This window comes from Dermacentor albipictus, chromosome 8 (assembly GCF_038994185.2).
Source record: "Dermacentor albipictus isolate Rhodes 1998 colony chromosome 8, USDA_Dalb.pri_finalv2, whole genome shotgun sequence".
In the NCBI taxonomy this organism is placed as follows: Eukaryota; Metazoa; Arthropoda; class Arachnida; order Ixodida; family Ixodidae; genus Dermacentor; species Dermacentor albipictus.
In genome coordinates, this window is record NC_091828.1 from 27,110,275 (window position 1) to 27,161,781 (window position 51,507).

The 51,507-nt window shown below is 44.0% G+C and overlaps 1 protein-coding gene and 1 non-coding gene across 2 annotated transcripts; one reads left to right on the plus strand and one right to left on the minus strand.

The window, feature by feature from the left end:
• Window positions 1-6,212: 6,212 nt before the first annotated feature.
• On the minus strand, window positions 6,213-6,285 carry TRNAV-AAC (transfer RNA valine (anticodon AAC)). Its single transcript has one exon. It is a non-coding gene; the product is annotated as a tRNA-Val (tRNA).
• A 4,804-nt stretch (window positions 6,286-11,089) lies between these two features.
• LOC139048704 (mitochondrial thiamine pyrophosphate carrier-like) lies at window positions 11,090-36,873 on the plus strand. The gene is made up of 6 exons (XM_070523199.1): window positions 11,090-11,341; window positions 11,851-12,006; window positions 15,147-15,326; window positions 19,563-19,746; window positions 22,795-22,886; window positions 33,508-36,873. The coding sequence occupies exons 1-6, from the start codon at window positions 11,216-11,218 to the stop codon at window positions 33,745-33,747; spliced, it is 978 nt and encodes a 325-aa protein (XP_070379300.1). The 5' UTR covers window positions 11,090-11,215; the 3' UTR covers window positions 33,748-36,873.
• The last annotated feature ends 14,634 nt before the right edge of the window (window positions 36,874-51,507 follow it).

Here is a 51,507-nt window from a genome sequence, read left to right on the forward strand (position 1 = left end):
GTCAATATGTAAAATATGACGACGCCACAGAGGCCCCAGTTTCGTACAGCACATGGCGACAACTATCATGGCGAGTGTGCGTGTTTGTTAGTGATTGATCACGTTTTTATGAGGAACCTGCATGATCTTGCGCATGGAGTAATTATTTTTGGCCAGTTTCATCTACGGACTGCGTTACGAGTACAGGCCAGCGGATATCAACAGTTGTTGCTGCACTTTGTGGTGTTTTGGATTCACCAGTGCGGATCGAAGAGCACCGTTTTCTCCAGCCCCGATTCAACCATTTCGAGGTAATTATTTCACTTGTTTATGTTTTGAGCGTAAGTTAATGTTTATTTTTATCCTGAATATTGGCACGCATGAGCATGATATCATAGGTCCCTGCTGTACATGATGTTCGTATACATGTTGATAATTTTTATGTTTTACAGAATGTGTAGAAATTATCTACGGCAGATATCGTAATTCTTGTTGCTCAGCCTAATTATTCGAAGCGGTCGACATTATTAGCACCCGAAATCGAAACACATCTTCAAGTAATTAGCAAAAATTGACAAATTAACTTCATAACTGATTACCTTGCTGCACATATTGCAGTTAACGAATCGTAGCCTGCGAGTTTGCAAAATACATCCACTTTAAATGAATTTCCAGAATTACACAAGTTTCAATATAATATTTTCTAAAGTGTGAGACCAAGTAAATGGGCGTTCCAGTTACTTTTGTGCTCGAATGCATAAAAGAGCGTCTTGTTAAAAAAGTAAGTGGACCAACAGTGCAATTTTACGACACATATCTCCAACTGGTGTAATTCTGGAAAGTCCAAGTGGATACGCCTGGCAATCTAATTGGCTAGATGTGTGCCGTAATGTAATAAATTAGGAAGTTCATGATTGAATTTTTTATAGCTAGTTGAATATGTGTTTTGCTTTCTCGTGCAAGTAATCTCCCCCTCTGAAGGATCCATCCAGCTCAAGGACTGGAATTACGGTATCTTATTCAACAGGCTATTTTTAAAAATTGCACAATACTTAAAAATTATCACGCAGCATATGCTGTTAGATACGGGACCATTTCCTGAGCCTACTTCGAGTTCCCCAGACCACATCGAATCACACCACAGGTAATTAAGGGGCGCAGAAACACGGATGCCACATTCCTGAGGCATGGAACGTGCAAACAAGTTGGCGGACCCCACTTCGTGTGCAGCCGGTGGAACTATTCACTGCATGGCTCTTCCCGAAAGTGAAGCGAGAGCCTGGAACTGTGGCGGGTAAAGTGGGTCCCGAAGTAAGACGGCTGTAATGCGTCGTGACAACCTGGCGGCGTCGCCCCCATCAGTGTATTGTGACGGCGCATTGCAAGTCAGCAAGGCAAGACCGCAGGGAGAAGAAAGCCCTCGGACAAACACCAAGCAGCGACTCTCTTCGCCGGGTGTGACTCCATCGCACGGGCGCCTACCATTGGCCGAAAATGACGACACCCGAGCGGGCTCGCCGATTGGCCGAAAATGGCGTCACCTGAGCGGGCTCTCCCTTTGGCCTAACGTGAGGGGTCTTCGAGACACCGAAGGGCTTAAAAGACGCAGACGGGGAGCAGCAGCAGAGCATTCCTAGAGCATTCCTCGAGTCTTCTCTTTCGAGCTTCTTGCCATGGGCCGCAGCGTCCGAGTTGCTGCCGGCCCGTAGTGACTTTTAAGACTGTTAATATACGCTCACTGTAAATAATGTAATTAAACCTCCCAAGTTTTTCATCCCGAAGTCCTCCTCAACTCCTACAATGCGAAGTGCGTGCCAGTTTGCGTAAGCCCCTTTTGTCTCCAATAGCCCACTTGAATATAGTGCCGTGCAGTGTTTGTGCCCAATGTTGCACATACGTTTATTAAATGCTAGTGCGTATATGTCAATCTGCCCAATGCAATATAAGCACGTTTATGGCGTGTTTTAACTGCAAGTGCATGCTCACAAACACATTGCGTCGAATGGCAGGCATTTGAATTGGTGCAAAAACAACGATAACATAAAAAGACTGTCCCTCAAGCACCTGTGTTATTCAGCAGAAGAATGCTTCTTGGCAGGCTGTTGAGTTACATCACACGTACGCCTAGTTCAAAATACAAACGAGTTCATTTGAACTCTATTTACACTAAAGCCACAGTCAAGGGTGCTAAATAATTTAACAATCATTGCATAGCTTCTGCAGCTCAAGTTGAGAGCCTCTTGAGAGCTCAGGTTGAGGCATTGCGCCACATAAACGATAGAAAGGGCTGTGATGAATGTACACTGTGGTACTGTCCAAAGGCTGTTGATGCAATCCACGTGATTTTGGTAAAGGTCACTGTTTACTAGAACTGAGTGGATTAAAGTCTTGATTGTTTTTAATTTTGCTATGTTTAAAATTTTCTTTCAGATGGTGTACAATGAGACGTCCAAGTGCATTCCACATCTTGAGGGAGATGCAAGATATGCTTTCGCAATCCTTGCTGCAAGTGTTCAAAATTGGTTTCAAGTTTCAGCAACGTGCTGTTTTGGCTGCGTGTATTTTCACTGGACCAGTTTGTCCTGCGGCCAATCACATTAAGAACTAACTGTGACTTGCGATAGCAAGCTAAGAGCCAGTTTGTATCCTGCTTGATGCGAATTTACACGCTGGGATTTCACCTGGGCATGGCTCAACACCAAAGCGTGTGGTCAGTGGTTTAAAGCTGGAAATGTAGCAGAAACATTTTCTGGCTCCAGCTGGAACCACTGAGCCTTCCAGCTGGGAAATTCTCCCATTTCCAGCTGGAATGTCTACTGATCCCAGCTGGGAACAGAGCACATTCCAGCTGGAAATTAAATGGTTTCCTGCTGGAATCAGTATGCTTTCCTGCAGAGAATAAAATTTCTTCCAGATGGAAATAGCGTCGTTTCCAGCTGAAATTTTCCCGGCTGGGATAAATTTCCGGTTCCATAATCCAGCTGGGAATGGAAATTATTTTCACCTGGACAGCGACAAATTTGTCGCCAACTGTCTGGTATTCGTCTATCTTTTAAAGTTTTTTTTTCACTGCTTTCACCAGAGCTTCCTTACTTTTTGGTCCTAGTTCATTAATCAGCCTAACAGGAGCCTCGTCCAGCCCTGTGGCTGTGCGCTTAGGGATTTTCTCTTCGGCTTTCTTCCAGTTGAAATTTCTCAGCACCAGCTCCTTTTCCACCTGGGTCTCCTTCATGCTCTTTTTTTTTCTTCAAATACAACCTCGTCATTGCCTTGGAAATATTCGGCTGTTATTTTTTAAATGTAATTTATTGCCGCTTCTCCTTCCAATCTGTTTTCATCTTCGTCTGGGATATGTTGTTCTATTGTTGTTGACTTCCTGCCTAATAAATTTATGTGGCTCCAGAATATTCTAGGTGCGGCCTTCTTTTTCTCACGTATTTCTGACAACCAACGTTCACTTTCACTTTTTAATTTTGCTGGCACCAGTATTTGAACCATAGACTTCTTCTCCCGGTCTACTGGTTACGTCTACCGGCGGCAACAGCGCCTTCTTTGCCTGCCTGTGCTCTCGAGGTGCTTTCTATCGTTCGGCATTCCACGAGCATTTCTGTTTCTTTCTTCCTTTCCAACGAACCATGTTGTTTCTCTTTCCGTATTTTTGTCGTTAGTACACTTAGAAGTTCACTACATTCGCACTCTTTACTTGCCCATTTGCCAAGTCCTTCCTCGACTCTATGGCTATACTTGTTATTCGTTCAGCGTACAAATTTGGACTGGCCATTTTGCACTCCTTGCTATCTTTCCCAACTACATATCTCATATTCAAAATGACGCGTTTATGGTCACTCCCTATGCTGCTATACCCTTCCTCATCAATGACCATTTCGCTCAACTTATCATGAATTCCTTCTGTCATCAGACAGTAATCAATGGTCGATTGCCGGTTTCCCACTTCCCACGGGATCTGCCCATCACACTTAGGCCCTGTTCTCACGATAACGAGGTTATGTTGCTCACAAAAGTCTAGCACTCACTTCCCGTTGTTGTCGGTATAGCCATCTAAATCCTGTATGTGGGCATTCATGTCACCTAATAGGATAATTTCACCACCATTCCAGAAACCCTTAATATCAGGGCTCATGCATTCCACGAACTCTTTATTCTTCTCTGTGAAATTTTTTTTCCGGTCCACAAATACTTAACGCCCAGCAAAGTTTTTTTTTCCCACTCATTGTACCTGATAACCAAAGATGCTCTTGACATTTTGAATTTACTCTTTTGCATTTGGCTCCCTGATGGATGAGCATTACGACTACCCCTATCTCTTTCCAACTTAGTTCTGTTGCACCCTTCCCCAAAATAATTCATAATCATTGGCGGCTCTTTCGAGTCTCTGAGGTGCGTTTTTGTAACCGCATACACCCCTATTTGTTATCTGCTTAACTGCTCCTCAATCTCTGCCCACTTTTCCTTTCTTCTGCCGCCCTGTATGTTTATGTAGCCTATTGCATGGCGAGCTCGCTTTCTTGCTTTGCTCCTTTTTCTGTTATCGACGGCGATGCTCTTCTGAGGTTCCCCTAGGGGACCTTCTTCATTACTACATACTCTGGCCTCCTGAGCGCCCGTAGGTCACCTAAAAAAACAACAGCGCGACCACCAAGTCGCCAGCCCACTTCTCGTGCTAACCTGTAATTGAAGTGGATCCCGTCTCGTTTAAAACTACCGCAACTTCTCACTTCCCTGTTTACTTCGACAACCTCGAAGCCTTTCTCTCGGCTCATTTTCCATATTGCCTCATTAGCAGCCGCTACGGCTCTTTGTACGTGACTGTCACGTACATGCATCTCCGGCACCGTGCACACCACGATCTGCACCTGAGGGGATAGCTCACGCAAGTCGTCCACCCCCTTCGCCAAGCGCTGGGCTAGTCCTGGCCCTTTCCTGTTTAGGACGTCATTTAGCCCACCTGCTACTATGACAAGGTTGCGCACGTGGGCATTTTCCGCGAGCTTTTCTTTTGCTCGCTCCATGACAGAAACCAGTGTCGGCCCTGGAAATGTCCCTGCCGCAACTACTTTATCGCCTTTCACCCTATCCACAATTGCTTCTGGGCATATAGCCAGGTTTGAGTCACCGGCGAAAATCACCCTTTCCCGCTCTCCTAACTCTCTCTGCTTCCCTTTATCCTTTTCCGTGTGATTTGGACTCGACAAGGGGCATTGTCACTGTGCTCCTGCATTTTCCGCGTGGCAGCCTCAAGGTAGGCGCCGCTCTTTCCAGCTAACCTTTCACCACGTTGCGCGCATTCCATGTACTTTGCTAGCACTCCCTTTCCTGTCACGTCGGGGGACTGCGTTCCGTTGTCAGGCACATTCTCGTTCTCAAAATGGCGGCCCTGTTCAGCTTTTCCTCAGCTGCTTCAAGTCTTTTTTCAACCACCTTCCGTGCATCATGCTCCCTATTTAGCTCATTTTTGAGCTCTTCCTGGAAAGCCTTCATTTTCTGCAGCCTATAGTATCGACATCACAGTGTGTGCCGGTTGACTCGATTCCCTCTCCATTCTCATCCGTCCCCTCATCTGCCTTGAGGCACCTCCCGCGCACTGCTTCTTTCCCGGCTTTCTTGTCATGTATTGCACGGTTTTTTCTGATGCAAATACTATAATACTATAATAATGCAGAGCACGTGCCTTTTAGCAAAAACTGATACGCACAGGATCCAAATTCTCAAAATGTCGCAAAGCAACTCTCACCACTGTTTCAAAAGCCCCGGAGGCCCAAGGTATGACACGCTCTCGCACGCGCTCAACCATTGGACACGCTCTCACTTTCCTACCAAAACACTCACAGTAAAACTACTAATAGCCATTAGTACTGCCAGCTCCAAGCTATCATTTAAAGGCTACAAACACTCAACGTCCCACCCGGCTGCACGTGTCGAAGCACGTGTTGAAGGACGCTTTAGCCATCCTGCAAAACTAAATGTACACGAAACACACCCGCGTACACGAAATACGAGAGAAAAAAAACCAACCAATTACTATTTAAAAGCAAAAATAATCAGCAAATTAAAAACAGAAGCAAGCTCAAAGCATGAACAAAAACTTATGATTTCGTCGCCGCCACGGAGCCCCGAAAGGCACGTCCATTCGCCACAAAATCTCAAGCGGAATCTACCTTCTTTTCAAAGTGCGCACCCTGTTGGAAAAAGTGGGGGTGATGAAAAAAAAAGCCTGTGCCCGCCAGGGATCGAACCTGGGACCTTCCGCGTGTTAGGCGGATGTGATAACCACTACACCACGGGCACCGTACAGTTTTACGGTAGACACAGTTGGAAGTCGCAACAACTGCTCTTTTTTTTTTTATTGCCGGCTAGAATATGCACTGCTAGATTGCTGGGGCGCCATTTTTAACTGGGATGTTCTGCAGAGAACATTGAAAAAACACTTACCCCTCGACCCATATGGAATACGCTTCTTGCCGGTTCATACCACCGAGGATGTCCCGTACGACCTCATTATGATCATGAGCCTCCACTCTATGAGGACAACTCATAACGGAGACATTATTGTTGTTCGACCGGTTCGTGAGAACTTCATTGAGAGTGTTGGTGTGTTTGAGAGATTCGTTCAAAGCGCTGCCTGATCCACCACAATGGATGTCCGTATTTGATGAATTGATGTTGTTGAAAAGATTTCAGTTCCGTGTTGGCCAAAGTATGGCTCGCACGTTTTATCCTTCGCGACCGCTACTCCTGATGCATGCGCAGAAAGAGCGGTAAAATCCAATTTTTATGTCTAAATTATTCTGGAGTCCCCTACTGTGTGGCGTGCCTCATTATGAGTTCGTGGTTTTGGCACCTAAAACCCCATGAGTTAATTATTTTTTTCATTTCAGTTCGACATGTGAGGACTAGTACTCCAGCAGTGCGACTTCCAACGGGTGCCTGTGGTATTTTTTCTTTTTTTTTCTTTGTTGCCTCTTGTGAAACGTTATGTACCAAAGCCAGGCAATAATCACCATAACGAAAACCAAAATACAATGTACATTTGCTGAACGTGTAGTCAACCAGCATCATGCTGGCTTCGTCTAACCAAAATGCGCGCAAAGCTAACAACGGCTCTACTCTTGAGAGCCACTCAGGTGGTTGCGCTGCCGCTTTATGGAGAGCAACAAAACAGTGCATGTTTTCCCTGAAATACATTCGTGAAGGCCGTGCATCTTTATCAACAATTTTTTTTGGTTTCCTGCCATTCTCGCGCGCCACATACAGTGGAGGCCCAAGAGCATAATTAAATCCAAAGGTAGCCCGCATCCTCATTATCTAAGCGTAAGTAACGAATGCCATACGGGTCTAGTGGAACTTCTTTGTTTACTGTCTTTTTTTTATTATTGCCGGCTTTGACATACACAAACAATACACAAAAAAGAAAACATGTCAACAAGTATTTTGCTGGCACGACATATTGAAATTTTTTCAATGCTGCAAGTTTATCTAGCATGTCCATAATCCATGTTGGCTGTTCAGGGAGTGCCCGATGGACATCCCTGAACTAGAACTTGAGACTGAACTGTACTACAGATTCAATGAAGTGATCACGTGTAGGTCGCGAACTGACATGAGCATTGTTGAACTGCGTTCTAGCTTTCCACAAACAGTGGAGGCCCAGGAGCATTATAGCGTCATACGGAAAAGCCTCCGTTTCTACCGGTAAGAATCTTATTCCATGTGGATCTAAAGGTAACTTTTTCTTTAAAGTCCTTTGTAGCACTTCCCAGAATAATATGGGATCCCAGAAATCTAGAAACGCATGCTGTATCGTTTCAGGTTTCTTGCATAAGAAGAAGTTAATGGGACACGGGACAAAAATCCCTGTTATGCATCCATGTTTGAACTGATAATGTGTTAGTGTGTAGCAAGAAGGTTATATAAAAACCTCCTTGGTGTGTAGTTTAAACAAAAAAAGAGTTTTTACCGAATTGTGCACTGGCACTCTCTGTAATACAGCTGAGAAAAAACACGCCTTCCCAACAGTTCGAGAGAAAAAAAAAAAAAACCTGTGCCCGCCAGGGATCGAACCTGGGACCAATGCGGGAGACACATGGTGCGATTTTCCGTGCGATCAGTCGTACGGCGCGTCGTGTGCGACTTGCCGCATGCGGCGATTCGGGACACATGGTACGAATGACCGAGCGGCGGCTAGCTCCGCCCAGAACCGGCGCCCCTGCGTGGAAGTTCGGAATGCTGCATAACTTCGAACAGAAAGTGAAAGCAAACGTATTTGCACAGCTCTCTTGTTTGGAACAAACGATGACAATATAAACACGCCTATGGAAGCACTGTAGACGTGTTTCCACAAGGCCGCGTTATCAGTAACGGCTCCTTTGACAGCCGCCGACGGCTATATGGAGCCGGCAGGCACAGCTCGCTCGGCCATCGAATCCGACACCGGTGGCGCTTGTGACACGATCGCCGATCGCTTGCAGCTCGTAAAACGAAGCGTCTATGTTAGTCGGCACAACGTGTACACAGTTATCCTACGCTTATATTGCAGCACATTTGATTTCATTGGCGCCGATAGAAGCGAACGAGCATGCCAGGCGAGCTTGCGATCGCTGGGAGACCGTGTAGGCCTAGCTCGCCGGCCGTCTATCCGAGGCCGAGGGCCCATGCCGATGCGTCCGCAGCTCGTAATTAAGCGCCTAAATTCATCAGCACAATCAATGCCTGAACATTTATGTTTTTCCTAAGTGAAAATACGGTTAGTTTTCTCGGTGCCGTTAGTAGCGATGAGTAAACACGCCAGTCAGGCGAGCCGCTTCGTATAGACGATTGCTGGCGCGTCTGCGCTGACCGCGTCCGATTAGAAATCACGCCAACGATTTACTATATCGCACAACGTTTTATAACATCCACTCTTTCGAGGCCACTTAATTCGATAAGTTACTTCGTGTCAGAAACAAATTGCTGCTTATTTATGTGCCGCCGTCAGCGGCGAAAGAGGCCCTCGTTTCGACCAGGGAGAAAAAAAAAACAGACATGATCGGAGCGGCGAGGCGCTCGCTCGCCGGCTCCGCCCCGTCGGGTCTATGACGTGGCCGTGACGTTCGCGCTACCTGCGCTGTCATTGGCTGCGGTCGCCCGACCGATGCGGCGGTCGCACGAGAATATTCAGCAAGTTGGTCGCATGCGCGGCGTGCGATTCGGCGCCGCGTGCGGGGGATTTGGTTGAGAACCTGTTGAGTGCGGCTGCCGGTGCGAATGGTCGTACGACCGATCGCACCCAAAATCGCACCATGTGTCTCCCGCATTTTTTATGCGGGAGACACATGGTGCGATTTTGGGTGCGATCGGTCGTACGACCATTCGCACCGGCAGCCGCACTCAACAGGTTCTCAACCAAATCCCCCGCACGCGGCGCCGAATCGCACGCCGCGCATGCGACCAACTTGCTGAATATTCTCGTGCGACCGCCGCATCGGTCGGGCGACCGCAGCCAATGACAGCGCAGGTAGCGCGAACGTCACGGCCACGTCATAGACCCGACGGGGCGGAGCCGGCGAGCGAGCGCCTCGCCGCTCCGATCATGTCTGTTTTTTTTTCTCCCTGGTCGAAACGAGGGCCTCTTTCGCCGCTGACGGCGGCACATAAATAAGCAGCAATTTGTTTCTGACACGAAATAACTTATAGAATAAAGTGGCCTCAATAGAGTGCATGTTATGAAACGTCGTGCGATATAGTAAACGGACGCCGTCAGCGCAGATGCGCCAGCAATCGTCTATACGAAGCGGCTCGCCTGAGTGGCGTGTTTACTCATCGCTACTAACGGCACCGAGAAAACTAACCGTATTTTCACTTAAGAAAAACATAAATGTTCAAGCATTGATTGTGCTGATGAATTTAGGCGCTTAATTACGAGCTGCGGACGCATCGGCATGGGCCCTCGGCCTCGGAGAGACGGCCGGCGAGCTAGGCCTACACGGTCTCCCAGCGATCGCAAGCTCGCCTGACATGCTCGTTCGCTTCTGTCGGCGCCAATGAAATCAAATGTGCTGCAATATAAGCGTAGGATAACTGCGTACACGTTGTGCCGACTAACATAGACGCTTCGTTTTACGAGCTGCAAGCGATCGGCGATCGTGTCACAAGCGCCACCGGTGTCGGATTCGGTCGCCGAGCGAGCTGTGCCTGCCGGCACAGCCATCGGCGGCTGTCAAAGGAGCCGTTACTGCTAACGCGGCCTTGTGGAAACACGTCTACAGTGCTTCCATGGGCGTGTTTATATTGTCATCGTTTGTTCCAAACAAGAGAGCTGTGCAAATACGTTTGCTTTCACTTTCTGTTCGAAGTTATGCAGCATTCCAAACTTCCACGCAGGGGCGCCGGTTCTGGGCGGAGCTAGCCGCCGCTCGGTCATTCGTACCATGTGTCCCGAATCGCCGCATGCGGCAAGTCGCACACGACGCGCCGTACGACTGATCGCACGGAAAATCGCACCATGTGTCTCCCGCGTTAGGCGGATGTGATAACCACTACACCACGGGCACCAGGCTTGCACGATACTGCACTGGCACATTGGCATGCATGTGATCACGTGCAGTATATTTGTTAACAGAGTTTCAAAACATTTAGCACAGCGATTTCAGCGTGATATTTCTTTGAGGCGTTCTTGTCTTTTTGTGACCAGGGTGTAGACAACACTACGCATGAAATTGACGAAGCAGAACACATACGAACGCAAGCCATCCTTATTATCGCAATCACTCCATATTGTTTTAGACATTGTAGCAATATTGTTCTAGCATTAATGCGTAGGTCACATAAGCAGTGCTTCTTGAAATTGTCAAGCGCTGTGTATTTCACTGGTTACCAGAGTACGGTATCCCACATTACCTGTGTAGGTGACGAGCAACGGCAGCGCCGCTTTTCTCTGGTTTCATTTCCACCGTGATGCTTTCTTTTTTTTAAGGTTAAAACATAAATAAGTTGACTATAATAATCAAGCAACCTTGTTATATTTCAACATTGAAGTATTGTAATGCTTGCATTTTTTTAATCAATTTGGCGACGTCCTGGCGTCGCCGCCAGGTGTTAGTCGCTATGGAAACGCCCCAAGTTGCCAAGCATGGCGGGCGGTGTGCGCTGCGGTCTGCGTGTTCGAAAAGCGCGTCGCCACCGGGCTGACCTTCCCGTTAGTACAAGTGCAAGAGAACGAACGCATCGATGCTCGCTTTAGATGATCGGACACGGGGGCGGAAAGGACGACCTCGCCCATGTCGATCATATGATCGCCGGCGCGATCAGCGGGTTCGTCACACGTTTCCTTTGCCAGCCGTTCGACGTCGTGAAGATCCGATTCCAGGTAAGCCGACGCTCCTTGCGCCGCGATCTTCCGACTCCTTTGCTACCAGGTATAACAAAACATTAAAATGCTGGGCGTGTGGTCCTTGTATACTTTGCAGACTTTGCAATGATACCACGTGCGATCGCAAATGTGAATAGTTGCAAGCTTATATGTAATCCGGAAGAGTAATGTTCAATCACGATCGAACAGAAACGAAACGTCGTGTTCGCTCGCGATTGTTTTTGAAGGCGTCTCGTGTCAATGCAATAAAAATTCATCTCCGATCGCTTTCGGAGCATTACTTTCGGTAGCGTTCGATTAGGAAACACTCGTGTATTTCACGCTTGTATGTATTTGGGTCAACGCACCGGGCGATTGGCAGATAACCGGCACACCTGTAGATAACCGCGGCTACATCAGAGTGACGCAAATGGAGTCATACGTTTCGGTGCTCCTTTAGCCGGTCGCTATAGGCACTTAATTAGTAGGCTAGTACAGAACGTAATGCGCGTCTCTGTTCTCAACAGCTACAGCTGGACCCCATCAAGGCGTCCCACCCGACTGCCAAGTACACGGGAGTATGGCGCGGGACTCGGCGCATTCTTCGCGAGGAAGGCATCAACGCCTTCTGGAAAGGACATGTGCCCGCTCAGATGCTCTCTGTTGTCTACGGTGGAGTTCAGGTGAGCTAAGCGACAGACCGCGGCGAATACGTTGATGCGTAGCGTGTCAACAAACGGTGCGCCGCATTTGGAGCACGTGGTTTCCGACAGCTGACCTTGGGGACTGCCGTAGCAGTTGCAGGATGCTGTTGTGCTGTTCGTCTAAATTTTACTGCGTAATCAGCAACTCGCACGCCGCTTATAAACGCCCTCACACCTTGAGACGCGCATTTCGGGACGTACGCTCGTGTGAAAGGAAAACAAAAATATTGCCTCACTTTGAACGCACCCGAATGTGTCATCCTACACGGTGGCCCGCTAACCTTTTTGCCGTCAACTTTAGCATCTGTTTATTTCTTCGCGGCAGGCACGACCTTGCCAGTATATTACGTTTCGCTTTGCTGTGTCAGACGACGTTGTCTGCTAGCGTTCGTTGACGCCACAGTTTCGTCCCGACGGCCGGTAAGAGCGGGCGCTGACACCCATCTGTGGCTCCTGGTTTCTGGGGCGCCGGGTTAAGCGCGGTACGCGCGCTCACTCTCCCAAGGTCGAGGCCTTCGCACTTTTGTTTGTTCGTTCTTCAGGACGGTGTACGGGTTTGAGTTGCGAAACGCGCGCGTAAACAGACGAAGGAAAGCGAGGAGAGAGGGCCACGCAGCTTTGCCAGACGGATGAAGCGTCGCAGAGGCGTCAAGCTTGCTGAGAAACAGGAAGGACACTTCACTGCAGAGCTCTTGTTTAACAGCTCGTCTCCATTACTGTCCGATTCCCGTCCAACAGAAGCTGGTTTCTTATGCATCTAGCTGATCATAAATTACCGAGAATGGGGCAGTGAGCAGTTGTTAGAATATATTGAAGACCATTATTTTAGGCACATTCGTTGATTTCCGTGAAGTTATAAAGACCAATAGCATATTACACTGTATTGAATATAAATTTAGAAAGGCTGTGGAGGCTGTGACATAAATATAAATTCATTTTGTTCTGGCATGAGTGGAATACACGGTGTTCGAGTGAACATTTTCAAAAATTCTTAAAGGTTGCATGTGGCAGATCGCACCATTCGAGTTCATGGGGTGGTCAACTCGAAGCAGCGGCCACTACTTACACAAAACATTGAAATGCATGATCGACTAATTAACAAAAATTTGTGAATTATATTTTAAGCTAATGTACCCTATGGCCCATATTGCCATTTACAAATTGTAACCAAGCAAGTACAAATGACAAGCAAGTTGCACTGAAGCCATTCCCATTCCATTATACTTGGGCCATGGAAAGTTGAGCAGTGATACTGCAGTGTCCTGCTTAGCACAGCTTTGATGATGCTCATTATGTCGAAGGGTATTTACGCATACACATATTTACATTATGTGTATGTGTAAATGCTTTATATGTAATATATGCTGGACAAGTTATGTACTTTTGTGAGCAAAAGTGGCAGAACACACAGCAGAATTTAAATGGCAATTGGCCATTACTTTACAGAACAGTCACCTTTTATTATAGCATTATTATTGTCTAAGGTATAGTCATGTGCCTGAAGTATATATTCAACTAGAAAATATCTTCAGCTGTTACAAAAATATAGGTGAAAACCAAAGGGCAATGCATTAGTTTTGCACACCTGGATACCTTTATTGCATCGTGCATATCTGTGCATGCCTCTCAGATGCTGCACGGTACGAAGCCTTCACCGTTTGTGAACATTTGAACAAGGTTGGCCTTTTGTTCCCCTTTGTTCCCCTCTCCTCTTTTTATAACGTTCCCCCTTTGTTCTTCCTTATTTTTGTGTATTATTTATTTATTGGGTGCCGCAGGTTTACTCTGTGTGTTCATCCGCTTGCATGGGCCATTGCCTTTCTGCAGCATCTGCACACCTTCTGCAGCCCTCAAATTTCAGTTTACCTTTTCAAGTGTACGTAAAGTATCAAGCTTGAAGGACATTTCATAGCCGAGATGTCCAATTTTTCTCAAGCTATTGCATGCCTGCGTATAATGTTGCTCACAGGCTATTGGTACCAGGTATTGGAAAACTTAAACGCTGCACATGTGCTCTTTGAAAGTAGTTCCATCTGAAAAAAAAAATTGTGTATCTTTCTAGCTCCTGTACAGTGTTAGAAAAACTCTGGGAGAAGAATGCAGCAGTAGTGTTTGGACCTTTGTGCAGTTTTAGCAGCACATTACCCTAGTAAAAACATTGGTGTGGCTCTTTGTGTCAAAATATTAGCATACATATTTTGTGGTGCTTGTTGGCTTTAGTTGTACTTCCTTGGTAAACAAAAGCAAGTGATCTGTTAATACTTAGATGCTTTTCTTCACATGTGTGCAAGCTATTTTCTGCATCTGGTTAAATTGTCTAGGTATATAAGACAAGGCTCTGAACTGTCGAGACTATTTTTCCTAAGGAGGAAGGGGAGCTATCTATGCGTGCCACTAGGTACGCATACTACACTATTCTTTTTCTCAGTTGACCAAGCAACATCTTTGTGTAATGCTTCATCTCCTCACTCCGTGGCTTTCTTTTGAGCTTCTGCCACCATCTGCATCAATTATGCAGTGATGAGAACAGTGAAAGAACAATGTTTACCCATTGAATTCTGTTTTCCTTTTGGGAAATTACTAATATCAAAGAGCACATTCATTTTATGTTTGTAATGGAAAGGTGTACAGTCAAGGAGCATATCATGTTTAGGTGCCTAAGCCATTGCGTGATGCAACACAGTGATTAACAGTATTTGAACAAGGGTGGCTTCAGGCTGGAGCCCACGTTTCAACGAGGGCAACTGTCTTTGTCAGGGCAGCTACTGCGTCGGTAGTTGTGCTGACAAGGACATGTTCCCTCATCGAAACATTGGCTCCAGCCTGAAGCCACCCTCGTTCAACCACTGTTAATCACTTCACAGAGTGTGTTCGACACTGCATACTGGCATTTGCAGATCATTAACATAGCTGGTTGTATGTGCTAACCTTGGAATAATGTGCTCAAAGAAGTGGTGGAAAAGAGCAGGCACACACTATCTCCTGTGTCTTTGATCGTTGCCACTTGCAGTTTTCTTCTAAGCACCTCGGCAGGAGTTCCTTCGCTGTGTGTGTGTGTGAAAGCTAGCTTCTCTCGTGTAGCTAGCTTCTCTCACTGTGGCCGTCATTGCCACGTGCAGTTCTCCTCTTGGGAATACCTGACGCGGCAGCTTGAGACGGGCCTTGGACCCGACCGTGGCCAGCAGTGGCACAACAGCATCAACTTCACGTGCGGCTTTGCATCAGGCTGCATCAGCACTGCCGTGGCGCATCCTTTCGACGTCATACGAACCCGCCTCGTAGCACAGATGGAACCCAAGGTGGGTTGCCAGCACTATTGTTGTGCGTCCCCTCGTTTTGAGGAGCCATGCATTCTTCTTTGTTCATGGAAAACAAACTTGCCTAGTCACTAAGCAGTACAGTAATGAGCTCCTAAACCAAATATTATTCCTGTACGGGGCAGCTTAGAACCAACTCCTTCACTTGAAATGTGTGTTATTGCCTTGAAGGGACACTAAAGAAATAATACGAAATTCTGGGGTTACATGGGCTGAAGCCATAATTTGATTAGTTATGAGGCACATCATAGCAGAAGATGCTAGAATAATTTTGACCCCCTGGGGTTCTTTTAATGTTCACCCAATGCATAGCACACGAGTGTCTTTGCATTCCGGCCCTATCGAAATGTAGCCGGTATCTAACTTGATGCTCAGCAGCGCAAGACCATATCCACTGAGCTGCAACGCAGCGAGAAAATAAAAAGATATTTTCATGTTGTGGTAATAATGAAAAACCGAACATTGCCAAAAGTGTTGAGTTGAGAATCTAAACCCTTTTTGGGCAAACTTGTGCCCAGAAAGACAAGCAACACTTAAATCACGATAGTGGTGAGCATAGTAATTTGTTGTCGAATTTAAATCCTTCAAATTGAGTTTGTTTGCTATTTATGTATGTCTCACCGTACAATCCAGATTAATCACTGGTGCACACACACATTCGACAATGTACCTAGCTATACACATATGCGATCTGATGAGATGCACATCCTTTGCTGTAGAGCTGCTGGCAACATCAGAGACATTTGCATACTGTAGGCATGCCTTGCACTGAGCAACAGCTTGATAAACAATATCTAGTGGAAAACGAATGCAAGCAAAAAGTAAAATGATGCATGTAAATATAAAAAGATGCCTGCTCTGATTATAGCAAAAACAAAAAAGAAATGCCTGGCTTGTTGTCATGTAGGTGGAAAATGGCATGTGAAAAGGGGTGCGATAAAGTCACTAGATTTTTTATGACTTGATTTCAATTTCTTTTATTACAACTTGCCATGGTGGCTGAATGTTGTGTTGTAGCATTTCTCTTAACAAGTAGGTGGTAATTTCCCATTGCATGGTATTTCATTCGTTTTGTGGATATTTACAGAATTTATTTGAACCGTTCATTTGTTCCAAGCTTCCACTGCTTTCAGTGCGCCATTTGCAGGCACGCTGCCATTTCCTGGCCTCGCAATTAGTTCAGATACTATAGAGTCTGCTCGAGAAAGGCTGTATTCCAAGGTTTGATATAAGCTGGCACAGTGGGGCTCAAGTGAGGACACCAAGGAAAATGTGTACATATTTGTAACACAATAGGCGTACTAGCAGGCCCGTTTATTCAAAAAATTTAGGATGTAGGAAGAAGACGACTGTAAGGAAGAACGCTTCTGCAGTATGCCATTGAATTACACATGACAAAATGAAACAAAGAAGCATCTTTGAGTGCAGCTACAATTCTGGGTGCGCAAAATATTTGAGGACATAATGGCACCTTCACAAACTTCATGAATAGCAACAATATTTCAGACAAGAATCAAAGTATGCATTTCAGTATACTTAACTTCTTTGTTTTAGCTAATAGAAATAATAGGACCATTAAGCAAAACCAACTTCAGCCTCAGTAGCTCACTGAATTTAGCTTTGATAACAGCTGCATGCTCGTATCACATAGCACAAGTAATGTTTTGCAGTGCTTCCACGATATCAGTTTTTGGCGAGTTTTTAACATTGTGCGGCTGTTTTCTTAGTTCTCCTCTCATTGATGCTACCCATGCATAGCAGTGTGGCAAATTTGCATTGGGAACTAAGATGCCACATGAGGGTGACACGGCCGCACAAGTTCACACCCAGCTGCCCTTGAGTTGCGCAGGCATTGTGGGAGCAAGCAAACTATTACTCAGAACTGTAGCCTAATGAAGTTGTGCACAGGAAGCTTAGCTGCTGAATCTTCTAATTAATGCTGCTTGACAATGGTTGCAATTAGCCTTTCAGGGTTCTCACTCATCATGGCCTCCAACTGCTGGTGAAAGTCGACCTCCTGAGTATCATCTGACGGTTGGCAGCGCTTGTTCCTCTTTGTCTTGAATGATCATTGGCGAAGAACTCTTGTGTCACCCGGACAACAAAGGATTTCATGAAATTCAAGAGTGTGGCAATCTTGAAATTGCTGTGGGCTGTGTGTAGCGTGACTAGTACAGTTTATGGTTTTATCTCATGTGTCAGGCTCAAAGCTTACACCCTGGAATAATTGTGCTGGACAGGTGGACAACGGGTTCTGGAAGACAAGGCTAATTGCCTAGACAGATGGAAGAACTTGTATTTTTTATGGCGATTTGAAGCCGTGTTCTCAAGTACCTTGGGCACCCAGCAGACAGAACGCTGCTCATAAGATATAGGCCAAATGAAATTATCAAAAAATGTTTTGATCATACATGGCTTAACACCCACTTTACAATCAACTTGTTATGACGCATATGAAGGGCCTTTAATCAAATGTTTCGTGCTAAAAAAAATTTATCGTGGCACATTTCCTTACATTTTTAGAAACCTATCCGAATAACTGCAGTGTCTATATCACTACCAATAAGCAGTTATTCCCCTTCAGATGTCAGTTAGCTCGGTCTGTAGAAAATCTAAATTTTCTACACATACTTACACCTTCGGCGTCGTATAAGCACAGAGCAGAAGGACAGATTAGAAATTTTGAATTATGAAGTCGTTCTGTTAAGACCACAGACGCCAACTTCATGACTGAACTCTCTGAAAAATTTAAAAAATTGAATACCTGTTTCATGTGCAGAATGCTTTGAAAAGACCCAGCCATTTTAGAAATTTGCCTAATGTAATTTGCTTGTCATAAACAATGAGAGATGGAAACATACTGCATAGACACATCCTGGTACCGGCAGCAGACACCAGTGCATACAACTTTTTTAATTGCGATTGTACCTATGTGGGCACTACAGGTGAATTTTTGCCATCTGCACCACTGTGACGTTCCGTAGGAAGTCCAAGTGCAATAAGATCCTATCGTGCCCTGCATGCCATATGCTGTGTGTGCAAGGGGAAGCATGCAAGGGTGAGGCGAGAAGGATGGTGACTTGATGCGCGCTGTCTTCTCGCATGCTCAGTATGTGCACATAAAGAGCAGGGAGCTGAGCGCGTGGTAACATGATGAAGCGTGCACTGGAGGGGCAGGTGAGCAGGCCTTGCAGCCATGGCTCCGAATGGATGTCCCCGCTCCCGAGTGCAAATGTGGCCCGCGCGCCCTATCTTGGAATTAATTTGCAGCGGGTGCAATGCTTGGGCGAGCCAAGATGGCTGATAGCTTCATGCACACTGTCCTTCTATATGCCTAGAGTGTACCCTATGTCCCTTAGTCTTGTTTCTTTGCACTGTTTGTTCATATGTCAATGCTTCACCTTCTGGGCAAAACTGTGAAAAAATTAATGTATATCAATAGATATTTTTGTGCACATTTACTAGTCAGAAGTGGCTGAAATATGCGCAGCTAATTTTAGAGAAATATTTTCATGCGTGCTTTTACTATTGAGGCACTATCTTGGCATGTTGCAATTATGCACGCAATGCCTGGAGGTCAGTCGTGTATCAGTGTCCAACACGCAATTCATAAGGGTGTAAAGAAGCTACGGACCATGCAGTGAGTGATGGAGCATAGAATGATAGGCATAATGCTAAGAATCAGGAAGACAGCTCTGACTATAGTTTGTGTCCAAATAAACCCGCCAGGATTGATTCTCTTAATGTAACTGATAAAGATTTCAAAGGCACTGCTTTTGTGTACTACATGTGCCTGAAGCGATTGCAACAGCCAGAAACTCGACATGGCTGCCATGTTTTGGGTATCATTTATTACACAGCAACCACGGGTGGATATGGAGAGCAAAAAATGGAGCTGTGCAGGCTGTTATCTGCATTGGGGAGATAACCAGTGGTATATCAGGGTTACATACTGGGTGCCAAAAGAAGGCAAGCGCAGTTGAGGATGGCTGAGAATCACGCGGTGTGATGAGGAAATTTGAAGGCATAAGATGAGGTCTGCTGACGTAAGGCAGGAGTAATTCAAGAATGCCAGGAGAGGTCTGGGATCTGTAATGAATGTAATTAGGCTGATGACGATAGTCAAAGTAGCATACTGAAAACACAAGTTTCAAGCCTTTTTCCTTTTCACGACCTTGGCAATCCCCAGTGAGCTCCTGCTGTGTGTGTTCCATGCAGACTTACCATTCTATAGGGCAGGCGGTGAGCTGCATGTGGCGGCAGGAGGGCCCCACGGCCTTCTACCGTGGCTTGCTGCCCACCCTTCTGCAGATTGGGCCCCTGTCGGGATTCCAGTTTGGCTTCTACTTCTTCTTTGTCAACCTCTGGGAGCTGCTGCTCCACCCCGAGAGCCACGTGACCGGTACGTGCACCCATTCCCTTGACACCATGATGTTGCCTTCGAGCGGGCACACTGTACCTGAAGGAACACGAACATTCCAAATTATGAATGCTGTCATAGTTCAGTGACAGCGAAAAAGCAGGGAAGAAACAAAAGACTAAACTATAAATCATTTATTGGGCTAAGTTGGGCCCAGAAACAGGCAGTGCGGGAACAATAGCAGCAAGCATAGTCGGTGATCAGGTGAACTAACACAGAAGCAGCTCTCAGTCAGCCATTATTTTTACCTGGCATAGAAAGTACCAAATAACACTCGAAAGCAGGGCAAAGGCTCTCAAGAGAGCTGTAATATCTAACTCAAGGTACACTCAAGTTCGTAGATAATATTTTAAGTTTAAAAACAGACTAGGAGTATCAATATGGACAGGCAACGCAACAATTACCATTTTGAAACAAAGTGACAGCACCAGGCATCAGCAGCAGTAAGAAAGTTAAGAAAGGAAGTACGCATGCAGCAATGCAAAATGGATGCTCGCGTTTAAGTCAAAGTGTTTGATTTGAGAATCGGATGTTCAGTTTCCTTAGATTTAGTGGGGGTTGAAGGTATTTGGTTGCTACAATTATTAGGGTGTACCTGCATTGCATTTGGATTGCAAACCACTCTAGGTGCTTCTTGTAACACAACCAGGAATGATGACCACCTTTCACTCTTTCTGAGTTTAGTGTATTTGCAACTTCATTTGCTCTTTCTGAAAGCAATAAATCAGAGTTTTCTAGCCACGATTGTGTTCTATGTTTATTTTTCTACTTTTGAAAGCAGAGTATATTCTGTATTTGAACTCACACGAGCCAAGTGCACTCATTGTGACTCGAACTGAAAAACGCACGCTTTTTGTTGTGCACCAGCCTTTTATTGTTCATTACCATTATGGCTGATTTATAAATATTGCTTGCGATTTCCTGTGGACACCGAAAATGTAACAATTTTTTACTCCCGTCGACTTGGAAAAATCAAATTTCAGAAGACTACAAATAACATCCGCAGTCCCAATAGGACTTCACAGTCTGATTTCTCTGACCCGCTCTATGATTCTATTCTGCCCACGCAACGTGACCTACTCCATCGAACCAGCGTAAAACAACAACCAAAATTTTGACGGCCATTATATGAATATTTTATAAATAAACTTCAGCAATGTTTCTATTTGCCTAATCCAAGCTCATTTTGCTTTCCAGTACAGAACAAAATGCCCTTTCACGGCATCCTCACACAATAAAGTCTATAGATTACTTTAATAAGTATCCAGGATATCAAGTAATGAAATAATTCTTAGTATTTTTCACCAAATATGCATAATTTTTAGCTTTTGCATTTTGGCTCTATTATTTTGCAAGCCTTGCAATTCCCAAGTCTGCCCAATGTTAGTTTGCCAAGCCAACCTATAACATGGCCATGCCAAGGCGAAAGACACCATGTGGCTGTGATAGTAGCTAGTGTAGCGGGCAGCATCATCACCCTCACGGACAAGTGTTAGTTATTGTGCGTTATGAAAACAGGGGAAGGGTCTGAGAGGACATACGAATGGCATTACATTTTATGAAGTTTTTTTTTTAGAAATTGCATCATAATCAAAAACCTGCAAGTCAAAACCTGCAAATCATGGCTTGTAGATGCTGAATTCCAATTTTTCAACACCATTTATCATCTTTAGCATCACCAGTGCTTTTTTGTGACTGTCTATGTCTCTCACCTGTGCAATGTCCTATTACATTATGTTGATGCTGACATGTCTCATTTATGCCCTTTGGAAATTTTCTCATTGGCTGCACTGTAACGTAAAGCTAGAAATGTAAATATGAGCTAATAATTAATTCACAATATTGCATGCATTTTGTAAGCTCACGGTTCTCTACAGTTCATGCATATATTACTATAATTTTCCTTTATTTAATCAAATGGAGTGGCAGTGAATTTGACAGTGAATTGCTGATGGTATGGTAGTCTTGTTCATCAGCAGAGTACCTTGGCTGCAGTGATATTGAAGCAAATTAAGTTTACCTAAGCTTAACGCCGTTGCTTTCGTTAGGCCCCTCATTTTCTTTTCTGATTTGCTTATATGCAGCATGGTGTGTTGATAAGGGAGGCCAGTATAAATTAATGTTCCTGGTTTGCCGCTGGTGTCTTAGCTCTCAAATTGCGTGCATAAGTTAGATTTTATTGCGGGTTTTGCTCAGTGCCATCTTTAAGTGCAGAGCTACATCCAGCATAAAGGAGAACATGTCATCTGCAAGAGTGTTGGCCGAAAAATGTCATTTCCTCTATAAATAGGGGCGCTACCTGTCCTATTGGAACAGTACCACTCGTGGTGGATGTGATTCAATAAAGAGCGGTTTCGCTCCCCAAGCAACAGACAGCGCCACTGTTCCTTCGACCTCATTTTTCATCTGGTGTCGCTGCAGTCGTTTACTTTGGCTTAAGTTTGGATGAAGCTGGTATAGTTACCGTTTCCGAGCACAACATTAATACTTGCATTGCCGCTCTTGAGATAACACGGAGACCCGCCCATGTGCACTAACTTCTGCTCCTAAGTGCATGTTTGTATATCACTCTTATTACAAATATTGCAGGAACGTTGCATTATCTATGGAGAGGTTAGCTAAACACATAGGACAAAGGTTAAATTTCTGACAGCTGGTAGAGCGCACATCTCGGTGCTCTGTCACTCTTTCCTGGCTGCACAGTCACGGCTAGTTGAAAGCAATAACAAAGAACCAGCTCACCTGTAGCATGAAATATTTTGGAACCAACATGCACACACACAAAAAAAAAGAACTGGAGGCTAGCAGGGGACAAGAAAGAGGTAATCAAAAAAAAAAAGAAGACACTCAAGCGGTTCAACAAACCCCACTGCAAAATTCAAATTCCTGAAGGTAATTGAGCACAAACAACCTGATTGATTGGTCAGAATAATGACTTACCCTGGGCTCTCGTATCTGTGCAGTATCCACTGTAATGATGCCACCCTAATGCCAGATGTGTGTGTGTGTCTCTGCCCCGTGTGCTGGCAGGTATGAGCCAGAGCGTGGCCTGCGGAGCCCTCTCCGGCTTTGTGTCCAAGACACTCGTCTACCCCCTGGATCTCATCAAGAAGAGGCTGCAGGTATGTCTTTGCCAGCACATTTTTGTCTTAGCTTCGACAAAGAGCCAGTGGCCACATCTTATCCATCCTGTGTGGCACTTCCTTTGTTAACAATTTCTGGTCCAATGATTCCTGTGACAGTCATGTTTTATAGAATATATGTGACGTCAAGAAAAACAACCAGCAAAACTATTATTGTCGGCAAGGTGAATTACATAATTTGTTTACTTTACGCAGCAGGTAAATGTGGCCCTCTCTGAAATTTCAAAAAGATCCATTTGTTGCATCGCCCTGAAGTTCTGCCTCCGCACTCTACTTTTGGAACCTGCTTGTAGCCTACTTAGGCTCTCACAGAATTGTCTTCAAATAATCTATGGCTGTATTTCATACCATGATGATTGTGAGCTAAGACGTCTGAAGAACCATGTGCTACATACAGCGCATTGAGTTTTTGGTATTTCATGAAAAAAAATATTTGATTCCTTGCCAAAACTCCAGTGGGAATTTTTCCTCATGTTCCTCTGGGTTTTTTCATTCCAACGCACGAAATGCAAAATTTTTACTTCATCATTGTAAGAAATTCGGACCAGAAAGGGCTAAGGTTCGTGGAAGCAAAGGTTGGAATCGCTGTTAGAGACGCCTATTTAGCATGACTAATGCTTATATTTGTACCTAGGGGGCCATTAGTTGGCTTTCATCATTCTCATTCTTCTTGTGTCCATCTCGTCTTTGCCTTGGTCAGGAGCTGCACCAATGCATACCCTGCCTAGGGAGAGTGAATTGTTTGAAAGATGCATATCGAGAGGGCACACCTGCCACTTCTAGGCAGGAATTAAAGGAGTAGTACCAACATAACATTTTAAGCTTCTCATTCTTTTGCCTTAAAGTCCTGGACTTCAAAACCCTAGGAGGAATACTGGCAAGCTGCTGAGTGCCCTAAATAATTTAGTATAATAGCTTTTCTCCCAAACAGTTTTGGTTTTGTTTCCCATATGCGTCTGTCGTGAGTCGTGACACATAAGATGAACATGTGGAAGCAAGACATGGTGATGTTTTGGCAGTCGCTCCTGCTTGCTCAATCGTCTACTGCACTGCCGCTCATTGCGCGGCCCAAAGTGGCAACCTGACAGACCAGGGATAGTTGTTGAAGAAATGTTTAAAAGTTGCAAGATAGCATCACTGGCAAAGCTAGTCTGTCAAATTGTACCCAGTATAGCTAATTCGTTTTAGCTTCCCTTCAGTACCGAGTGTGAATGCTCGTAACTTACCATGACCTTTGATTGGTAACTGCTTACTGACAGTCACCTAAACTGTGAATTGTACAGCACAATATGGTATATTTTAATCATTGAGATAAGAAAGAAAACAGTACGTTGAACCAGTGGCACAGCCAGGAATTTTTTCAGGAAAGAGGGTCGGGGAAGGAGGAGGCTAGTGCTTTGAACGGGGAGCGAGTTTGAAGTCAGTTGTGTGTTGTCACAAGTTTTTTTATGCTGTGAATTTTAAATTTCTGTGTACCTGACACTTGGCATAAAAAAGTCAGGTACATAGAAATTTCAAGGGAGCACATGCTCGGTGTTGCCTCCTCCATCCACCTCACCCCCCCCCCCCTCTGGCTACACTTGTGCATGCAACAGGTGGCATTACTCAGAAATGTGACCTCTTGTGGCTGGTATTTAGTGTTCAAACTATGCTCGATCACACTCTAGTCATGAAATACTTAAACTAATTATTCAATTATAAGGCAGTCACGATTATATAAGGTGAGGGTGCTGTAGGAGGATCCAAGAAAAGTGCTTTAATCATGCACACTAATCTAAGGCAGTACACTGTAGCCAACAGATGATTCAGACTCGACGGAGATTGCCCAAAATACTGAATAATCGGTAGAGCTTATACACGAATTTTGCATTGGGGTGTGGCTTCATGGCAGCATGGTGCATGTTGCAGTAAACCCTCACTATAAGGCGAATTTCACACTGCCATGAAGTTGCACCTCTAGGCGAAATTCGCATATATTCCTCGCCTTGTCTTTACTAGATTGTTTTAGTTGAGTGTCCTTACAGTCCACTCCAAGTTTAACCTGATAAGCCACAGTGGAGCGGCGGGCAATTTTCATGTTTTAGTTATACGTTTAGCGTAACGGAGCACACCTTTCGTAGTTGCAGCACCCCCTGGCTAAATTCACGATATTGAAACAAAATAACAACACCCATTGATCGCTTCTATAAAGTAAAACGAATATATATATAACTTCCTTGTCCATGAAGTATGTAGACGTGTGCTTGTAATGCATTAACGGTCCATTTTATTCAGTGGAAAATAAAGCGCCGTCTTTGGGAACGCCGCGTGATAGCCAGCGAGCTTGCTTTCTGCATCCATTCCAATAGTTTCTGACACCAACGCTAGCCAACGTGCTGCACAGTGCGCACCACATTCTCCCATGCTGTGGGGTATTCAAATGGGTCAGTATTGCAACTTCTTGTAGCAAACATAAATCTTAGTCTATGTGAAATCGCTTTTGTGGCTTGCACTGCACAGACGAACATAAAGGCGTGGTTGAAGTGCACGGCATGGTCAAGAACATGTCACGGGAGGCAGCCATCTTGGAAAGAGCGAGGCAAGTAAGAGGCCTCGATGGACACACGAGAAAGGGCGCACGCATTTACCACCCTCGCTAGCGAAAGACTGCAGCGATGCTCCTCTCGGGCAGCTTGTAAGCGAACCGTGTTTGTTGCTCTGCTAGCCCGCTTCCGGCTAAGTAGAGGGCGCATGCACATTCGCACTTCTGCTCTGCTCAGCTGCTGAGTGGAGCGTAAAAACGCCAAACTAAAACACTGTGCTATTGCATTTTTTTAAAAAATTCTCGCTCTCATTATATGTGCAAAAATGAAGTAGTGCCTCACTTGCTAAGTTTTATTAGTTCCTACAATTTGCGCTGGTGTCTCAAATATGGATCCCCGGATATGTGGCACTGCTACCGCCATATTGCAACACTAACTAAACCTATCAGCCTTGCATATAAGGTGGGGACCTGACATTGAGGCTAAGTATTCTGGGAATAAACCTCGCCTTATGTTCGAATAAGTACGGTACATTGTAGTGCCTTTGAGCTATCGAGTGCATGGTTTCAGTGGTAAGGCTGCAAAAGTCGTTCCCAAAAGTATTCTGCATGCACAATTGCATTAAAGTGTACATCTGGGATGTCGTCATCATCATCAGCAGCCTGGTTACGCCCGCTGCAGGGCAAAGGCCTCTCCCATACTTCTCCAACTACCCCGGTCATGTACTAATTGTGGCCATGTTGTCCCTGCAAACTTCTTAACCTCATCCGCCCACCTAACTTTGTGCCGACCCCTGCTTTGCTTTCCTTCCCTTCGAATCCAGTCCGTAACCCTTAATGACCATCGGTTATCTTCCCTCCTCATTACATGTCCTGCCCATGCCAATTTCTTTTTCTTGATTTCAACTAAGGTATCATTAACTTGCATTTGTTCCCTCACCCAATCTGCTCTTTTCTTATCCCTAAACATTACACCCATCATTCTTCTTTCCATAGCTCGTTGCATCGTCCTCAATTTGAGTAGAACCCTTTTCCTAGGCCTCCAGGTTTATGCCCCATACGTGAGTACTGGTAAGACACAGCTGGTATACACTTTTCTCTTGAGGAATAATGGCAACCCTGCTGTTCATGATCTGAGAATGCCTGCCAAACACGCCCCAGCCCATTCTTATTCTTCCGATTATTTCAGTCTCATGATCCGGATCTGCGGTCACTACCACCCTACCCCCATCTGGGATGTAGCAAGTTGCAATGTCTGAAGTGTGTCTGCTGCCTTTTTGGTCAGAGACAATGTCAGTAGCATAGAGAGATAAGTGGCTATGATGTGGTACCTTGCCAGGCCTAACCAATGGGATTATGATGGAACAGCTTAGGAAACTGCAGACACTCAAAACCCAAAGTGTATGTTTATTCTGTTAATGTCGTACTTCGAACACAGGTTATACAGCACTAACAGTTCTATAAGTGCCTTAAGAAATCAGTGTTGCAAGTGAAGCAGGTGCCTCATTTCAATTCAAATTGGTTGGCCCAAAGTAGGTGTTGGTTTCTTGTCGGTTTTCACCCAAACTTGGTCTTTGCACAAAGTTGTTGCTAAGTTTCCTGGGGGCATGGGCTCAATCTGGGCACTGAGCAGACAGACGCATAGTAGTGTCGTGACGAACACATAGGCACACACTCTTTATTTTTATTTATTTTTTATTTATTTTCAAATACTGTTGGCCATCTTGGCCGTAACAGGGTGGGTACAGCTGGTTTGCACATAGCGTAAAAAAATGTAAACACTTTACAAACGTAAATTGGACATGAAGCAATGAATGTTGGAAATACAATGCGAAACAATGAAATACAAAAACAATAGTTTGGCTAAGAAATACATGTTTCTAACATTGTGACAGTGATATTGGAAGCAGCATGAAAGAAAGACTATTGTATGTATTTCTAGAATGGTGTGACAATGGTTGCACGGCACCACTAAGATTAAATTTCATAAAAGTTTTTAACGTGTTCCTCAAAGATTTCAATGCTACTCGACTGCAAAACAGACGCCAGCAAACTGTTCCATTCCTTAATCGTTCGCGGAAAAAATGAATAAGCGTACATGTCCAGATATGCTTTTGGAATTGAGAACATGCAATGATTGCTTGATCTGACGTTTCTAGCCCGCCTGGGAGCAAGATAGGGCGTGGTTTCAATATTGAAGTGGCCTTTTGACAACAAAAAAAGAAATTTAAGTCTAGCTAACTTCCGCCGTTGAGCCAGTGGAGGCAAATCAAGCAACCGAAGCATTTCGGAAACAGAGTCAGTACGATAATGGCGGGAAAGAATGAACCTTGCAGATTTTCTCTGTATCTTCTCAATGCGATTTATAATTCCGGATTGAAACGGATCCCAAATGACACTGGCATACTCTAACGTTGGTCTAATGTAAGTTAACTATGCAAGTAGTTTGATGGGTTAGTAGTTAGTAGTTAGTAGTTATTGGAAAGCCTCATATATACTCTGAAAGAGAGTACCACTTATACCCCTGTCACACTGGACGTTTTAATATCATTAGACTCGAATGACATTTGATGCAACGAATGCCATTCGATCCACGGTGGTGCTACATAGGAAAAATTCATGTCATTCGGTCATGACATCAATGGCGATTATTGCAAAAAAAAAAATTAGGGAGAAAGGTAGAACGAGCATTGTGTAAAATGTCTGAAAAGTCAATCTATTTCCTTTAATATATATATGGGGCGTCACTCCACTGAAATAACACATGTATAAAACTTCCAATTCCAGAATCTCTGGCCACTATAAACCAAAACAAGGCTTAACCAGCTTAATAGCCATAGCCGATAAATTGCAGACTGACGTGGCAGTGCTGAACGATGATGCTCAGTTGCAGTAGGTGAAGCAGTTAGTTGATGTGTTCTTTCCATTGCGAGCAACGCATACTAATCATAGGAAGAGGCTCGATCATCAAATAAATGCAGATGCCATTCGAGACACCAGAAACCCACGTACAGAGGTGCCCGATTGTTTACAGTATGGCCAACTAGTAAAGCGATGGCTGCCACACGCTACTGAGGTGTAGAGCAAACACACTTTGTGATAGCCTGCTGTACAGTCTTTCTCTAGTTAAAATGACAGACTCCTTAAAGGGACACTAAAGGGAAAAATGATTTCTTCTGCATCAGTAAATTACCGTTCTACAACACCAAAAACACCACTCTTACAACGATAAGACGTTTGGTAAGCCATAAAAAGCGCAAGAATGAAATACGGGTGGCGACGCCTACTTAAGTTCCCGCACCTGGTGGCTGTGACGTCTTGGATTTTGATGGCATCTTCTAGGGCCTACTAATTATATATAGTGGTACAGGTTGACTACATTGTGTGCTAAAGGAACCAAATATTAAGCATGGCAAGTTTCGGGAACCTTTACTCAGCCAACGTGGCCCAAATGCGAAAACATACTTTGGAATCCCTGACGTCACACTGACGTAGTGGCGTTGGGGTTTCGGCGCGAAATTTAAATACTGATACTTGGACCTTCATTTCCTCATCTAATAATCAAACTATATATATTTTTTTAATGACTGCCCACAGGGTTCTCAAACAATGCTACATTAGTCTAAACTGATTTATTGTTTCGCTTTAGTGTCCCTTTAAACCATGCAAAATTAATAGCCTCTTTACACGAGTGCTTCAGAAATTACAAACGCTCAATGTCATATTTTGCCTTGTCTCTGGAGTGGAAAGTACAGGGTATCTACCAACCAGGAAAACCGGGGAATTCTCAGGGATATTGAGTAGTCTGGAAAAACTCAAGGAGAACTCAGAGAATTTGTGCCTCTATCAGGGAAAATTAGTGATAATTTTGATGAAAAGGTCGAAAGTCGTGGTAATGCTGGCTTGAGTAACAGACAGGAAACGTAATGAATCATCTTTGACGCCCTGTCGTCGGCTAAAGGAGTTTTCCAGTGTACAGTCAACGACCGACTTTTCGGGTTCCCGATAATTTGGACGGCTTCGCGGCACCACCAAGTACCCCATAGAGGCAATGTATCAGAACATCTGAAATTTTGGATGCAAGAACCCTTCGCCGTCCCATTTTCCTGACTTTTTGCCGTGACCACAGGTCCTAAACGGCATTAATCAAAGCCACCACCACTGCCGTTTTGATAACCTCGCTGCCTCGAACCGGGGCTCTCGCATGCAGATCCGCTGGCAGCCGTAGCCACCACTGTGGCAACACTAGACCTAGCTGCTTCGCTTCGAGGTTCGCTATTGAGCTTCTTGCTGTTGGGTGCCATGTTTTTCATTGAAAGAATTCGCCGCTCTCAGCAATGGCACCGACTGCGCCTTTGTCGCCCTCGCGATTGCCTTAGAAGCTTGGAAAGCACGGTGCGATTCATAATGCCGGTTCCCGAAAGTCAGCTTTGTCTGTTTACAGACATGTTACTTGAAGCACATGCAAAAGTATTGCAGTGAAGCATAACAAGCGTGGGAAGGGGCTATTGCCACAGGACAAAGTATGTATTCCTTAATTATACACGCATGCAACCGGTATCTCCGGTTACAGTATGAGCACTGATATGCCTAATACGTCTACTGACAGGCCTTCAGAGCATTTTCGAATGTGCCTGTGGAAGTTTGAGCCCTTAAGGGCAGTAAATGACATGCATTTATTTTTTCCAACGGGCCAATCTTTCGGATCTTTTCGCGGCCCCTACAAAGTTAGAAAAATTTAACGTGGACTGTGCAGCTGACCAAAAAGATGCCCCAAGTAGTCCGTGGGGCGAACAAGTGGCGGAAGGAGGACAAGAACAGAAAAAACCTATGCATTGGGGAATGAACGGGAAAGGAAGCATGCAGCTACCATTTTGGAGGAGCTTGAGCTCAAAAAAAGAAAATATTGGCTGATGAAGAGATGCAGGTGTCTCTCATCCAAACCAAAATAAACTCTTTTAAGCCGTGTAACACAACACTGAAGAGTCGTGCACGGGCTGAGAGTATGTCAGGACAGTTGAGGTTGACACACCAGCTGATGAGAGAGAATCTCAATTCTGACAAAGTTTGGGACTCATACCACTGAGCTTGCTATCAGTTGATAGAAATAGCTCATATTCGAAAATAGGTGCTTCTGTATGCATCTCCTTTTTATTCGTATTTGAGGATGTCCGACTCGATTTGCAATTTTTTCGAAGACATTTTATTTGCTGTGCATTTTACTAACCCCTCCTTTCTATTCTCTTCTTGAATAACATCAACACTACTCCTTAGTACTCAAACTGGATTAAGTTTTTTTTTTTAATTTTTCCATGTGCTTACTAGAGAGTGACAGCATCAGGCGATGTGGTTTCAGCCCATCTTGACATAAAACATACCTAGTTCTGCATCACTCAGAGAATTTCGCAAAGGCACTCAAGGAAAACCTGAAAAACTCGGGGAATTTGGAAATGTCCACTTGGTAGACACCCTGGAGTATGCATTTGCTTTGACTGCAAAGCTGAATGAGTTTCTTGAACTCATTCGATTGCAGAAGTCATTCGATTCTAATGGCATTAAATGTCGCTGTGTATCAGCCAAATAATGTCATTTGATGCTAATGCCATTAGATTTGAATGACATTAAAACGTCCAGTGTGACAGGGGTATTACACGGCCATAGTGACCATAGATCAAAACTAGGCGGCACTGGCATCTAAAGCTGGGTGCACATGGGCAGTGCAAATGCCATCGAGTCATATTTTATCGACCCTTTCACAATCCATTCAGTGCTAAATCTCGCTGCTCTGTTTGCGCGATTTTTCTGCAGCCGCACTTCGAAGTATACAAGGCCATTTGTGGCTGGTGGGTAACCCTCGTGATCAAATACAGACACACCAATGCTGTGGGGCAAAGCATTAATATTGTCTTATTGTAGCGACAGTACTACTCGCCGTGGTTGCTCAGTGGCTATGGTGTTGGGCTGCTGAGCACGAGGTCGCGGGATCGAATCCCGACCACAGCGGCCGCATTTCGATGGGAGCGAAATGCGAAAACACCCGTGTGCTTAGATTTAGGTGCACGTTAAAGAACCCCAGGTGGTCGAAATTTCCGGAGTCCTCCACTACGGCGTGCCTCATAATCAGAAAGTGGTTTTGGCACGTAAAACCCCATAATTTAATTAAAATTTCAGTACTGTCGGTGTGCATTTCACCGAGTGACAAGTAAATATCGGTGACAGTCTGGTGGAAAATGTCACTGTCAAAGAACAAAACAATGTGCGCGTGATAATGTAGGCACTACACCTGAACTGCAAGCGCAAATCAAGCACTTCATTGGGTTAGGCCTTCTGTGCACAGTGCAAAGTAGAGCCCAAATGCAGGGCCTTCTTTCAATGCTTGTGTCTTCTGCGGCCGTTCTTTCCAGCAAATAATGGTGCACTGTCATGACATAGCAATCTTACCCTACGATATCTACCTAGCCTGTTTACACTGCTCTTCAATAGAAAAACAAATCCTTTAAAATTTCTCCAGTGCTGGGCAGAATTGAGCAGAGAAGCCCAACAATTTTATCACTGCACCAAACAATGCCTGCAAGCAGCAAGGAATTAATGCTCGGCGCTAGCATGCACTGTGCATATTGCAGGCCACGCAAAAGATGGGGGGACCTTGCACAGGCCTTGCAGGCGTGCCGCCAAACGGCTCAGCATATCCAGAGGGAAACGTAAGGGAGGAGCTCAGCTGCAGTACACATCTCGCATATGATGCGTTTCAGCAATACAGTGTGTCGCTACTTGGCTCCAATTCCAGTTGCAATTAACGTCGACATTAATCGTGAGATGGGTTCTTGCCTGGCATACCAATATGTATGCCAGGCAACCTGTGGCTGTGGCATTGCGCTGCTAAGCTCAAGGTAGCGGGCTTGATATCGGCCACAGTGGCTGCATTTTGATGCAGTTGAAACACAAATACGCCTGTGCGCCCACATTTAGGTGCGCATTAATGCATTCAAGGTGGTCAGAATTAATCTAGAGGCCCCCCCACTGCTGTGTGCCTCATAATCAGGTTGATTATGAGGCACACAGCCCAATTATGAGATTTTGAGGCCCTCTCTCCTTTAGAAGGACCCCACCTATATGTACTGTGGCGAGGAAAGCATATGTCGCCTTGAAGAAGACAAGTCCACTTGTCGAAACATTCGCTCCTGCTTTCACCTTGTTCTCGTTTTGCTCATCTTCTTGAATTTCCACCTCCCACCTTCCCCGTATGTTCATAATCAGGTTGTTATATTGCATTTCACTGACATTTATACACCTCACATTTTTCAACCTTCATAATTGCCAAATGTAATCCTTTTACATGAAGAAGCTTGTGGTAGAGTTTCTGCAACTTTGAAAGTACCATATTTATTCGTGTGGCCCACACATTTTTTTTTAATTTGCTGCAGGATACAGGCCCCACGTGGGGCAGGTTGATGGCTACTCACTGAAGCCTCAAACTGTGCTCAGACTGCTATGCAGAATAATGCCAGCACTGGTGGCCAACTAGAAACGCTTTTTAACTACTCGTCCTAATTGGTTCTGCTGCCATCGTCGTTTTGCTGAGCTTGCCTCATAGGATCCCTCCCAGAGCTGGCCGACCTTTACGCCATCCATGCTGTTTGACATGCCCGTCACTTTGAAGCTATCGACGACAGTCTCGAACAAAACCACACACTACACATTCAGTATCCACACGAACACATTTTGCAGTGACACCCTCTTTATGCACCCAAAGCACAACACAGCTAAACAATGAGCCGCTGCACAGCTGATTCTGTCAAAGCACACTGGTTCTATGCCACGCGATCCGGCAGCATATGGTGGTGATGCCGTCATCGACAAGACATTAACTTGTGCCGTCCAGTTGCAGCAGAATGTGGGCATGCACATGACACTTAGTGAAACCAAATTTTTGCCCTCCAAAGTTAGGGTGCAGGCCTTACCCAAGTAAGTATGGTGTGTGTCAGTACTCCGTTGAGCCATTTCACCCTCAACTTCCTGGCTTAATTGTTGTCGCTGATAACATCTTTTCTCTCTTTCCCACCCCACCCTCGATGCCAGGTGCAAGGTTTCATGGCACAGGGCATGCAGTTTGGGCGGTACACAGGCTTCGTCCACTGCATACGCTGCATCATGATGCAAGAGGGCGTGCAGGGCTACTTCAAGGGCTACATGCCAAGCGCCCTCAAGTCCATGGCCACCACCTCCTGCTACTTCGCCTCTTACGAGGCCGCCTGCGAGATGCTTCGGCTACGGCAAGGAATCCGTCAAGGCAACATCGCTGGGGGAAGTGACGATTGAGCCTACCCTCTGGTGATGCCTTCCATAGACCTCTGGAAGCCCTTTCTCTGTTGTGCGAGTGTGTGAGGGTTTGCTGCAACACTATGATTGTGGAGAAGGACAGCGACCGTACCCTCCTCCGTACTCCTTCCTGCATTTTACATTATGCGTAGGCTGCGTCAGCGCTAGACATCTTTCCTTACCAAGTGTCGCATGAATGGTGGCCGATTACCACTCAAATTTTGTACAGACGTAGGGTTTTCAAAGTGGTCTCAGCATAATTCCACATTTGTGAGCATTATGTGCTTGTTTCATTCACTTGGCCTAATTGCATGTCAGCTGAAGCGACACAATTAAAATAAATTGCGATTTCACTGCAGCAAAATGGTGGTGCCATCTGTCACCCCTAAGATGAACTGCACCTCTCATCATAGCAGTGACGGATGACAGCACTGTTTTCTTCAACAAAGCGGTTTTCCTTTAGCGGCATCGCGGCAGATGAGATACATTTTAACCTTACTGTATATGAAACAAGTAAATAATGCTCGCGATTGTGGTGATAAACTGAACCCACTGCGAAATGCTATGTCTGTGCAAAACGGGAGTGGGAATCGGCTAGCATTTTAGCTTCACAATTCTTGTGTACCTGGTGCTGGTATTTATGCAACACTCGGCAAAGTTTCAAGGTTGCACATCCATGTAACAATTTATGGCATTACGCAATTTGCAGAAGCACTTTCTGGTCAGTTCATACTGGTGACCGATGTGAAAAGCTTATGAAAAATCTTATATTTACAATAATGGTGAGAGTGCCTTTCTTTCTTACCTGTGATTTGTTTTCGGATTTCTGCCTCTTGCATTATATGCATTTAGTTTTGGAAATGCAGGTCGACCACCAGACAGTTTTATGTAATGAAGGAAATTGAAACCATCGAGCCGATCGTTCTTTTTCTTGAACTGAACATCACAGTTAAGACAAGCACATCTACTTGTGTCTCTGTCCTCACAAGTCAATGGCATTTGGAGAGGCAAGCAGTTGCAACAGGTTTATGGAATAGTACATCCTTACCAGACGTTGCACCATGTTTGTTTGTGTAACATTAGGATACAACTCCTTTTTTTGCAATAGAAATTAAGCGTAATATATATTTAGATACGCTACGTAGGGACAGTGCAGCTCTATGGTACAGTGCATTATGTTACATTGCTATGTTACACTATTGTACAGTGTGTCACAGTATGCTAAGCATGGGTCGTTAGCTCAGCACTGATTTCTCGTATTTTAAAAAATATATCGTAGATGTTATTGATCAATGTATGTAGCTTTTGAGTTTTCTATTTGTCGCATTTCAGTTCGTTGAAGGCTCCTTCCTTGTTCCTTGTACCTGAGTGCCTGGAAGGTGACGAAGTCCATTATGCATGTAAGCTTAATGAGAGAATCACACTGTGCTTTAGTTGCTGTCTTTCTGTATATTGGGTAATATAGCAAAACCAGATATTGCTGTTAAAACTATCATTTGTATGCTAGCAAAGATATCGTAAGCCTGCAATACCATGATGGCTACGTCACGAGGCCTCTGAGTGGCACTAATGTATTCAATGTTTGGGCCGTCTAGTCCATGATGAATTTAGAGATGTTTTCTTAAATATTTTCAGTTGTCGTCGCCACATTTAACTTCACTGGCGTGTAGTCAACGATAAACAACTTTGTGTGTTGGGTATCTCATGGACACATCTTCTGAAGTGTGTAAATCTGACGAAAATGTTTCATTTTGGATTGTGTACGGTCAGAACCAGTTATTAGCTGTGTGGCACATAGTGGGATTGCATTATGTTCATTGCATGATGCAGTAGTAGGGAGTTTTATGGATGTCAGTGTTTTTCTTTGTGTTTGATGTGTTTTTGATTACCGGTGCTTGGACAGATATTTGCCGTTACAGTAAAGGTCGGAGACGTTGGTGTGCTTTTGGTAGCCAGAGGGATGGGCAACCTGAATCATGGACAGAAATTTAGTTTTTCACAATCCTGACATATTGCATTTTGTTTGTTTCCATAATTTCCTAAGAATGAAGATTACCAAAGTAAGAGAGCTGTTTAAAATCTTTGCATGCAAAAAAAAAGTGAAATTGATAGCTGCAGCAGAAGCTGTTACGTTACACAGAACTTAGTCTACTTTAAAGCATTCAAAATATCGTTTACATTTCGGATGCCCACAAACAACAAATGTGTGCAGTTTTTTTTTTTTTCCACAATGCCACTTGCCAAATATGTGTACCAAAGACCTGCGCACATTTTTCGTGTTTTTTGATTTCGGTGCACTTCTGCTTAATGCACCTGGTCAACTTTTGCAGCATTTTTCCAGGCCTTTATGGCTCATTGCAGCATCAACAAGATATGCAGAAAACTTGCGGCTTAGGTGCTAGCATCCTGCACACTCACAAGCCATCCATTCTGGTGGTACGTCTTGCTCAAGTGTAGGCATTGTACAGAAGAATGCTCAATGTAAAGAGAATGATGATGGTATGAGCGGGACGGCACAGTTGACAAAAACTACTGGAATCTCAAGGTGGCTCTCATCAGTGTTGTTTGAGTCATATCTTCACATGGTCTTTGTTCTTTAGAACTCTTTTGCAGGTTGACATTGTTGGATTGTGCATGTCTGAACCTGACATCTGTTGTACCATTACAGTGCTTTGTCAAGCCGTAGTCTGCTCCGGTGTTAGTGCTCATGTACTCATTTCATTGTAGTTTGTATACTGGCAGAAACATATACTTGTGGTTTGTGGATTTGCCAGCTTCAGTGGGTTGTACTCGGCCAGAAACTATTTTTTGTGTTGGGCGTCTTGCGGACACACCTTCCACAGTGTCTAAACCATTTCATTGCATTTGCGTGTCGGACTCAGCTAGATGCCCTTTGAGGAACCCATCGCTCGGCACTCAGGACATGCGTGCACCGACAACTGGACTAGCGAATGGGTATAGTGCAGCCACACTAAACTGTGATAGCATGTATGCACTTAGGTAGCAGCAGATACTGTAGAGTTCAGGCTTTCTGTGCCATAAAGGCCACCTTTAAGTGCTCCAACACCACAGAAGCATCCGTGTCACCAACGCTGTAGCAATAAATGCTTAGAATGTTTGTTTTCAGTTTATGGCTGTCCTTGCTACATTGACTGCCACCCTGGCCCAAAGAAAGCATTGATGCTTCTCCAATTGTAAACATTCTTCAGTTGTTTTTTTTTTTCAATTTGTTTTTGTGGAACCAAGTTGATCTATGCAGTAGGCACAAGAAGCAGCTGATAGAAAAAGCCTGCTTTACAGTGCTGCTAGGCAATGTCACAAAATTGCCTCAGCAGCTGTAAGCCCCCTGGGGATTGGCACCGTCTTGTGGTTGGAAAGGAATTCTGCATACCTTTTAACAAAAATCCCATTTCGTGTTGGCATTTGGACCGTGGCAGCCGGAGAACAAGAAACAGGAAAACATTTTTTATGACAGACAAGCTGAACGGTCAGCCTGTTTCAAAGTTCTCAGCTTCAGAGAATGCAGGAATGGATGTAAAAGGAGAGAAGGTAAGAAGTCGACGAAAATGGTGAGTTTCAAAGAAAATGAACTACAATGTTTATTCAAAGTGTCAAATTTAGACCACTTTAAGCGAGAAATTAATTAATTGATGGTCTTTGGAACATCTTGCTGACAGTGGCCAAGGTCCCAAGAGAAGCTTCTCAGACAAAGGTTCATTCTTGAAATTCAGCAAACGCTCTTCCAGTGATAGTCTTTCCACTGCATATCGTAGGCAAGTGTACAAAAAGTGTTCTATAGTCTCTGGTAGAGCGCACCTCTTGTGGTCTGAACTGCCTGCAGGGTCAATAAGGTGTAGGTAATGCCTTGGCAGTTTGTGAAGCAGCACTCGCCCTAAAAAATGGAGTCTATAGAAAAGGGGAGCATGCAGACCACAATATGAATACGTCCCAGGTTGCTCACTGTTTGATTTTAGCTTGAATTGGGTAACACCGAGTGAACAGGTAAGCGCTTGTTGCACTGAAATGGACAAGTACATGAAGCTTCTATTAATGGCTCCACGGCTCACAAGCTAGAACGGTTGTCATGACCAGCAAAAGCATTGCTTAGTCTAGTGACACCAGGGGCCCTATTCTGAAACGATCCACTTCAGCAATGCTGTCACTGAGGCCACAGCTTTGCCATATGTGCGCACTAATTGGCTGTTTTAGCAAAATTGGATGACCTGCATCATCAACCAGCTAATCTGCGCGCGCCCAACGGCGAAGCTATTGCCGAGGCGATAGTATGTGGTTCGTTTCAGAATATGGCCCTAGGTGCTTCCCATGCTAGCAACCTCATTCTACGACACCACTTAAGGTTCCACATCTACCTGCAATATTTATTTCTGTGCCTTTTGAGGAAATGGCAGGCACTTTCTAATGATTTTCTATTTCCTTTCTTAAACAACCAGGAACTCACCTTTAATGGTATGCAATCCTTCAGCAGTTGCATGCAAGACTGCCAAAAAAAAATCATTTGAAATTTTCAATCTTAGGTGCCTTCACATTAAAAAATTGTTTAAATTATGGTTTTGCTAGCTATCAACCAAATGTCCAAGGCGAGTTGTGCCCTGAATAGTCTTTTCTTTTTTTTTTTTAATGTGTGCCAGGAATGTATATGGGACATAGTGACCTTGGCTAAATGGAGCTGTGCTGTATGTTGTCTGGCGAAATTTGGACTATTAGTAAGTATCTGTGCCACATCAGCATGTCCGCAGAATCTATGAGGCATAGTTATTGTTGCTGGGGTGGACCTTTGTAGCCCACAGAAAGACTTGCACTTGTACAAAAACGCCTAGTGAAGGCTGCCACTGTTCTGTTCTGCTCTAATGTGAGTGGGATGGTGAAACAGAGGCAGTCCTCTGCACGATGGTGCTGGCGGATCCAAGGGGCTACCCCGGGGGGGCTCTGGGCCTCTGGCATGCTGGCACTTCTGTCGCACTGACAGCACTGTGCAAGCAGCGAGCACCTCCTCTCCCGACAAACCTACAGCAGTGGGAACTGCTGCACACCAAGTTGTACGATGACAAAGCAGTACGAGGTGCACATGAACTTTTTGTCAGCGTCATTTGCCGACATTAGTGTGGAAACTTGCCGCCACCTGCAAGTAAGCTTTCACCTGTAGCTAAATTTATATCCTCGAGCAGAGTTGCATACGTAAGCAGTACCTAGTGCCATCTTGTGTGTTTTTTCACCAGCAATAGTTGGTACGTATAGTATTCCCTTAGATGGTAATGTTTTCGTGACAATGGCCAGCATAACAATAAGCAAAGCTGGGTGTATCCACCAGAATATGATGTATATGATCAATTTATTCAGACAATGAGGTACTAATTGTCCAGGACGCTTGCAAAAGGGCAATTAAGTGCTTTACAAAGTGCCAGTCACACATAGGCACTTCCCTACCCTTAAGGAACGACACTCATTGTGAATAACGAGAGAGAGAACAACGTTCACTGCATGCAAAAGCAAAAAACAGGAAAGTGTGAACTTCACTGTAAGAAGCTAAAAGTCGTAAAAGCCCCATATAGGCTACAAGGGCACACAATGCATGCACGATATTGCAACATCAAGAGTTAAATATTATTCGAACACTAGACGATGTAATAAACAAGAATGCAAACAATAACAATTCCATACAACAAAAGTCTGTAATTGCTTACCTAATTTGTCAGTACTGCATCTTTTATAGGCACGTGTGCATACTTTTTTTCCAAGGCACAGACAGAAGTACTTTCTATAATTGACAGTAAAATGAGGTGTTTGTGTAAGAAATTTTGGTATTAAGGAATCTTGCTTCTAGGTGTCGTAGTCGATGTGCAGTTTTGCCTTTTTATAAAACGTATGTCACAAGTCAGGCATTTATTTACCAATCCAGAGAAACCAGATATACTCTGGTTGTATATCGGAGTAGCTTTCTTCTTATTCAATGTATTGGCAACAGTCAGTATCTGCTGCTTTTTAAATATTGGAGCTGTAGGAAAATAGTATGGTTTACCTTCGCTAATACGTAAGACTCTTTTTCGCAGTACGAGTTGAGCCTTTTCTACCTTGATATTCATTATACATGCAGCTACATCTAACATGCATACATCCTTAGGCGATATTTAATGTCGCACATGCTTCATGGGATTCAGCTCCAGCATCAAGCAGCCTCATTCGGCAGAGCACAGCGGTGTACATGACAAGCTTGATGAGCAGCGTGATGGGGCATGAGTGAAATAGCAGGCACTTCAGTTAGAATTTCAGGCAGTAAGCCACGGAATTTTCGCTGCTTTCTGCCATGTAGAAAACAAAAGGGGCGGCATAGAAAGTGGAATGGAGATACCATTCTGCTTATTACGAAGCATCAGTTTCACGTATGGTGTTTGTTCCGTGAGCGATGGTCTCCAAGACGGAATTTAACTGGGCAAAAGGGGTCATGTTGGCTAGAACACGCAGTGTGACTCATATGAAGATGTTGTAAACAGCAATCGTGCCTTCTTATCGAACTACAGTGGTATAGACACATCCAGAGCATCGTGGATAGCATGGCTTATGCTAGAAAGGGAAGGTGGAAGCATTAGTTACAGCAGAGCGTTGCAGCAGATAACACCAGTAGCGGCGGTGTGGCTGTCGGTAAGTAGATCGGCCTACTTATGCAGTGTGCTGGACGAGCACAACCAGATGGAAATAACAAAACAAACCCTGCAAGAAAGATGAAGCATGTAGGGCATGTAGAAATCCAGGCACAATGCAAAAAATATGCATTGGGATTACTTTGCGCTCGGTATGAGTAACCGAGCAGCATGTAAGGTATCTACTTTTGGTCTACTACTCGAGACCGGAAGATATGCAGACCAAGCTGCTTTTTCATTTGCTACGTCGAGTGGTGTATGGAGAGGCCATAAAAGTGCCAAAGAAAATGCAACCAAAAGAGGTAGCATGCTGCAACGCCTACTTTCGTGCTGTGAAGAGACAGACTTTCAGAATTTTTAATCGTTTTGATATATTTGTGCACAGATGCACTTAACTGGAACTGATTTAACGTAAAGTTATTATTTTTTTTTTCTTTTTGACGGAGGCTGTCTTGCAGCACAGAAAAAACACTAGACAAAAAAAATAACTTCTGCTATTTAAGCCGCCAATAACCCACGAGTATGACTTATTCAATCACTTGACCTTCTTAACCTGACTTCTCCATTCACAACATGGGTTTAACACTGAACGATGAATGGCTGTTTGAAGTGCAGTTCAAGCAGGGCTGATATAATCTATCAAGAGCCTTGTCCAACTCTGTACGACTTGTGCATATTTAAGAATACTGGTTGCTGACAGGGTGCATGAACTCTTACTATTCTTTTACCCAAGAAAAGATACACAAACGCAGCATGATGTATCTGAAATTCAGCTTTATAGGCCTACTATAAAGCTTGGGAAACATGAAATCTGGAAAACTTATGAGGAAACAAAGCACCATGTCGGAGCACATGCCACACGATGAAGCTTCAAGTAGTGTGTTCTTTCTCTTCTGCCATTCCTCACCTCGTTTTCTCCTTTCACAATAAAATTTAGCCCCGTCAGTGCACGGAACTTTATATAGTTACATTTGTCCTAAGTTTGCTGCAACAGTGTCAAGCCTATTGCTTATCGCTTCTGTCCTGAGGGTGCATGAAAGTTGTTCTAAACGAACTGACACTATGGAGTACGCCGAGAAAATGGGAGACTGCACTGTGAATGCCGGCTACTGTGTTGCCACCTGAAGACAGGCATTAAATGAATTACTACTACACTCAGCTAGGGTAGCATGACTCAGTGTCGCGCGGTGACCACTGCAACACCCCCCCCCCCCCTTCTAGCCACAGTAGCATAGTGGCTGCAACAAAGCAATCGTTAAGGAACTGTCACATGGTTTTGACAAAAGGATTTGTGCACTGAAGCAAACCAATGTACGTGAAGCAGTGATGATATATGCTAGAACCCACTTATGAGAATATTCAAGTGCCATAAAATTGTTGTAACCAATATTTGTTATAACTTGGTGGCACAAAATAAGCAAAGGGGACAAGCATTCAAACATTTTAACGAGAAATGCAGTCAAACCTACTTATAGCATAACTGGTTTTAACATTACTCGAATGGAAAGTGACAATGAGCAGCTACCCCACCCTGAACTTTTGTATCAGAGTATGGTAAAATAAACCACTAAATACAGTGTTCCCACATGGTGTATTAATGGCTATAACAATTAAATCTGGCTCCTGGCCACTAGTGCGAAAAAGAAAAACGTGAAATCTAGATAAACAAAAACCCAAGCCACTTCGTCACACGTGCCTTTGTGCCGCCAACCCTGCACGGCCCGCCTTCGTCGTCTCTTTCCCATCTCCCTTGCACAGTGTGTGAGACAGTTACCGTGGTTTTCATCTTTTTATAGCCACATCTCTCTCTCTCAGTGAGAGGCGGTCAGGTACGTGAGGCCGGCGATGCAATGCAATGAAGGCATGCTGTACGGGGTGCGCGCCAGGAAAGGGAAGGAATGACAAAGTGACTCACCTTCTTTTTCAAAGGATTTTGTGTTCCTTTTCCTTTTGGCACACAAACACTGTAGCCAAATTTAACTGTTTGAACAGAAAATCTGGCATAGGAGCATTGCAGTAAGCAGTTTATTTTACCATAGAACATATATAAAAGATTACGGTGCATCGGCTGCTCATTGTTATACCTGATATACTGTTAAAACTGTTATCACTGTAGGTTTGCTCGACTGTATTACAGGATGTTTGTCATCATATACTGGCATCACCTATAGTGGTGTGTGATAAACGGGACAATGTGACAGCACAGTTACATATACAAGCACTAGTATACAGGGTGTTCCACGGAACTTGAGCCATACCTTAAATATATGCAAATGCCACGTAGCTGGACTGAACCAAGGTAGTGTTGTTTGTCGTCGCTTGGAGATACTCCGATTATTTTTTGCATTCTGCCTAATTAGAACATTAGTATTCATTCATTAATCAACACCTCTATTATTATGATTAGATGTGTCAATGCAAAAATTGTAGAGCAATATGAAAACCTCCCGATACAGCTCTCTGTTGCTCAATAAGTGCTACATAAAAGTATTTTTCTGAGAGTGAAAGAAGCTCACGAATACAGGGAAAATTGCTGCGAGGCACTTTGCATGTATTCGCAGGCTTTCACGCTTGGAAGAGCACTTTAATGTAGCACTGACTTCAACCTGAAATTTATGTCGCAAAAGAATGGAAAATGAAAACAAGGGTAACAAAATGCATGCGTGCTCACATGCAAGGACACAGGGTTTAGGGGGTACACTCTGAATTTTGTAAGCACGTTCACTTCACTTTTGGACAGGGTCAGCTAACATGAAGCTTGCTATAATTAGCCCCGTAATGACCAGCGTGTGTTTTACATACAGTGTTACATTCACAACTTGAAAAATACTTGGGTTTCAGTTCTAATGAAAGCGTTAGTTAAGAAAATACGAGAAGGCACTCCAATTATATTTTATGCCAAACTGTTATTGTGAGACATGGTGAAAAAGATTCACTCTAAATGTCAATGAAAAGTCACTGAAATAACTACCTATTAAACCTAATGTAATAAAATTTGGAACGGATGTTGAATATGCGGCAAAAGTTAAAAGCGTGGGATAACTAGAGGCATTGTAAAAAATCCGCAAAATTGCATTAATTTCACTTTTTGTGTCATACAGAAAGCTGTATTATCAGTGTGTTGTATCATAACTATTGGATTTATTCAGGATAAAGTACATAGTTATATAGAATAACAGCTGTATTAAGAGGGACATGCTTTTGAAATTTCAGTATTGTATATTTTGAGCCACTTTAGGGAGTTATAAAATTTATCTTAAATGGTGGCTTTTCTACACTTGTCAGGGGACAAAAACATTTGCGTTTTGTGAACCACTAGGTGTATCGAGAGGAAATTTTGTACAAATAATGTGTGTATTTGGGGAAACATCGATCTAAGCGAACATGGACAATGTACGATGGCTAGTAACAAATTGGGCACTAGTCGCTGACTGATTTGGTCAGCCAGACACCTGAGTGTGGGCCAAGGGCTCTAGTCATGACTGGCCGTTGACTACGGCAACAGCATTTGCTCTATCTTTTATCTGCCCGTGCTTTAATGCATTCTGCACTGTATGAGAGAACTACAGAACGCAGCTGTGAGCAGCGTGGCTGCCACAAGCCATGTGCTTGTTGGACTTCAGTGGCTATCTTTATTTAAGTGAGTTGCGTGCAGCCAGGGCTACTCCCACATGTTGGAACACAGTTAAACATGGTTGTATGTTGTGGCCAGTTTGATAATATGGTGCACACTTGATGTAGGCACATGTATGTGAATGTAAAAAAAATGCAGAATAGCAATGATTGTGACACAAATACAAAATTTACTTTCCATATTCATCATTACATATACATCATTTAGCTCAGACCATAAATTAAGGACACATGGTGTAAAATTGTGCAATGAGCAATGCCCAAAAGTTGATATAAAATTTGAAAAGCACGAAAACAAAGTGGCCCCATAGAAAGTTGTCTAATTTGTCTTGATAACTGGTCCAGGAAAATTCAATGTTTTTCACTGGCTCAACATCTCTACAGAAAGACCATTAGTAACCTTTTACTATAGCTATTTATAACACAGAAGATTCATAGGTTTAGGTTGGATTAGTAAAAGTGGATACTTTGTCTTGCCTGTAGTCTATTTTGAGTTACAGCAACCTTGTGCAACATTAGAATGAACTGTAGTTTCTTTCGATACAGTTCACAATCATGTGGCACACATGCAAGTTATGTAAATTTATGCCAAATACTTTTTGTATTTATCCAAATAGTATGCACAGGTCTTGACATATGTGACTATGATAATGAATTATGAATAAATGGGATGAAAATTCTGTTGTTTAGTCTCATTTCTGTGGATCTGCTTTTAAAATAGAAGCAACCTAATTATAGGCATAGAAGAGGTGCTTATATCTAGGTAGGACGTAAGACAGGCTTCTCTGCGCTGCCAATTATAATGCGGCTGTTTTAGTAATTGTTACTGTTTTGGAGTTACTAGCAAAACAGTCCCATCAGTAACAGTTACTACATTTTCTGTTAATAAATACAACAAAGTTATGATATATCTTGAATTTCCTGTAAGCACTTATGCATTTAAAGTCTCATTAACCCTTCAGGGCACTGTGTACACATCCGTGTACACTAAGATTGTGCATAAACTACAAAAGCATTGAAGAAAGTAATGATATTTAAAATGTGCAGCATACTTCTTGAAACACTTCTGATTGTGCAAGCTTGAATAATATGTGCAAAATGTTTCAGTAAACGGATTTGGAAGGTAGACGGTTGGGTGTTTTTGCTTGGTGTGAGCTTGTCATGGTATGCAGCGGGTTCACTTCTTTTGTTTTTTCTCGCAATGTGCTGCACCAGGCATAATTTTGAAGTGGCTTGATAGGTGATTTTCAAGCCTGCTAGACATGAAATGGTTGATGTTCTCATATCTGATGTTTCCGTAGTGAGTTTTCGCATGGAGTCTGAATTCCGTAAGCTTGACAAAAGACACTAAAGAACTTAAAATTCTTATTCTATTCTGCTGCTGTTTGCTCTCTTCAACGTGATAGCATTAAGAGCCTTGTGTCGCAGGAAATCAGACGACTGACTTGTCCGTGAGCGAAAATTTCCATACATATTTAGGTATATGTATATGCCACACCTTGCTATATGACATGCAGTACATGCAGGTTATATTGCCACACCATTCTGTCACTAAAGTTGCACATACACCTTGTCTTACATTCGTGACAAAGTTATTCCTCAGAATTTAGAGAATGACAGCCCACAAACAATTGTCTTGAAACCAAACACCGGCAGCGCATGCCTTTTATGTTAAATCTTCTCAGACTTAAATATTAAAAGTGCGAAACAATAACAGAAATCTGAAAATGATGACATTTTTCTGGCGCGGCTGTACACTACCTCTGGGAACGGCCCACGCAAGAGGCCGCGTTTCTACCAGAAAGCTCGCCTTCATGCATAGTGTTTGCTGCCAGCATTTCCCGGTAAACATTACAGTCACATAAGCTGCAGTTGCCGGGAAGCGTGAGAGGCAGTCAGGGATCTTTGAACGCTATTGCGCTCCACTCTTAAGGGCAAAGCTTAAGCATCCTCTAAGCTTTTGTGATTAGGAAGATGCAAGATTGTGGTCGCACAAATTAAGTTTTAAATCGAGAATATGTTGGCACCTGAAAGGGCTAAGCAAAATTTTCCAATAAATTGATATAACCCTTTCAATGCGTAAGCATTCCCTGGCAAGCTCCCCAGCCCCGTCACGCGAAAAGTATAATGCCTTGTGTCTGTACAAAAATCCATAATTTGCAAAGTTAAGACATAGAATTGTTATGCTAGTGTAAATTTAAATGATTGGTAGCTTTTAAGCGATAAGAAACAGTTTAAGGCAAAAAAATAAATTAGAGAATACCCATAGGGATACATAGGGCTCCTTAGAAATTCATGGTGAAACTAATAGTAGGGGTGGGCCAATTTGAAATTTGAACATGGGCCAAATTAAAATTAGGTGTGGGCCAACTTGAAACATGGGGGTGGGCCTACTTGATATTTTGGGGTGGCCCAATGTCCAATTGAACGCTGCTGATCATCCTTCGAGTTATGAACGCCTCGCGGGCAAGTGAACGCGTCGATACGCTTGGCACGTTTTCATAGAGCCTTACCGAGGCGCTGCCAGAACGCAGGCGAGAGCTTACGCGGCTATGCACTCTGCCTTCGTGCAACAATCCCTCACGTGCTCCTGCGGCACCTGCTGGGGCTCCATATATCGGGCAATGCTCTGACGTGTTGAAGTCGCGGGGCGCTTTTCTCGTCGCGGTTGGATTCTTTACAAATACTGCTCCAGGAGGGAACATATGTAACTGGCAAACAGAGGTCTCAGGAGAGCACGTGAGATTGTAACAAAGGAGGCGGCGCTCTGCGCAGGATCTCCGGGGCACCCACTGGAAGCAGGGCGGCCCGTGGTTGGGGCTGCCGAGGTCGAAGCGTGCCTGGGGGTGTTCGCACGATAGCGGACAGCCGACGTTGTGCACCCCTGGCACGCACAGACCTCGGAAGCCCCACCCATGGACCAGTCCGGGTTCTAGCTTTGGTGTCCCCGTTGCCGCTTTGATATGCTGGAGGCGCCGGCAATAATACGAAGTAATGACAAGTTATTACAACTAGTAAAAAAACATGAAAAAAGGAATGCAATTGCGTCCAGTTGCTAAGTTGTGATGCTAAGTTCAGCACAACCGCACCCCGCGACTTCTACAACACCTGTCAGTACCGTGCCGCCGGCCCTATCTACCGCGGTGAGAAAAATCGGGCAGTTTTCTACTTTGCCGCCAGAAAGGCCATGGGTGGACGCGCATAAGCTAGAAAAAGCAAATAAGCAAAACTAAGCAGAAACGAAGTCACAGCTAGCTGACCCAAACAGTGCATACACATTAGTGGAAAGTTCTCAGAACTTGTGTAGCTTCTTCTTTTTTTAAGTCAATAATGAAGATTTACTGATTTAGCACCAGTTAGCCATCTGGCGGTGCGCGATGCTACTCATAACACGCCAAGTGCAATGGTTCAAAACTCCCACGACTTGTTGGCCAGCTGGCAACGTGTCAAACTGGCCACACCGTATTGTGCGGTATTGTTGGCCATGCCCCAACTCTACGGGACCATGCTGTCTGGCAGTGTCCCATTCTGTGCTTTGTTGTGGTTCATTGTAGCTTTTTGGTACATGGAGGAGCTAGGGATGGTTCGTACATGCCACACATACTAAGTGTGGCCATGATAAACCGCTGCACATGTACAGTAATGTTTTGTTTAACTTTTTTTGAGGTTACGAGAGTGAATTTCATAACGATCAAGTTTGTTTTCCAATATTTTCACACTTGATCACAGGGCTGATCACCATGATGCCTTTATCACCAGGATTGACCATTCGGCAGGACAAATTATATGAATGGAACATTTAAAAACTTACATTCCGGGGTTTTACGTGCCAAAACCGGGATATGATTATGAGGCATGCCGTAGTGGATGATTACAGATTAATTTTATCCACCTGGAGTTCTTTAACATGCACCGAATGCACGGTACATAGGCATTTTTGCATTTCGCCCCCATCAGGATGTGACCTTCACAGCCACGATCCGATCCTGTGCCCTCGGGCTTCGCAGTGCAATGCCAAAGCCACTGCACCTCCAGGGCGGGTAAGGATGACAAATGACATGAATCACTACAAAATGTAACCTCTAAGCCTGTATTTTGTGACATTCCCTAATTGATCATTCTGTTTGTAGTATTTAATATGAAATTAAAATATATGAGACATCATTAAGCTTTTAAACATGCTGCAGGACACCTTTAATGGCCCGAAAGAGTTTGTTTTCCGACCTTAATGCACATTCATTTTCCTTCTACATGGGCATACATTTTGGTTGCTGAAATTATCCAGAAGGACTTGCTTGGCTTACAGCACATACAGGCACTATTTATTTAAGCAGTGCATCATATATGAGGGGCCAGAGAAGTGCATTGCACCGAAAGCGTTATTATTTTCTCGATTTACAAGTCCTGCGCTTGGTGCGCTGGCATTGTCGCCTTTCTCTCCCGACTTGCCAACACTTATGAAAACAGCTGTGCTACACGAGTTTATGTAGTACAGTCGAAGCAGACGAGAATGGCCCCGCAGTGGTGCACTTGGTGTAGATGATATCTGGGAATAAATTCTCAACTGGAGTGTGATACCTTCATGAGTGGCGACATTCAACACCTGCCAGTACAGTGCAGTCTCATTGATACAATACTCCACGATATGTTTTTCAGGGTAAAATGAATTTTTTTTCCTTTGCTGACCAACATCCCACAGCATCCACGTATCTTCATATGGTTATTGCAATCGTGCATTTGCCTGCAATTGGATAATACGACTGCAGAAGTGGGTGCTTACTGGTATTCCTAAAAAATCGTAGCTTTATGTTTCAGTGTACTTGCTTAAATAGCATTCCAACAGCCCTCGAATGTGTTAAGCCCCAGCCAGACTCAAGGAAAAACGCACGTGCCGTGCAACTGGTGGTAAAATGCCCCCGAGGCAGTCTGGCCACACCGACTGGCAGTGCACCATTGCTCAGTTGAGTGGGGAAATGGCAGCTTCTTTTTCAACTTCGAGAACGTTTTTATGGGAATTAAAAATAAGAGAGTCCAGGGCAAACTGCTGAGCTATACAAACATTGCTCAATAAAAGCGCGTTAGCTGCGGGTCATGTGGCGTCGAGTTATGCTGCTCCCCATAACGTTACGCGGAGCAGTACCATTCGACGCCACACGAACCTTTGCCATTTAGTTTGTCACTGAACACGCCTATTTTCATACTTTTTGGAGCTTGCTTTGGATAATGCTATTTTCGGATGATACGTTTTATTTTATGGTTTCCGTGAAGATCGTATCAACAAGATTCAGCAGAACCTTGGTGATACGATCCCATTTCGTACGAATGTTCGTGATTGAGAACACGAAAAAAAATGACTCGATGCAGTTACGCTTTTTTGACCGGTTAATATGTTCCCAGAAAACATGATATTTCAATATCAACATTCAGTAAACTGCCAAACCACGACCGTATGATACGTTTTCCGGCTGCTGGATACTGTGCAAAGAAACGGCGCAAGGCACGTGCAACTGAGAGCAGTAAGCACCCACGACGGCAGCTTCCCCCCAGTATGCACCCAAACGTACCATGTGAAAATGCCGCCACGCAACGCCTTACCTCCGAATTTCTTTTCCCATACCACCAAATCTCCTCGCAGGCTGCAAGTCGCATTCACCGCTGCCAACCCTATTGCGATAAGCCTTTTCACCTATCAGCTCCAAAGCGTGTGTGGCATAATTCCGTTGGAAATGTTCTACATGCTTTCAATATGCGATAACCCAAACGTGCCGCTGGTTCCTGCTGCAAATGGTGCAAAGTGAGCATTGTGTTTCGCTGTGGCGGCATCGTGTTCCGGCCTTGGCCATGAGCTCGATTTTGTTTTGGTTTCCCGTTGCCATCTTAAAACACTATGCAATAAGAAAACAACAAGGCACCTTTTGTGCCACTCGGGCCCCATCCACTCAACGCGCGTAGGCATCTCGCATCGCAACAATGCTCTTCGGCTGCTTACCACCAGCTCGGTGTGCGTTGGTGTCTCGTGCTGCAATGATTTGCGCAACACTTCGCATTATGTAGATGTCAATGAGGTGGGTGTGCCAAATTTTCAGTGACTGGGATCGTATATTTTCCCAGTTGGTACATTTTTTTTTTTCCAAAATGTATGAATGAGATTCTACTGTGCATACTTTTACAGTTACATGATTTCGTGACACTGCAGAGAATAGCCCATTACAGTTATTGCTATAAAATACCAATGGCCCAGTAAAGGTGCGCTGTTTATGTGCAGTATTGTTAGAACCCTGCACAGTGTATGTATAAGCTTTGTGGTTATGTTCCTTATAATCTTACAACACAAAAGTAGGCATATAATTTTCTCTTTCAAACACTTGATGGGGAGCACATTCTTTTTTTTTATTTCCTGAGAAGGCATTTTGAGTAATTTTCTAATAAACTAGTGGCAATTGCAATTATATAAAGCAAAATTACCCCTCTCATGCATGGAGGTTAGAAGATGCCTCACCGATGGAACTTGTGCCTGCAAAGGCCATAAAAACGAATGCTAAAACAATATGTACGTACATAACAGACCATGTAGGCTAAGGAACACTCTTCGCACCATCTCATATAGTAAAATCACAGAGAAAGAAGTGTACACAACGAATATTTTTCGTGTACACAATAGTCCACATTTAATAATTCAACATTATATTGCAACATCACAGCCAAACCATTCCTACTAGCAACGCAACAAACATATTAAGCTCGCAGTCGCAACTCAACTGCATGCAGTCTACCAACATGAAAGTTCTGGTTTGGTCACATGTGGGAGGAAATTTGCTCATGGCGCACGAAGAGCTGTTTACACTCACAGTACAGTATTATAATGTTAAAGGGACACCTAATTTGTATTCAAACCAGCACAGCATGAATATATGAAAATTTATAGGAAAAAGTGTTTGATGTGATATGCTTACTGGACCTATACAGTAGAATCTCAACATAATGAGCATGGTTATATGAATTATAAAATATATAACGATGTAACTCAATTATTTTCAGCCATATTAGAATATTATATGTGCTTATAACAAATATCAGATATAACGAAGGTATTTTCGCATGAGATGCGTTATAATGAAGTCCGAGTGAAATAGAAAAATATTAGTGCTGATGACTTTGTGTCAAAACTGGGCTGTAATCATTGAAATACTAATTAGGTGTCTCCTACAACAGTGAATTATACTACATATGTACGTCTCCACATCATGTGGCTACCTATCACATTAGCTAATTAGAGATGCGCAGTAGAGGGTATGCAACAACATAGAAATCACAGCAAGGAACATCATGTGTGGAGCACATGAATTGCACAACTAAGTTCCATTTGGTGGCATACAGGTGCACGACCAGGCAACCAAAAGCAACCATACCTTTAATGCTGAATGAATGTGGGGTAAAAAAAAATAAAAGACAGCCATGGCACACCACATGA

What these genes read in the sequence shown, in the direction of transcription:
- LOC139048704 (XM_070523199.1), top strand. Translation starts at nt 11,216, where the DNA reads ATGATCGGACACGGGGGCGGAAAGGACGACCTCGCCCATGTCGATCAT. An exon ending in TTGTCTACGGTGGAGTTCAG is followed by an intron (nt 12,007 to 15,146) that starts GTGAGCTAAGCG and finishes TGCCACGTGCAG; the next exon opens with TTCTCCTCTTGGGAATACCT. An exon ending in CCCCGAGAGCCACGTGACCG is followed by an intron (nt 19,747 to 22,794) that starts GTACGTGCACCC and finishes GTGTGCTGGCAG; the next exon opens with GTATGAGCCAGAGCGTGGCC.